Source organism: Hakea prostrata, chromosome 3 (assembly GCF_041222555.1).
Source record: "Hakea prostrata isolate BN-2017 chromosome 3, UWA_Hpros_2, whole genome shotgun sequence".
Taxonomy (NCBI): Eukaryota; Viridiplantae; Streptophyta; class Magnoliopsida; order Proteales; family Proteaceae; genus Hakea; species Hakea prostrata.
The window spans coordinates 61,515,094-61,587,182 of NC_142602.1; the positions used below are offsets into that span (position 1 = coordinate 61,515,094).

Here is a 72,089-nt window from a genome sequence, read left to right on the forward strand (position 1 = left end):
GGAGGATTTTGCCACCAGGAAGCGCCGTCGGATGACAAGTGATGAAGCTCATCCTTCTCTTGGTGTAGCTCATCCTTCTCATCCTTCGCTCGAATTAGTGTCAAACGAGTTTGACAAAGCGTTGGAATGGTGTACCGCCGCTCGAATGACTTCCGAGAGCGCAGCTTCTTTCCAAACTTCCGATGAAGTCTTTACGAAGTCACCGGTGATGTAAGTCTTTCTTCATTATCCTCTCGATTTTGAAAAATTACTTTTCTCGCTCCTCGCTAACTCGAAAGTTGTTTGCAGGAGTCTTGCCGGTAACTTCCACAACCAAGTGGAAGCAAGCATTAGACTCAGGGAGGTTGAGCAATGAAGTTTCTAGGCTTCAGGAATCTCTCGAAGCTAAAGATGTTGAGATTGCTCGCCTTCGGAATCTAGCTTGGGAGGTGGCAGGAGAAAAGAATTCGATGATTGGTCGTCTTCGGTCAGATTTGGATGATGCCAGGGAGAAGATCCGGCGACTCGGAACGGACAGTTGGAAAGTCAGAGCTAAAGGATCTCAAACATTACCCGAAAGGCAAGCCGTCGTTCCTTTGCCCGAATCCCTTCCAACCGATGTTCGCAGAGCCTCGCGTCTTCAAGTATTTACACAAGAAGCCTTTTGTTGATATGCTGAATGCTTATAACTTGCAAAGCGCATCGGGATGGTGAGAACGAAGTATGGGAATCAATATTAAGGAAAGATCCTCATTTTGATACGACTCCCTACAATGTTGTTTGCCATCCCGAAGTATTTACCAACCCGGGTATTCCTCCTCCCGACCGGACCAAGGATAAGATTGATCCTCCACCTTCCGATCCAGATATTATGCAATATCCGGAAGATTCTCCCCGTTTATTCTCCGCCGGAAGAAGTCAATTATGACGAGCTTGTGCCGAATGCGAGTTTGGTCGAGGACCATTCTTCTCCCGGACAAGTCGGGCAAAGAGTATGAAATTGCAGAGGATTTTATGAATATTGAAATATTTTTGTAATCCTCATTTCTTCTTTTCCTCACCAATGGTTGACTCATATGTTTGTTCTAGCAAAGTCGCGTCGATCTTGTATAACTTGTTAACAACACCCGTAATGACTTTCTTCTTTGATCGTAGATTGTATCCAGCTCTTGTAATTGTTTTGATACCGGCCTCTTTGGATCTTCTCAAGAAATAAGAAATTACTTTATCTTGAACTTTGCTAGCCACTTGAATCGCCGTTGCATTAGGTCTTAGTTGTCCGAAACAATGCCTACACTTAAGGATTTCCGAGGAGAGAATACAATAAGTCCGAGAAGGAACTCAGGGTTTTAACCGGCCTTATACTTAAGGATTTCCGTAATAAGTCCGAGAAGGAACTCACTCGGTTTTAAACCGATGCCTTATACTTAAGGATTTCCGGAGAAATACAATAAGTCTGAGAAGGAACTCACTCGGGTTTTAAACCGATGCCTTATACTTAAGGATAATTCAAAAATTCAATAAGTCTCAAAGGAACTCACTCGGGTATTAAACCGACGCCTTGCAAAAGGAACTCACTCGGATTTTCATCCGATGCCCCGACTTAAGAAAGTTCGAAAGATTTTCCATAAGTGTTGAAGTGTTGAAGGACCCACACGAATTTTCATCCGATGCCTTATAGTTGGATCTTGTTCTTGAATGTGTTCTTGAATGTGGTGTATGATGCCCCCCAATCAAAAGATAGTTTGTTGAAAACCAAAAATTGCATTGATTGAGTTGAAAATGATTACATCACGAACAAAATTGAAATCATCTTCAAGGATAAAACTTTTTGAGATGCCTAGCATTCCACGTAACGATCCAATTCTTTCTCGGGAATCAATGTTCTTCAGCTTGTAAGCTCCTGAACCGACCGGTTTCACAACCATATAAGGTCCTTCCCAGAAGGGTCCAACTTTCTTTGGTGACGCGGGTCGGAAGCTAGGGTGTTTCTCAACACCAAATCTCCGGCTAAGTACCGACGATTCTTCACTCGAGTATTATAATGAGACGCTATCCTTCTTTGATAATGTTGAGTTCGTGCTATTGCCTTTGCCCGAACTTCGTCCAACAAATCAAGACTATCAAGCAGTCCTTGTTCATTTGCTTTTTCCTCGAACTCACGATCCCGTAACGTCCCCGCCATTATCTCCACCGGTGCCAATGCTTCGGATCCATATGCCAACCCGAATGGAGTTTCTCCCGTAGGTGTTCGAACCGTAGTTCTATAAGCCCACAAGACATTATATAGTTCTTTCACCCAAGAAGCTTTGTCACCTTCGAGTCTTCTCTTTATTCCTTCCAAAGAGCGTTCGGTTAGTAACCTCTACCCGGCCATTGCTTTGGGGGTATGCCACCGAGGACATACGATGCTCGATCATATATGTTCCACAGAATTGCTCAAATTGTGGACCAATCGAACCGAGTACCATGGTCAAGGACAATTATTTTTGGAATCCCAAAGCGATATATGATTGATTCAAGCACAAATTTCTCCACTTTTTCTCAAGCAATTGTCGCCAAAGCAATCGGCTTCTACCCATTTTGTGAAGTAATCAATTGCTACTATCGATATTCCCGTCCGCCCGATGCCTTGGTGAATTTGCCCATGATATCAATTCCCCACATTGCAAAGGGAATAGGATTTAGAATTGAAGTCATAATTTCCGCCGGCGCTTCGATATCGTAGCATGAATTTGACAAGCTACTACATCGACGAACGTAGTCCATAGCAGCTTCTTGGATCTTAGGCCAATATAACCCCAGCCTTAGAATTTTGTGGGCCAGGGCTCGCCACCCATGTGAGCGCCACAAATTCCTTCATGAACCTCACCCAAAGCCGAGTTTGCTCCTTCGGGGCCTATACATCTCATAAGGGGTCCAAAGATAAGATCTTTTATATAGTCTCCCATTCTCGAATGACAAATCTAGCTGATCGAATCTTGATCAACCTTGCTTCTACCGGATCCTCGTGAACTTGTCATCTCTTAGATATTCAATTATTGGATCCATCCAAAGAACGTTCGCTTCAATATAAGAAATTTCTTTCTCATGATAACTTGGAAAAGTTACCTCTTCAATGTAGACCGAAGGGTCTAGATTCTTTTCCTTGGCATTGGCTAGTCGGGATAGCTCATCTCGCCACCGAATTTTCATTCCTCGAAATCCGAGATATCTTCAAATTCCGGAATTGGTTCTCAAATGCCCGCACTATCTCCCGATATTTTTGCAAGCGTGGTTCTTTAATGCCATACTCCCCCCGGACTTGGTTGACTATAAGCCGAGAGTCACTATAAATAGTAACATCCGCAATAGCTAATGCCTTTGACAACCGAAGTCCCGCTATTAGGGCCTCATACTCCGCTTCGTTATTACTTGCATCAAATGCGAATCTCAAAGCATATCGAATAATAAATCCCGCTGGACTTTTTAATAGAATTCCAAATACCGCTCCATCTTTATTACTCGAACCATCGACATATACCTCCCAAGTGGTTGGTATAATGGGATCCTCAATAGTGGGTTCCACTCGGTGCAAAGAGTTTCTACTACAAAGTCGGCTAATGCCCGAGCCTTGATTGCAGTCCCGGGCTTAAAGCTCACTTGGAACTCACTTAGCTCAACCGACCAGATACCATCCTTCCGCATAAATCAGGTTTGTTAAGAACTTTACTAAGAGGAAAAGTTGTAAATACCTCAATTGGATGAGCCTGAAAATATGGCCTTAGCTTCCCGGCGGCCATCATGAGAGCCGAGCTCGCTTCTCAATCTGCGAATATCTCGTCTCCGCATCCAAAGAACACGTGGCTTACATAGTAAATCGGCCATCGTTTTTATCTTTCTCCCGAACAAGTACCGCACCGACCATGGAAAGGGATGTCGCTAGATATAGCTGTAATATTTCCCTTCTCTCTCCGCTCCGGACAGATCGGTGGTTGTCCAAGTGCTTCTTTTAATTCCTCAAAAGCTTTCTCGCACTCTTCACCCACTTTGCTTCCTTACCGCCCTTCTTCAGGTCTTTAAGTGCCTTGAAGAAAGGCAAACATTTTTCTCCGCACTTGGAGATAAATCGATTTAAGGCAAAGCAACTCTCCCTCACAAACATTGTACATCCCGAACGGTTTTGGGAGCCTCCATATCAATCGAGCTTGTATTTTGGCAGGATTTGCCTCAATTCCCTCTCGTGATACCATGAAACCCAAGAATTTGCCCGAGGAGACTCCAAAGGCACATTTTTCGGGGTTCAACTTCATTTGATGTTTCCTCGCATCGAGAAAACCTCACCAAATCTGCAATGTGATTTGCTTTTGTAAAGCTTTTCACCAAAGATGTCGTCAACATATGCTTCAACGTTCTTTCCTATCACCTCTTTGAAAATCTTGTTGACGGCCCTCCGATATGTTGCTCCCGCATTCTTCAGGCCAAAAGGCATGACCTTGTAATAATAGCTTTCACGATCAGTCATAAAAGCCGTATACTTCTCATCTTCCTTATTCATAAGGATCCGATTATACCCCGAGTAGGCATCCATGAAACTTAAAGTTTCATACCCCGCAGTAGCATCTATCAAGAGGTCAATCCGAGGCAACGGGTAGCAATCTTTTGGGCAAGCTTTGTTTAGATCCGTGTAGTCCGTACACATCCTCCACTTCCCATTCGCCTTTTTCACCATCACCACGTTGGCCAACCAAGTTGGGCACTCGATTGGTTCTATGAAACCAGAATTTTTAAGTTTTTCAACTTCGTTCCGAACGGCTTCATACTTTTCAATAGAGAAATTTCTTCTTTCTCGTATCACCGGTTTCGCCTTAGGGTCTATCCGTAGTTTGTGCTCGCAATGGCCCGATCGATCCCCGGCATGTCCTCAGCAGACCATGCGAATACATCCTTATTCTCGTTGAAGAAATAACTTCAATTCATCTTTAAACTCTTCCAAATTGCTCGCACCCGACATAAGTAATCTTTTTCGCATCCTCGGTACACACCTGGATTTGCTCCAGCTTTCTCCACCGGTTCGGGCCTTTGCATCTCCGTCTCTTCCCGATCATCTCGAACTTCTATGGGGAGGGCAAGAACCTTCTTCGGACCCTCCTTGTCTTTTAAATAGGCAACATAACACCGCCGAGAGATCTTCCGGTCGTAGGAGACTTGACCGATTCCCATATCAGTCGGGAATTTTATCTTCAGGTGCTTTGTCGAAACAATAGCACCTATTTTGGATAAAGATGGTCGCCCAAGAATCATATTATAGGCTGGTAGTTCTCGAACCACCAGAAAAATTGATTCGGACAGCTTGTTTCTTTGGGAAAACTTCCAATGGAAAGATCCAACTCAACCGATCCTTCCGCTACCGCAGATGACCCCCGCAAAGCCATATAGGTGTGTTGATGAAGGTTTCATCAAATCTTGATCCACCTTCAATTTTTGATACACTTCGTAAGAAATTAGGTCAGCCGCAGACCTCGTATCAATCAATACTCTATGTACTTCCCGCCGTGCAATCTCTACCTTGATGACTATAGCATCATCATGAGGTAAACAAACATCTCTCTCATCTTCTTCGCTAAAGGTGATAGAATCTTCACCATTCAGCTTCTTCCGCTTCTCGCGCCTCTCCGGCTCCAACAAATTTGGATTTGGTTTTTAAACTCCGGAATGATTCGGGCTCTGGACCCCCGAAGATGGTAAGGATCGGTGACCGAGTAGCAGCTTCAATCACCTCCTTGCCTTTTTTGGACTTCGGGGCCTCCCTTGATCGTTCTCCGAACTAACCGAACGATTCCTTTTAGGGGCAGCCGCACGTGGCCCGCGTGGCTCCTCCCCTTCTCCCCGCTAACAAACCGGACAGATGTCCCCGAGATATCAATCTCTCAATATCTCGCCTTCGTATGACGACAATCATTAGTGTAATGACCATAGTCCTTGTGGAATCGGCAATACTTTTCCCGATCCCGCCGCTCTCCGGTTTCAAAAGAATTTTAGGCGGCCACTTCAAAATATTTTTTCTTTTGAGGATATTCAAAATATCGGCCCGAGGAGCATTCAATGGAGTGTACTCACTTCTGCCGGGGGATCTTTGGCGCCAAGGTTGGGATCTTCCAACCCGATCACGAACATTCTTCTTTGGCTTCCGCTTCGCTCAGAGCCTTTTGTTCCTTATTGGAGACTTTATTATCTCCTTGGCGCGCATCTAGAATCTCCATGACTTCAGCCTCGCTTCCCGCATCTCTCGTACCAACTCAAAGATAAGTCGTGGGTATATCCCGTAGTAATAACTCCAGGAGCTTCCGATTTGTGAGTCCCGTGAATAGAGCGGTTCTAGCCACTTGCTCATCCAAGTTTTCTATCTCCATCGTCACTTTGTTGAATCTTTTCGTAAATTCTCTCGATCGATTCGCTCTTTCCCCGTTTGACAAGAAACAAGGTTTCTTCCGTTTTCTTGACCTCGTATCCCACTCCCGAATCGCCCTATGAATTGGCGTGCCAATTCATCAAAGTTTACGATCCTTCCCGAGGGGAGGTTAGAAAACCACTTTTGTGCCGCTCCAGCTAGAGATGATCCGAAAACCCCGCATAAAATTTCATCGAATTACCCGAAACTCGCCATGGTCTCGTTGGTAATAACCAATGTGAGCCGTTGGATCTCCTGAGCCATCGAATGTTGAGAAGGTAGGCAAACGGAAGTTATGGGGAAACCGATATCCCGCAATTGGCTCAAAGAAAGGAGTCTTCCGAATGACCGAGTAAATATCCTCGCTATTCTTCCCTTAGCCAATTGCCCTAACTTCTCATTGATGTTGGCCAATTCTTGACCAATCTGGGTCGGGTGATCTTCAGCAATACGATCACGACCTCGATTAACACGATCATCACGTGCTACTCGATCATCACGAACAGCCCGTCCTTCACGAACGTTTCTCTCGTCACGAATCGCTTGATCATCACGAACGGTTCTTCCGATAAAGTGGGTGAATGAGTTCTTACCCTGAATCCAACCTTGTATTTGAATCGGTTGTACTCTCTTGCGGTCTATCGAACCGATCGCCTCGCCTTGGTTGATCATCAGTCCTCCGAAGTCCTCGGTCTCCTTCACGGAAATTCTGATCGACATTCCGATCTTCAGCCATTCTTTGGTCACGTGGCAATGCACGCTCCCCGAGTCGTGTTGATCGTGTTCTTGTGGTAAAACCACTGCCCGGTGAGCAAGCGGAGTGCTTGGCTCACCTCCAAGAGTTGAATCTTTACCTGATCCAATTGATCTTGGATTGTATCAGGAGGAAGATTACGTCCTCCCCGGCCTTTATCCACTTCGATAGGATTTTGGCTTTCCGGGGAATATCTCGGATTATTCACCCTGTGATCCGAACACCGGAATTGCGTTGTGCAGCAGCGGCTGCGGCTCGCCGATCTAGTCACCATGGCTTTTTCAAGTCTTTCCCACAGACGGCGCCAAATGATGCGTCCAAAATCTGCTCACCCTTGGATCTCCACGTGATGTCCTCGCAAAACGAAAGCTGCCAGATGTGGCCCGACCGCCGGGGTCGGGAGTCCACCTCCGAAGGCTAAGTCGGCTTGATGAACTTAATCACAAACGGCTCGCTAGAAGCACAGAGCTAATGAATGAAGAAACGGGAAAGGTGATCTAGATAGCAGGACGCCGATAGTTTAGGTCTATCAAGCATGTATCCGAACCCGAGTCTCGTATAGTATTCTCCTTGATCGATTGATCCGTCCCTCACCTTGTATGGTAGTGAGGTTTATATAGAGTGTACCTTCGAATCTCCTTCGTTGGATGCACTCGAGCCTTCTTCGGGTAGTCGTTGGATCTCATTAGTAAGATCCGTTGAGCGATAGACTTCTACTAGTTTGGGCTAGTAGAGGACTCCCGAGATAACCGTTAGGTTATGCGATAGTTATCCCTTTGATGATGATTATCCGCAGCCGTCGCTTGAGTCTCGTCATCATCGTGGTGATTACCCTAATCCATAAGTAAGATTAGGGCACGCTTGCAGCAGAATAATCTTTCTTCTTCAAGCAAGCCATCTTCTCGATCCGGTTCGCTCGGGAGCGATTCGGTTTTCTCCGTCTCGACCGGGGTCGGGGGTCGGACCAGGTATGAACCCGGTCCGATCATAAACTCCCCCCCAAACAAAAAAAAAAAAAAAAAAAAACAACAACACAAAGGGACCCCAAATAAAAAAAAAAAAAAATAATCTTTTAATAACTTTGAAAAAAAAAAAAACCAAAAAAAATATAATAAAACAAAAAAAAAAAATAAAAAGAAAAATAAAAAATTTTAAAATTAAAAAAAAAAAAAAAAGAGGGGTTTTTTTAAAAAAAAAAACCCCCCACAAACCCCCAATAAAAAAAAAAAGAAAAAAAAGAATTTTTTTTTTAAAAAAAAAAGGTCTCCTCACCCCCATTCTTGAATTCCCCTTGGGAGATGAAACACCCAATAGTCCATAGGTATTCCCATAACCCTTCATTCATGACCTCTCCTTATGCAATGAATCACCAAATAGTCCTTTGGTATTCAATGCACTTATTTCCACAAATTCATTTATTTCCACAAACTCTCCATATGAATGATTTTCATTCACATTCACTCATGCTCAAAGAGCATATTCCAACACAATGTGCACCCCCTGATGCTTCGGAAAATACAACATTTGTGTTACTTGACCAACCTTCTGGATAACTCAAGTAAGCGGAATAGATTAAAGGGCTTATATTTCTATTTTGCATGGTACAATCATTGATCCAAGCAATGGCTAGTGCAAGGGCTTTCCCAACTTAGTCAATCTTTGCTCGAGCTAGGGCGGCGAGTACCATGGCCAAAATGAACTCCTGCCTGGCTCTTCGCTCTTTTCTCCTCTCCTTGCTTTGTTTGGAACCAGCAAGATCAGAATTGGCAAAATAGGATCTCCTTGCTTGCACCACACAATAGTAGTGGAACACGCTTGTGAATATTAATATTAAGAAACTAAAAAGTAGAAACCACAATAGGTCCCATGTAGGCCCCACCCCTTACTCTATGGTTCAAAAGCTTCAAGGGAGCACACTGTTTTCTCCTAACGAGGAGTTGATCTAGACTCACCCTTAATACCCACACTCTTCACCAAAACAAATGGTCCACAAATTAAATTGGCTTGATTGATCCGAATTAATTACAATCGAGACAATTCAAAATCTTTTTTCGCGCATCTAGTTCACGCCATCAAATAAACACGTGTTCATATTACTATTAAGGTAATTGAGGTATTTGGGATTTTAACAATAAAATTAATTGAAGATTATTTAAGATTTTAACTATTAAGGTAATTAAGGGTATTTTGGATTCAAACAATAATTTTTTTTTTTTGGTAACAAATAAACAGGGTTTAGCAACCTTGAAAAAGAAAACTACTCAACCATGCAAATCTTATCCGCCAGTAGGATCTCCTCCAATTTTTGTGGTGGATCCAGAAAGAATCGCGTAGGTTCCTCTAAAGAAGTCGGTCCCTTCGTGATCTAGTCAGCAACGTAGTTGGACTCCCAGTACGCATGTTGGAATCTAATTCCTTCATAGCTTTCCACTTCTTCCTTTATTGCTTGCACCACTCTTGCTTTTTTCCCTTGTATTCTTGCATTAAGCTTTAACAGATCAATAGCTTTAAGAGAATCTAATTCCACATATAAAGGCATGAAATTCTTTTCGCGTGCAATGTTAATTCCTTCATAGATCGCCTACAATTCAGTTTCTAAAATATTCATCTTCATTTTTCTCTTCATGAGTCCTCCAAGGAAGCTGCCTTCTGTGTTGCGAATTAGACCTCCGTTAACAATAATTTTAATTCAAATGTACTTAAAGTTTTTAACTACTATAATAATTAAGGGTAATTTGGGGTTTAAACTAAAACGTCCTTTTGGTTAAGGATAGTTTGGAGTTTTAAAGAAATGGTTTACTTCAAAATTAGAATTTAACTGAAAAACTTAATTGTAAAGAGGTGTTTGATATATTTGCTAGGTAAAAAATGAGGTAAATGATATTCTTCAATTAAAATGCCATTTGATCAACTGCAAAGGGAAATAAGTCACATTTAGCCTCAATTCTAGAGGTAACACTGCTAGAAAACAGGAGAAGATAAAAAAATCAAAAAAAAAACAAAAAAACAAACAAAACCTTACTCATTAGGGGAGTCTTATAAATAAAATCTAATTGAACCTGTTAAACATCCAATGTGATATTAGCTAAGGCTCTTTTTGGTATCAATTATCATTGTCAATTATGAGAAATTTTCATTATTTTAAATTGTTTGGCATCTATCCTGAATTTTATTTTTATTTAAAATAATAGAAAAACCTCCAAAATCCATAATGAACTTTTTGTCCATTATGGATTATGATGAGAATTTCATTATCTTCATTTGTGTAAGTTTACTTAAAGTTCTATAAGTAAGATGAGGGTAAAATAGTCAATACACATTCTTTTATAACAACCATACTTTTTCCTTCTTTTCTCACTTGTTTACTATCATTTTTAATAATTTTTTATCTTGACACCAAACTTATTTTCCATTTTATAATTTATTTTCGATAAAATTCACCAAACCATTTTTCATTCTTGATCAATAATGAATTCTTGTACTTATTTATTTTAAGTAGGCATAATAGAGAATGAGAATTGATACCAAAAAGAGCCTAAGGCTCTTTTTTGTATCAATTATCATTCTCAATTATGATGTTTTTTCATTATTTTAAGTTGTTTGGCATCTATTATCAGTTTTATTTTTATTTAAAATAATAGAAAAACTTCTAAAATTCATAATGAACTTTTTGTCTATTATGAATTATGGTGAGAATTTCATTCTCTTCATGACTTCATTTTTACACAAATTTACGTAAACTTTTATGATTAAGATGATGGTAAAATAGTCAATACATATTTTTTTTATAAAAACCATACTTTTTCCCTCTTTTATTACTTGCTCGCTAATATTTACTAACAAATTTTTATTTTGACACTAAACTTATTTTTCATTCCATAAATTATTTTTAACAAAATTCATTAACCTGTTTGGTTACATGAGGCTGGATATTTCAAATATCTAGAGATTTTAAATTCATAGATTTCAAATCTAGGGAGTTATAATTTATAAAATTAGATGTTTGGTTGTGGAATGAAATTTGTGGATTCATCCTAAAAAACTATTTGATCAATGTGATTTTTGTAAATGTGCAAATGTATAGCTTTATTGAAATCTCTGGATTTCACCCCTTACCCATAAATCTACAGATTCACGTTTTGAGTGTAAAAAGGTGAATCTCTAGATTTCATGAATCTAGAGATTTTTACAACCAAACAGGTATAATTCTCAGATTTCATGAATCCAGAGATTTGAAATCTCTGGATTCATGTAACCAAACAGGCCCTAAATCATTTTTCATTCTTGACCAATAATGAATTCTTGTACTTATTTCTTTTAAATAGACATAATAAAAAATGAGAATCGATACAAAAAATAGTCTAAATCTCAAAAAATAATTGGATACAAATATGGTAATGCTACGGTGTTGTCTAAATCTGACCCATATACACTATTACTTTTAAACACAAACTAAAATCGAAAAATTTGATCTCAAATCGAACCATTAATAAGTTTGGATCACCTATTTGACAAAATATTGTGTTTTCCTAACCCTTCTTCACCACATAAAATGATGGACTCATTTGTAAATATTAACAAATTAAAAATAAAGATTATAATGAATCTCATATGAACCCCACCTTATACTATGTGATTCAAGAGCATCAAAGAAACATATTGTTCTTCTTTGACGAGGAGCTAATGTGGACTTGCCATCAATATCTCCACTCTTAACCAAGGTTGGTAAAGTGATAAGATTCATACTTCTCAGTGGAGAGGTCATGGGTTCAACCCTTGCGGACGACAATGCCTCTTTTGAAAATGTAATTAAGGTGCGCGCAAACTCGCCGCATGAACCTTAAAAAAAAAAAAAATTTACAAACTAAACCGGCTTGATCGATCCGAATTTAAAATTTTTAATCGTGCGTCCAATTCACGCCAACAAATAAACATGTTCTGTTTTTTTTGGCCAAAAATAAACACGTGTTCATACTTTATGTATATGGATATGCGAATCAGCGTTGACTTCCAAGAAATGCCGACCAAACCAGACAACGCGTGACAAAACCATAAGATTATAATGGTGGGTCCCACCACTGGTCAAATTAGCCACTTGGCCTATGGCGTGATTCTTCTTTTCTTCTCCTCCTCCTCCTCGGCTCCTCCTCTTCCATCTTCGGTTTGTTTTTTCGATTTTGAAGACTTTCTCCGGTTCGAGTTGGGAGCTAATTTCTGAAGCCTTTCTATTGATTCTTCAGGAGCTCCCAAGCAGCAAAGCAAGTTCCTGCTAGAAGCTTACATGGAGGAAAGCAAAATAAGTAAGTTTTCTCTCGCTAATGTTTTGTTTTCTGTCCTTCATCGGAAACTTAGACAAGAATATATATGGATATAGTTTATCTGATACGGGTTTATGCCTTTATGGTGTTTGTTAAAATTTCAAGCCTATCCAAGGGTGAAAGTGAGGGAGGAGGAAGAGGAGGAAGAAGACGAGGAGTTCTTTGCATCAGAAGATGAATCTTTTGTACAAGAGGAGACTTGTTCCTTACCTTCGACCAGGATATTAGAATCTCTCTCTTTACAACACGATTCTTCTGTACCCAGAATTTCTTCAGGTGTGTTTTCTACTGTGGTCGTTCTTTTTCTTTTTTTGCCTTTTGGTTTCTTAATTAATTTGACCCTTTTGAACTCTTGGAGCTTTGGAAACTTCTCCCCGACTTGGAATGCTAAAACTGATTTTGAAATTAGAAAATTTGAGTGTAGGTTTCATTATCTGTTATTCACTGGGAACTTTAGGCAAAGAGAACACCATGTTCTTGGGCTGGTTTGGTTTAGTTTATGATTTGGGGACCTGTTATCCAACTTCTATTTGAAAAAAAGTCTCCATTTTCATCTTCTGTAGTTAACCTAAAGAAGGGTAAAAAAATGTATTTGTATAATCATCAACAGTGAACATGCCACTGAAAATGTTCATTCAAAATCCCCAGAAATATTTAGGGTAATATTAATGATCAGGCTAATCTTTATTTGGTTTTATGCACTAATATTATACCATCTGCACCCATTTGATAAAACTCCAAGTATTCAAGTGGTGGGATTTAGTTTTATTTTGAAACAGGGCCATAAGGTATTACATGCACCTATTAAATAATGTTTTAGACGCTAAAATGGGGAAATGTAAGACTTCTTAGATGATCTTCTCTGACCAGGATGGGAAGGAATTCATTCTAGTATGGATTCCTAGAGCCAAATTGTTGGTTCTCAATACTGGTATGGACGTACATTAAACTATTGGTTCTATGAGTTCACCTCTTGGTTCTTGATTGATCATTCTTATTTGTTTCTCAAGGTTTTTGATGGTTTCTTACCAACAAATTAAAATACTCACAGTAGACTGCGAAGTCAAAGTAAGGTTCATCAAACCTGATAATGGTCAGAATCTGAAATGATTATACATGAATGCATTAGGCGATATGGTAGAGTATGCATTTCATGGTATTCTTCTCTACTACAGCAGCTACATCCTTGTTATTCATCTTTTCTAAATAAAAAGATAGTATTTATTCTGCATAAATAAAAATAAAGGCAGCAATTACTGAATCAACAGGTTATGCATTTTCTGAACTAATGAAGTAATTATAGAAAACACCATTAAGTTATTAAAAGACCTTCATGTGCACCATGTGGTATTAGAGTTACTTTGGAAGAAATGGTGAGAAAAGATATGAACAAAAATCAGTTGATGATTGATATGGCTTTAAGCAAAATTTAACTGCAATATAGGATACATATGCCAAGACCACTTTCTTGGGTAAAGCACTTATTGGTCATACCTGTAAAGCGTGAAAAAGAGTGTAGAAAAATGGAGGCCTGGAATGTCCAAGATGAGAGATGGAGAGATGTGTTTATTATGCATGTCAATACCTTCTTTTTCTGCTCTGGTGGAAAATAATACCAGGGGAAAGCAGTTCCACCTTCTAAGGGGACTTTCCATTTTCCAATTAAGAAAAAAAAGGGTAGAAAAAGGAAGTCTTCATGACTCATGATTTACAATTCTATCTTAAGTTGAAAGTTTCCTGTGAAAAAACTATCTGATGGAAGATATGCAGGAATTGCCTACAATGATGGTTGGTTTGGGCCTTTCAGGTTGCAACTTGGTCTCAACCTCAGGTCCTTAGTGATATGATAAGGAATTGATTGGTTTGAGTAAGGTACTCATCGACTATAGAGCCTTTAATGTAGAAGTTGTTAAAAAAGAACCACTCTACAGTAGGATTGCTGATTGGCCAAAAGGATGTTCCAGCAACCATGATCTCTTCTTGAAAGATGACAAATCAAAGGTATTTTTGGTTTATAGATCTTCTCCCAGCAGAAATAATTAAGTTTCGCTCATTTCTTTCTTAATCAAAGAATTATAGAAGAAAACAGAAAAATAGAGAAGGGGAAGGAGTTTGGGTAGATGGTTATCTCAGTCTTAGGCCTCTACCACAACTATCTCAGCTGTTCAAACTAGGATTCTCCCAGATCTCAATCAAGCAAACTGCAAACGACAACTTCATTGATTTAAAACTCTTGAGGGTCGAGCGTAACATAGAAAGTGTGTGATTGCTAATTGTTCACAATGAAAATAGGAACTTCCGATAAAATCTAACTGCCATACACCAAAACAGAAACACCCATGTTAGTGAACAGAAAAATAAGAACTAAATGAAATTAGAGGCTACCTAAGATTCTATTGCGATGAAATAAAATATACTTTCTAAAATAGAAAATACAAACTGAACTTTGGATGCATTAAGAATAGTGTCTTCTTCCACTAGATGGCCCCACAAATTCTTCTAAAATTGCAGTATAGGGTGTGACACTATTCACATGAACGGTATCATGAACAGTGTTTTGGTCTTCTTTTCTTCATACTTCAATCTGCATCAGCTCTGCCCCACTAAAAGGAAATGCATCTACAGTCTAATGAAATAGGGACAGTTTGGTTTGGCACACATCCAGTTTCAACCCAAAGAAGGGCTCTAGTGGCTCATGGATGTTTCGATTGTAATCTTCAAGACATAGAGCTTTATCTTAAAAAATTCAGGTGGGATCGCAAACTCTGTGGTCGGCCTAGATACCATCAATTTTTTGCATTGGTTTGCCCATGGACGTGTCTTCAACCATGTCTGCTTTAAACTTGGGTTCTTTAAGATGTTCGTAACCATTCATAGTTTCCTCAATGTTTTCTTCAGCTACCTTTCAACTTGTAGGCCAAGTTGCACATTATCCACTTTGTTTCTACAAATTCTTCTATTCAAGACATTTGAAACTTTAAGGACCAAATCTTACTTGACTACTGAATTGGAAGTCTCAACATTAGCCTCAACTTCATGTTCTAGTCACTGGTTGGAGGTTTCTTCTCTTGCTGCTCTTCCATCTCCAGAACTTCAACAACCACCATGGTAACATCAGTTGGTGGGGACCAAGTGTGTCTTTAAGTTTCTAGAGGACCTTATTGAAAGGAGACATTTTCATGAACTCCTTTAGGTACTTATTCTCCAACTCATACTTCATCTCCAAAGTCATAGGTTCACGTCCTCTGGCTATGAGTATCTTTTCATGGAGTTTTCATCATTGTCTAGCACTAGTTGATCGGGATAAACAAACCTTTACTTTTATTCTTCTGTTGGGTTGTGCCAGTCAAAGTATTCCTCTAAGGAACCCACCAATCAAGGAAGAGGAATAGATCCTGCTAGCCAAAAAATTGAAGGAATTTCTGATTTCATCTTCCTTATTTAACATCAACCCTAGGAGCTGATAAGCTCTGATACAAAACAAAGTAGAATTAGTTCAAGTAAGAATCACTCTACAGTCGCATCCACGAGAGGCCAACAGCAGGTTTCAGCATCAATGATCTCTCTTTTACGATGAACAATTTAGTAGTGTTATCCGATTTTTAGATCTTCTAGCCAGAAGCAGCAATGAAGCTTCAATTGTGATTTTTAAGATAAACTGATAACGTTATAGAATGAAACAGAAGAATAGAGGAGGGGAAGAAGAGGGCATAGAAGGATAGGAGGAGGGGTTTGATAAACAATTCACTAGTATTATCCAGTTTATAGAGCTTCTGACCAGCAGAAACAATGAAGCTCCAATTGCTTTTCATAAAAGATAGCTCATAGCATAATAGAATGATCCATAATAATACTGAAGGGAAGAAAGGACAGAAAGAAGGCACTGGGGATAGACGGCTACCTAAACCTTGAGCCTCTTACCCCAGGTATCTGTTGAATCAAAGATCTCACACATCTCCATATCTCAAGCAAGCAAACTGGTACTTCATTAATTTAGAACTCTGAACTCTGGAAGGCCCTTAGAGCATTGCACATTATATAGACTGAAGGGTTGAGCTAAAAATAAGAAGTGCTTGCTACCAATTGTCTTACTGCCAAAATAGAAACTTCTTATAATATCTGTCTGCCATACATCGAAATAGAACCGCAGGTTTTAGAGAGCAAAACTGAAAGAGTTACAAACTGAAACTAAAAGCTACCCAAAATTGTATCACAATCAAGTAAAATAAACTTCCTAAAGCTGAAACTATAAACTAAACTTGGGAAACAACCACAACAACTTTTATGATGAAAGTTTGTAGAATCCATGTAGAAGGGTTTGTCTAAGATTTTTCCGGTGCTGACTGCTGCCTGATGCGTCCTCCCATACCCGGGCTTGGGACCGGCAGCAAACATGGTGGAGTTGAGAAACTAAACTTTGGTAGAATCTTCCTCTACTAAATGGCCAAGATCTTCTAAAAAGCATCCCCACACAAGGCAAATATGGACCATAACACTATTCATGTGAATAATACTCTGAATAGTGTTTTGAAGCTTTTTCTCTTGTCATATTTCAATCTACATTGGACTTGCAGGAACATAAATTAATAGATTGTTATTGGAAAATGATTTATTAAGGTGCGGTTCATGAATTGTGTGATAGCAGTATGTTCTACTTTGAGGTTGGTGCATCTTGTTCAGAAGGTGGGATCTCCACCCTCAAAAGTAAATTCTCAAATTTGAATCTCAGTTTGAAGCTATATATGGCTTAAAAATGTTCTTCATTCAAAGAATCTTCAATCTTATTCAAATAAAATATTGAGCTGTACCCACCTTTTGTTCTTCAGCTCTCCTTTATACCTATAAAAATGTTAATACCTCAAATACCCCAGGAAAGAAACAGAAAGAACCATAACTCATAAAGCTACGTTACTTTGAATTCTAAGAAATTCCCAATTTAGTTTCTAAAAAAAACCTGTACCTTTTCCAAGTATAGGAGATCAATAAGGACAGTAAAGTCCTGTATTGAAATCTGAATATGAAACACCCATATATTGATATCTGAATATGATGACCAGCTGGATTGATTTAATAATTTCTTGTTTCTTTTTTCATTTTATTAGCAAGAATTTCTTGTTTTTTTGAACAGATGAGGAAAAGTCTGTTCTATTCTACTTGCACTTTTTCGAATCTGGGTAATAACAATCTAGTATTTAGCACTGTTCATGCCTGTGATGCAGGGAAGCAGTCTCAAAGCTCACCATCAGTTTCAAGAATCTCAGATGACGCAACAGCATCAATTTCTATAGTTAAAGGTTTGCTTAACCTTATATCTTCTGTAATCACAGTATGTTTGGTTCTCCTTTTTATATCAGCTACTTCTACTTTATAGTTATCTTTTTAAAAAAAATGTTTTTTTTCCTATAGACAACTATAAAATAGAACTAACTAATATAAAAGGAAGATGCAATATCATTCTCAGATAAGTTTCCTGATTTACAGGAGGGAAGACCATCAAAGAAATTGATGAAGAGAACAGAATCAGAGCTAGTTCAATTCCACGTCCTCGTGCTGTCATATCTAGTCCTGGTATTTGATTTGACTCTCTCAGATTTTTAATATTGTCAAGTCTGTGCACATTCAATTGTAGGATTCTCTTTCTTCCAACTTCTGAAGTAGTAAGCAGGATCAACAGTGCAACTACAACATCATATGTTTTCAATCCAACTTTGGGTACCATGAAATGGATGGGCTGTAACCCCTATAACTTTCGATATCACAAACTACCAGTTAATTTTGAATAGATTCAAGTCCGCAAATCAGCCGATTCAAATCAACTTGAACAATTATTGTCGAGCATCAATTAGTGTTACAGAAGTGTATACAGAGAAAGCATAAATGGAAAATGTTTTAAGTCTAAAGATCCCTCAAATTTAATACATCCAAGAGTTTGGTCAAGAACTCCCATGTTACCCTCCACGGGAAGCAAAGGAAAAAGGGCAAATTATCAGTCAAGTTGCTATACCATCTTTCTTGCTTTTAATTAAAGTATCATTGTTGCTAATTCACCATATTTCTTGCTTTGGTTTCAGATAACGATTGGCTGGTTCGAAGTAGAAACCGACTTGCAAGGGAGAGGTCTGCAAACCCAGAAGAGGATAATTTAGGTATCAAGTCACTCGACCAAGTTAAGGATAGATGCAGTAGAGCAGCAGGTCCAAGGAAAGGGTCAGATGAGCCCAGTTATCATAACAATGGTCGTACTACAAAGAAAAGTCCTGAGCAAAAAGTTCCAAAGCAGAAAACATCTCTTCGAAAATCAAGGCCGGAGTGGGTATCAGACTGGTAATTTAATCGTTTGATAACTTGAAGTGGATCAGCTTCTCAACAAAGTTATGGCCGGATTGCTCACGACAGATTCAAGTGCAGTATTTTGCTTCTAAATATTTCATGTATGAGAGTAAATATTGCTTTTGGAGTATATAGCCTACCACTCCCTTTTAAGAATCTCAAGAGACCTACTAGTTAGATATTGTTCTGTACAACAGTTGCACCATTACAACAGTTTCCCTCACACCATTAGCTATCTTGCCTTCTTTCTGTCCCTGGCTTTTGATATGTTTGTCGATCCTTTTCAAGAATTAATTGGATCCATGCTTTGTTGTCTTTGAATTGAAATATTAATTGTGATAATGGAGCAAAATCCAACACCATCGACTCAAATTTTCACATAATAATCCTCGGCCAAGGAACTGGACCCATATCCTGTTCTTAAAAAAATGGTTTGCCCTCAATAGCATCCAAGGTTTAATCGATTTGTATTGTAATCCAGTTTTAAGTAATAACAAGAGACCCAGTTTACCAAAAGAAACAAGACAGAACCAGATGAAAAACAGTCAAAACACGCATCTTAGCATCCATCAAGCTCAAACAGGAAGTGAAATAAACAACCTCATCGGTCGGATAACAGCAACCAAGCAAACAGTTTTCTTGGTAAACGTTTCAATCTCATACCGGTCTACCAACAACCCACATTTCAGATTTCACTAACAAAAGCCTTTCTCCGATGTGGTAACACATATACTTGGTCAAAATCTTATTATCATTACTAAACCTAATCCCACAATTCATTTTGCTGTCACTCGAAATCCACAGTTAAATCAAAATTATTTGTTCTGCAATTTTCAGTGAAAATACAATAAAAAAGAGGCTTGAAAGCCAAATGACACACTGCAAAATTATGTTCCTCCTATGCCATTGTCTCTAGGCTTTCTGATGACCCTTGCTCCTTGGAGGTGCTTCAGTCCCTGGAAACAAACAGAAAACAATGTTACTATTAACATGTGAATACTACGGAAAATGATCTCTGAGCTGCCAACGTGAAGGTGCGAGAGAACACTGTAAGCTAAGGGAGTCAATTTGGCATGGTACGATACCATACCGTGCCAAATACCGGTATTGTACCGAATTGACACCTTTAAATTCAAAACCCAACACTACCCAACCCATATCCATTACAAAACCCACCATCGCTCAACTACGGGTATCAAATTCAGTATACGGTAATACAGCACGGTATGCGCTACATACGAACAGCATGCTAACTAAAACCAATATTGTACCATATCAAATGTCAAAAATTCGGTCTTCGTACATACAGTACCAAATTTACTAAAACCGAATTTGAAACGGATACCCCTTAAATGGCGCGGTTTCAGTATTGGTGAACGGTTCCGGTACTGAATTGACACCCTAAACAGAATTATACTAAGAAGAATGGTTTCTTTCATACCAAAATTATATTGTATTATCTATAGTATTTACATCGTTTTCATATTGAAACCGTACTTTTATGCAAAATACCGTTTTCATACCGTACCGTACATATTCGGTACAATACGGTTTAGGTATGAGGTTTTCAAATTTGGTACGGTATGGTACTGAATTACCAGCACTGTATCGAATTGACACCCCTACTGTAAACTATGTACTGCCATATCCTATGCCAACAGCTCAGAGACCTTTTTCCCAATACTAGACAACAGAGTTCAAATCCACACACACTACTTACTCGTGCATCCTCTAATGGAAAATAAAAACCAAGGTTAGGGTTTAGGAGATTTCTGCCTGGATGAGAAAATCAAAAGGTACCTTCTCTGAAATTGCTTTTGAACCTTCGAGGCAAATGACGGAGATACCTCATTCTTCCAGTTCCAGTGGTCTTCCTCCTAATAGCCTTCACACTCCAGTTATCTGTTTCTCAAAGAAAAAAAATACCCATACCTTAAAAAGCTTATAGTTAAGACAGACACAGTTGAAAAGGGATTGCACACTCAATGGTTAATACTCAACCCAATGACTTGAGATAACAGAAAGCTTCATATAATCAAGAAAGACAATGAAAGAAAGACAGAGATTTGACCAGGAAGGGGAGCTACATGGCAATGCTCATGACTTTCAATTAGCACAAGGCAGCAACAATTTATCCACTGTACCAGTCGGGAATTCATTTTAAAGACACCTATTATTATTAGTATTACTTTCTAAAAGTGTTAATACTAAAATGATTAAATGTGACCATAAGAATTCCAGAAGAAAAGGGCAGGCCTTCCGTATCGGGTTTGCCCTTTTTCTTTTTCTTTTTCTTTTTTTGAAGGGGGGGGGGGGAATTCCAGAGAATCAGGAAATTGAAGGAAATGCATGAATTGGCTGTAAAATTCTGTAGATGGAAGGCAGGAGGCAAAAACCTTATTATGCACACAAACAAAACATACACATGACAAGCAAGAAATAGACAGACAACAAACCAATTGCATTGACAGGATTCTTGAATCAATTAATATAAAGGATGATATCACACAGAAGAAAACATTAAAGTAATTCCAAACATTAATAGCTTAGTACTATGCTATTTTAGTGGCAACCAGGGTACCGCCCTTAAATTGGATCACCATTGACCCATAAGCAATATAAATAACTCAATTAGAAAACCAAATGCAATTTTGTAATTAAGTTGGGTTTTCAAGACCAAACGTGAATAAACTACTTGAGTTTAACAAACTGTTAACGTGGAAGATATTTCTAGACACTACCAAAAAAGAAATGGGAACCTGTAAAATCAAGACCAGATAGTAGTGAAAAAAAATTAGATATTGCTTAAAGTTTAAAGTATAAGAAGGATTCTTGTTCCCTCCAAAATATGAACTCTGTCCAGAGCAACCCCTCTTGATTTCAAGATGGAGCACATGCATTAGGGGTGCTGTTTGATCTGAAACCATATGCATAGAATTACAATCCTAACTAAGAAAAAAAGACAAAATATATCACATGTCAAAATACTGAATTTCCTGCAAATTGAAACTGGCAGTAGGAAAATGGATAAATGAAAGGCCACCATTGAAAGGCTTCATTAACCCCCCCCCCCCCAAAAAAAAAAAATTAAAATTTCAGATACAATGCATTGCTTTGTTGGAGAGTTTGATCAAGTATCTCTCAAACTGATGGTTTGACAATAACAAGAATGAGGAAAGGAACTGAGTACAATAAGGGAAGGAAGATGAAAAAAGGGAAGTACAAGATAAGACAGAACAACTGCGAAATAAACTCAGACTCACAGGGAAAGGAGCAAAAAGAAAACATGTAAGCTAAGACACCATAAGTGGTAAACCAAGCACAAATAACATTCCAATCACCCCAATCCCATAATCCGTTACAATCTTATACAACACCAAAGCAAAACTCCTATAAACTCTAAAACTGGAAACATAATTCAAGGTTAATTTAGCCGATTATTCCTATGTTTATGGAAATTAAAAAAAATGTAACAAAACAAATACCTCCAATTGAGATTTTCCAGTGATTGCACTGGTTTCAACATTAAATTAGTCTACAGAAAAATAAATAAAATAACGCTTAGCGGTGATGCCTGAGTATCAGTTAGGAACCAAAATCTAACATGTGAGGCTGGCTCATGAAGTCTATCTAAGGTTGACGCCTGAGTATCATTCCTTCAGCAGTCCAGAAACTACAGGAAAAAAAATATGCCCGACTGTTTGTTCAGAAACCTCATCTAATTCCTGTCCTTTTATATCTGTCTAATTTATCGAGGTTCACTTAAAATTTCTTCTCAATAATCGATTGGGCAACAAGGCGGCTTAACATACGCCAAAAATCAACTAATGAACAAACTGTTACCACTTCTTCAACAATCTAAAAAAAACCCAAATCCAAACAATTTCAATTACTAGATGATGATTAGATCCTTTTTGCGCTCCCCAATTAAACGAGCGTTTTTTTTTTTGTTTATCAATTAACCCGATTTAGTGGCCCAACCACAGGAGAAATAAACGTCACAGCATAACATAAACAAAATTCAAAGTAATAAACAAACTGTTACCACTTCTTCAACAATCTAAAAAAAAACCCAAATACAAACAATTTCAGTTCTTAGATGGTTCTTAGATCATTTTTCCCCTCTCCAATTAAACGACGGTTTTTTTATAAATGAACCCGATTGAGAATCCCAACCACGGGAGAAACAAACGTCACGTAACATAAACGATATTCGCCGATCTAGAGTGCACGAGAGAGAAAGGGTGGTTCTTACACTTGCGAATACGAGCAGAGGGGAATCCACAGGCAGCACAACGGCTCTTCTGGAGATGAAAGCTGCGACGTCCGCAACGATTGCAGAGTGTATGTGTCTTATTCCTTCGCTTACCGAAGCTTCCCGTACCTTTTCCCTGTCACAAATAAGAAAAACAAAACAAACAAGATCGTTAATGGAGGAGATGATTAGGGTTTAGATTTCGCAAGGACGTAGAGAGATTGAGAGGCGAACCATTTCGGCTTCCTTGAGATGTGTTCTCTTGTGGCCGCCCCTAGGTGGAGATGGGAGGAGAAGAACAAAGAACAAACCAGTCTCCCCGAAAACCCTAGCACCCCACTGCCGTTTTTCTCATGATGCCACGTTATATATATTGAAACGATATTAACGTCGCTCTTTATTACCTAAACCGTTCGATTAGAATTGGGATCCACCGCCCTCTATTGTGCGGTAGCTGTGGGCCCGGGGAAAGAGGAAATCTGGGATTCAAGTAAATGTGTTATTTATTTTTTTATTTTTTTTTGTAAATCAAGTAAATGTATTAATTTCATACTAAAAATCGTTTAACCATTTACACATAAATAAATAAATAAATAAAAATAAAAATCGTTTGACCTTATCAAACCACACAAACATCACCATTTGAAATTCCGTGCGGTGCAAAGATGTCGGTTTCGGGCACTCATACCGTCGGTATGTACCGAAACTGTACCGTATTAAATTAAGGGATATAAATGTAATTTTACAATTAAAATACTTTACCTTTACCTTATCCCTAATTCCATTTTTCAGTCTTTCATTTCATCATTCACTCCTCTTCTTCGACTTTGTGAGAGCAGCGACAATGAGAGGCAGAGCGCCAAAGCACAGAGAGAGAGTTGTGCTTATAATTTATTTCTCCTTTTTCTTGCCATATAAATCCACACATAATTTTTTAGTCGACTAGTCAAGATCTTCTTCTTTGTTGATGCCTTGAAGGATTCAATCATCGATGGTTACCGAAATCGTATCGAACCGTTTTTGCAAATACCAAAACCGTACTATATAAATTCGGTATGATCCGGTTCTCGCTTTCGGTATTCAAAGTTGGTACCCTATCCAATTACCAAAAACCTGTGCCGATTGACTAAGGGTGTCAATCGGTACAGCTTCGGTAATTCGGTGCGGTTTTGGTACGGTACCAACTTTGAATACTGAAAAACGAACCGCATCGATTAAATTTTGAACGGTACAGTATGGTGAGGTTTTAGACGATGTGGTTCGGTACGGTACGGTTAAATGGTTTCGGTACGCAATTGACACCCTTAGGTTTAACTTTAGTTAATGCGCAACACTAAGCTACTTATGGCCACGATCGAATGAGTGATCAAGGTTGAAATCTCGACCACTCTTTTGCTTATATATATATATATACTAGTAAAGTAATGACACGTGCAAATGCACGTGGCCATATGAGAGAGAAAATAAATCGAGTCAAAACAAGATAAAATTTTTTTTTTTATTAAGAAGATAATTGAAACAAACAATCAAGTTTTGGGGTGAGGTAATAATGGATGAAACTTTTGAGAAGAGAGTAAGTACATGAAAAATAAGTACAAAAACTTCAAAAACAAAAAGAGATAAAGAGAATTATTATTGAAGCAAATAAATCTGAATATTGCGCACAAATAGGAATCTAATTATTGTTTTTATTAGTTTTATGTTTTTCTTTCCCCTAAACTATGTTATACAGTGAATGCCAATTTCTTTTGATCTAAGATACCTTTAGCATCAAGGTTTTCTACACAAATATTCATTTCCTACAATTTTTAATTTAATTGTTTACTTATTTATGTCCTTATCAACTTTTATTTTTTGGGCCATTATCAACCCATCATAGTGATTGTGGGCCCATATGTTGGGGGAGGGGAAGGAAAAGACGTGGCAGGGGCAGAAGTTTGAACCTATGACATTTTAGGACTTTCTACCTCTACAAAGGAGGTTGTGATCATTGTCAAGTTAAAAACTCATTTCCTTTCTTTTGATGGTTTCTTGTTATTGCTATTTTAGACATTTAATTGACTTTTCGTAGAGCTTAAATCATTAGTTGAAGTGATAATTTTTTTATAAGGATAATATAAAGCTCTTTTCTAATTTGATCTCATAAATAAAAATTTGAAATATAAAAGACATGTTCATTGATTAGTGGGTTAAAATAATCGGAATAATGATATTTGGTTGATAGTAAACAATATAATTGTGTATTTGTTCAATAGGAACGATGAAGGCGCAAAAGACAATAATAAAAACATTGAAATCCAAGTATTCTACGTATAGATCTCCATTGCATCTATTAAAGAGAAACAATAATGGTTTTCTGCCGAGTTATGGATTCAATTTCTCTCTGCTGCATATAATGTTCTCCCCTAAACAACAACACATAATCAATCATTGTTTCTTTAAATATGCAAAGCTTTACAAAAGTGAATTGCTTACTCAAAATTTTCATAATTTGAACAATTCAATGGGTTTCGTCCAAAGAGATATAAAGCTAACAATCACGATAAGAAACTTTTTCACACATCAAAATTTCATACCAACTCAACAATCTTAACTATTGGCTAAATTTATGCAGGACTGCGCTGGTTCTTTGACTTAGCTAATACATCTTCCTATGGCCCTATGCAAAGGATTGTAGAAGAAGATGACTTCTATGGAACTTAAATTGCGTAAGTCACCCCAAGTTTGTTTAACATGAGAAAAGTTATATAAAACATGTACTCCTCTTTCGCCTCAAATCTTTTCTTTGACTATTGTATCCCTCATTTTTATTCAAATGTCATATTTTGTCCATTAATTTTCTTATCTTTTTTTTATTTTTCTTTACAAGTTGTTGGTACCCTTTGTAATTTTTTATTTATTTTCATTTATAAACTAAATTAAATTAAAATTAGGAAAGAAAATTTCCTCCTATTGATTTCGTTCTCTTATATCAATCCTTAATAAATAAATTTTATTCAAATTAGATATTATTATACAAAATAACTCCTAAGTATTGTTATTTTAAATCAATATTTTATCAAAATATTATTGATAAATTAGTTGCCTTAAAAAAAACTCTCATAATCTTATTAAATTCTTTCTATCTCAAAAATAAATAATAATAATAATAATAATTGAAAATATTTTTCTAAATTTTATTTCTCAATTTCTATATCCATTTTTTTTTCTATCAAAATCTATTCATCTCCTTAAAACTTTTTTACTGTTGACCAAATAACTTCATTTCATTTTATTTATTTTTTGTACTTTTTTGAATAATAATAGAATATGATTTAAGATACGAATATTGATATTTTATAAGATATATATTTTTTAATAAAACAATAAAATACCGTACAATTGGGTAATTTTTTAGAAGGTAATGTAAAAAAATAAACAAACATAAAATCATATCCAAAGAAACCATTAAGCATTAGAATGATATGAATGGTATAACAACTTTGTTGTTATCTAGGTTAAGTAATACCATTAAGAATAGAATGTATGATGTTATAAATATCAATTAATTATTTTAAAATTCATAGATAAATTACTGTTTAGTATGATGGTCTTTTTATCTATTACTTTCAAATTTGTACTTTCATTTTTTTCTCATATATATATATATATATATATATATATATATATATATATATATACATATATGAAGGATTAAGATAATGAGATCTCTGAAATTATTTTATGAGATATCCTGATATGCAATAAAATAAAGACAAACACAAGAAAAGAAACGATAATTTTCTAGGGAGAATGATATGCATCCCAGTTAAAGGAAAGATAAAGCCTTGTCTTCTACGGTCTCTAAATTGATTTCCAACTGAATATTGGGAAAATCGTTTTCAAATTCAATATCCTAGTTGAGACCTGGGGATATTAACTTGAAATGTTTTTACTTCTCTCCAAAAAATTAAAGAAGAGAGTTGAATACCCATAATAAAAGTGAAGAATGATTAATTAAGCACAAATACTGAATTTTTATATCCAAATTGCAATTGGTTGACTGCCCCTGTCTTTTGGTGCCTAGTAGCTAGATTACATGGGTCTTTTACAATTGCAGTCATTATGTCATCAACATGTCATGGTGGTTTTTTAATGAACTTGAGCTGGTGCAGCTGGAACACTCTAGCTAGAAATTGGGTTCTGGAGAATGGATTAATGTTGTCGTAGAGTAATTGCAATAAGGATTAATATGATTTTTTTATTAAACAATTTAATTATTTATGCTTTAGAAAGTTTCAATTTTAGAATCTTACGTGCCCAGCAGTAGAGATACGGTTCAAAGGTGTTGTATTTTGAACAAGTGAGCGTAAATAGCCTTTCAAATATGGTGTCAACATATGATTCAAATTAGAAGGTGTCATCAAATTGAAAATAGAAAACTTGTCTTATAACTCTAACAATTAGAGAGCAGCTAGAGCTCTACTCAAAACATACTTAAGTTTAAGAGAATTCAATTCAACAAATCATTATTCTTGGTTCAGTTCTAAAAGAAGGTTTAAATAATAACCAAGTCAAAGACATCTAGGCACAGAAAACAATAAAGCAAGCTTATCTAATTCAGTTCAAAAAATATTCAAAAAATTCCAACACTTTAGCATTGTCCACCCTTCTTCCAAGCCTCCAAAACCACATCAATCTGATCAGCTGAGTGCAGAACCCCCTCCTCACATGCTATCTTTCTCTCTTCCCTAACTAACATTTTCTTTCCCTATTAGATTGTTTGGTACCTGCAAATATAAGATAATGATTAATAAAATTATACCAATCCAGTTTGGGAAAATACCCCTCTGAAACACAACTCCTATATACTCATTGGCATGGTCATTTGAAAGTTTTTTTGAACATTGGTACCACTTGATTCCTCACACGCGAGATATAACAAGAAGTAATGACAATATAGAATCTAATTTGATATGTCTTATCTCTCTTAAAAAGTTGACACATGGAGGCAGACATGTTTAAAATCATTTAAAGAGATATGATTAGTTCTCCAATGTAAAAGACCATCAAACCAAAAGTAGGCAGCCATTTATTCACAACTCTACACGAAAGCATTTTAAATTTCAGGAGAAATTGAATTTCCAGACAAAATTCAACCAATCTCTAAACTCACACGCGAGATATAACAAGAAGTAATGACAATATAGAATCTAATTTGATATGTCTTATCTCTCTTAAAAAGTTGACACATGAAGGCAGACATGTTTAAAATCATTTAAAGAGATATGATTAGTTCTCCAATGTAAAAGACCATCAAACCAAAAGTAGGCAGCCATTTATTCACAACTCTACACGAAAGCATTTTAAATTTCAGGAGAAATTGAATTTCCAGACAAAATTCAACCAATCTCTAAACTCACATGATATTGTTTCATAATTGGCAAGAAAAAATGTTGCCTTCAGACTTTGGAATTGGTTTTGCATCTATAAATCTTCACCATGCCTCATAACTGTTTTAACATATCTACATGCAAATGTACATATATGAGAAACCAATCATGCTAAGTATCATTTTATTTCATAAATGTTGAAATCAATAATTGATGTTTATAACATTGGCTATTCGTTGATTACCAAAAAAAAAAAAAAAATTGGCTATTCGTTACCCCTCCACCCCTAAAAAAAAAGTTTATTCTATTCTTAAGAGTATTGCTTAACCTAAATAACAATAAAATAGTTATTTTATTTATGTCATTCTAATGGGAAAAAAACTTATAATGTACAAAGCATTACACTTTTTTTATACCAAAAGGATAGCTGAAATCAAAAGTCTTGTGGTTACTTTGCTTTCTTACCACCTATTTGATATATATTTGCAATGTAGAGAGTTGTGTACAACAATGATGTTATATATATATATATATATATATATATATATATATATATATATATATATATATATATATCAATAGAATTAAACAGATGTTTAGTTCACATATATAATACTTAGTACGTGGGTAAAGAAAAAATTTCAACTTACCACAATGCACCTTATCAAGATACTTACACAAATGAATGATATGAATGAATGGATTCAAAAATTCAGCCCCATATACTTGGTGCAAGATTTTCAAGATCGTGTTAGCACAACTAAGAATACTAAATTATTCTCTTCAAATTCAAATATTATATGATGTTCATACCTTCTGAGAAGAAAAAAAGAGTAGCATAATAATTTTTCTATTTGTAATTGTGAAGTCAAAATAAACAATCCTTTGCCAGAGATTCATGAAGTCTGGAAGAAACCTAAATTCGTGACACAAAATAAAAAATTACTACACCAAAAGAAATCAGAGTTCATATATCATAAAGTGAAAGTAATTATTTTGAAAAAGTTAAAGGAAAGTGGGTAAGATAGAGAGGGAGAATGTGAGAATAATAAGATAATTTTCCAAAAGCAGTTGAAATATTTCACCGCATTACCGAAAATATATACTCGATGCTGTAAATTCCAAATGCAGTGGAGCAGAAGGGATAAATAGGAGGGATAAATATAATCTGTCCAAGCCAAAATAAAAACATTAAAATTAAAAAAAAAATCTCTATGGAGCAATACCAATAAAAAATACAGAACATCAAAATTTCTCACAGAATATAAGTTGTTCATCTGGTCTATCATGCGTGGATTTGTTGCTCAGAATTCTAGTTTTCTGTGTAATTTAAACATATGACAGAACTTTTGCAAAAAAAATATAAGAAAGACCGTATGTTTAGTATACTATGAGACATTAATGTTTTGCTAACTGAACAAGCTTATCATTATTCTTGTAAACATCTAAAGCTAACAGCCAATAAAAATAAAAACAAGAAGATTTGATTATTTGGTTCCATTGGTTGCCAAGAGAGGTAGTAAGAGCATTTCTAGTAACAACTTTTTTCTTAAGTTCCATTTGCACCAAGTTTAGAGGGGATAAATATATATCTGCATTTTGCAGGACAACATGTATTATTGACCTAGAGAGGTGGTTGTAGAAAATCCTAAAATTTATATTAAAGTCACAATTTAAACCATGTCACCATTTCTGTCTTCCACCAATTACCACCACCCACTACAACCATTTTTCGTCATGCATAAGAACAAAATCAAACTAATCAAACACATCTTGAATGTTAAAGAAAGAAAATTAAACCATATTAAAATAAAGAGTTAAGTACGATAATCTGGAAATAGCAATTTAATACTGAAGGCTGTTGATACGGAATCTCGCTCGTCCTTCCCTGTCACGAACCTGCAAGATACGAACTCGACCTTGGGGGGTCGAAGTATGTCTCCGACGAACAAGTCAGTACCAATAATATGATCTCAACTACTCAATGGAGAACTTAAGTAATTGATCACATAAAGTATGAATACCTACCCCATAGTGTTTTACCTGAGGTGTTTATATAGAGTATGGTGATGGAGTTATATTCGGAATATGACTCTAATGAGAGTTGCCATAGGAGAGTAACTCTTTGGGAGAGTTCTTTTACCTAACTTAGACCTCCTCTGTGGTTGTTGGTCAGTAGGACTCTACCCTTGTGAGGTTTCTTATCCTGTTAGGTGGATGCTGTTTATCACTCTGGTCGGTCCTACCATGAACCGCCTGGTCGAACTCTATTAAGTATCGAACCTGGTCAAATCGTGCAACTGCTGGTTCAGACCGGGAGATATAGAATGACCATTTTAGTTATTAACATAAGCCCCCCAGTCCCTTGTGGTCGAGAACTTTGTGCTCGGTTCAAGGGAGTATTTTTTCAATTTAAAGGATGCATGGTCGAACCGACCAACACACTCTTTATCGAAATCTGTAACGTCCCACTCATGAGTAGCCGTCATTTTTGCGCGGAAGCCGAAGCACGTTCTTCAAAAAGTGTGCGTGTTTTGACACATGTCATTGCTGTCGCGTCGTATTAAATGTTCGTAGGATGATGAAGAGACTGTTGATCTCCTACCGTCCACGTGATGCTCTTGTCGTTCGTTGTATGGGGATATTTAGATGGTTTAATCATCATCGTTCTTTAAAGGGATTCAGAAGGCCTTTGGATTGGAATCTTTTTCCAATATATAAAGGTGATCGTCGTCTCCTTCCTCATTTCTTCCTCTGTGTTTTGCAAATTTTCCCTCTTGCAAGTTTTTTGAAAAACAAAGTCTTCCTCTTGAGATTGTTTGAAAAAACGAAGTCTCTTTGTCCCCCCTGTGGAAGAGTTTACAACTTTCGTTTCTTCAGGAAAGCTTCAAACGAGTAAGTCTTCTGCATCTCTTTTTTCTTTTTTCTTTTCTGTTGATAGTAGTTGTAATGGCAGTATTTTTCCTTGAAAAAGAAACCCAAAGATACCTGTAGCCACTGCCACCGTTTGTCAAGCACTCATGTTTGAATCTGAGTGCTGTAGTCCAGCATTGCCATCCTCGATAGAAAAGATAGGAACCAGCGACAAAAACTACAAGAGACACTACACAAACATCTTGACCAAAACTGACGTGAAAATGAACGACGACTCAACTAACTTCAGGAAAATCGTCCTTCCACCACCCGAAACCATGGTTCACTTCTTCTTGGCAGCAAATTTGGTGACCTTGGCACCACTGGGATCCTTCTTTCCATTCAATCTGGAGTTTCCGGTAGTCATGAGGACCGATTGAGGGAGATTGAACAACCTTGGCTCCGGATATTGAGAGAGATCGAGGGAGATTGAGAGGGATAGAGAGAGAGATAGAGAGACAGATTGAGAGATGAAGAGACAGATTGAGCGAGAGAAATTGAGAGATTTGAGATATAAAAATATAAAAATAATAAAGAAATACTGAGATGAAAAGCTATTTAGATGAAAAGAAAAAAAAAAAAAAAGGAAATATTGAGATCGTAGTTTATAGAGAAAGTTGTTTGAATTTTTTTTATTTTTTTATTTTTTTTGTATATAGGGATGGTAGTTTGAGATTAGAAAAAAGGGAAAGAAATATTCACTTTTATTTTTATCTCTAATAAAAAAAAATTCTTAGTAAATAAAATGAAAAGAGAAAAAAGGAAGGCGGTTTAAGATTGGAAAAAAAGAAAAAGAAAGAAAAGAAAGAATGAAAGAAATATTGTCTTTTACTCTTATTTCTATAAAAAAAAATATTTCTTAGTTTGAGATAGGCTTTGACCATTCAAAATAAAAAATAAAATTCTACCAAAAAAATATATACAGAAAAAGAAGCGGCAAAAAAAAAAAAACTTCAAATTGTAGCTAATAAGAAAAGCTATTTGTGATGAAAAAAATAAAGAAAAAATATTATATTTTACTCTTATTTCTAATAAAAATAAAAAAAATAAAAAAAATCTTTTTTCATAGTGATGGTGGTTTGAGATTAAAAAAAATATAAAAAGTACCAAGAATTTGTAAAAAATAAAATAGAATAACAAATAAATTAATATAAAAAATATGACAATCGACCAAAATAAAGGATATAATAGTCAAGTGAAAGATTTGCGGAAAAAGAAGAGTACATGTTTTTATAATAGTATTTCAAATTGCGGCTAATAAGAAAAGCTATTTGTGATGAAAAAAAAAAACCCTTTTTTCTTAGTTTGAGATACACTTTGATTTATAAATTTAAAATAAAAAAGAAAAAGAAAAAAGAAGTCGAGTGGAGATGAAAAAAATGAAAAAGAAAATAATCAGTTTATAAGGAAAGCTATTTGAAATGAAAAAAAATAAAAAATAAAACAAAAAGAAAGACTGAGATATCTTTTACTCTCCTTTTTAGTAAATATTTCTTTAAAAAGAAAGATGGAGATATCTTTCACTCTCATTTTTAATAAATATTTCTTTCTTGATTTGATTTTATGCATTTAAATAAAAAATATATATAAAGAGTACCAAGAATTAGGGCTGCAACTGGGCCGGGCTTTTGCAATCCCAAGCCTAGCCCTATATGGTATAATTTGAGTCCATTCCCGGCCCGGCCCTAGTTCAGGGCCAATAATTATTGTCCCTGGCCTTAAGCCCTACAGGGCCAAGCCAAACTCATTCCCGCCCTAATTGGCCCTAATTGGGTCGGGTCGGGATGGGTTGGCCCTGATTGACCGTATTCCTGGCCCTAATTGGCCCTGATTGACCCTGACTCTGATTGGCCCTGTCCTTGGCCCTAATTGGCCCTGACCCTGACCCTGATTGACCCTGACCCTGATTGGCCCTGATTGGCCCAGGCCCTAATTGGCTTTGTCCCTAGCTTTAATTGGCCATATCTTTGCTCGTAAATATCAAATGTAAGACAGGTAGTAATTAAAATACATATTAAAGTAATTAAATTCTTAATTCCAAACTTAGTTTTGGAAAATAAAATAATAAAGATGTCAACAAATAATCCAAAACTTATATTCAATATGTATTTAACTATTTATACCCATTTAGATTTTAGAGAAATAGAGAAATCCAAATTTCTAGGGTTTTTTAATTTGCTATTCAATGAAAATTATGGTTATTATATGTAAGCTCGAAGGGGAAAAGAAAAAGATTTATCTCAATTTTCAATTAATTTCTAACTTCTAAGATGGTCAAGCTTCATTCCAAATTTTCAATTTGTTTTCCCCCAAGTTTCTCTCTCTCTCTCTCTCTCTCTCTCTCTTATTCTGTTTTTTCCTTTGGTTTTTCTTCAAGAAGAAAGAGTTAAAATTATTCATGAAATAGAATAAGTAGAGAGAAGAATTGTAATTAAATTTAGGCATATTTGAAAGTCAAGTCAATTATAGAGAATGTCACACAAACTCTTTTTGTAAACTTAGAAACATCAGAGATTCAGAATTCAAAAGGAATCTGATAAATGAAAATTTTATCTTCAAAGTCAAGAACTTAAGCCGTAGGTAGATATGTTTTCATTCACAACTGTTCAATAAATTGATATCTTTATTCAATACAAAAAAATTCATATTCAAAACCTTGTTAACAAGTAAATCGACGATAATTTAGTATTCAACAAAAAAAAAAAGTATTTTTCTCATAGTTAAAGAAAATGATGTTTTAGTTACAAACATAGCTATATGTTTTTAATATATATATTTTTAAATATCCTAGTAGATTTGTTAGATATTCATGATGAGAAGTTAGGGTATAGATTTGTTAGATATTAATTCTTTATGTAATAATTTTTATTATTTATAATATATTATCTCGCCTTAGTCCAAAAACAAAATCAATATTTTATTGAACTAAAAATGACTTTGTTGGAAAAATAAAAATTACCTTAAAAATAATATAAAAAGTGAATTTATAGTCTAATATGATCAAAGTGACTAAATGTCAAAATCAAGACTCATATCAATGTTAGTATAAAGATCAGGATAAAAATCTGGTACTGTAATATATGATCATCGTCAAATTAATATTAAGATAAGAGCCAAAATTAGAGTCAGGATTAGGGCCAAAATCAAATAGATGCTTATACATTGGTAATGAGGTTATAATTTATTCTTATTAATTTTCTACAAAACATGATCATGTTTCTAAAATTTGACACGTGTAAAGTATCCACCCAAATGTATTACAATTAATTCCTCTCCATGTGGGTGGAGGGTCTAGTGTCTTTAGACTCAAATCAGGGCCAGTATCAGGGTCAGGATCAGGGCTAATATCAGGGCCAGGATCAGGGCCAAGATCGGGGCTAAATCGGGGCCAAAATCGTGAGCCAGGATCGGGGCCAAAATCAGGGCCAAGATCAGGGCCAAGATCAGGGCCAAGATCAGGGCCAAGATCAGGGCCTGGGTCAGGGCCAAAATCAGGGCCTGGTTCAGGGCAAAAAATTAGGGACGGGCCGGGATGGGCTAGGCGGGCCAGAGAGTAATCCAGACCCGCCCTTGGCCCTAGTTCAGGGCCAGAATATTTTGGCCCTAACCTGCCCTTAGGGCCAAAATCTTTAGCCCAAGCCCTATTCGGGCTTAGGGCGGGCTTAGGGCGGGTCAGGGCCAAACTTGCACCCCTAGGCAAGAATTTGTAAAAAATAAAATAAAATGACGGATAAATTAATATAAAAAATGACATTTGAACAAAAGTAAAGGATATAATGGTCAAGTGAAAGATTGGCGGAAAAAGAAGATTACATGTATTTATAATAAAAAATAATACAAAAAGAAAGACTGAGATATCTTTTACTCTCATTTTTAGTAAATATTTCTTTAAAAAGAAAGACGAAGATATCTTTCACTCTCATTTTTAATAAATATTTCTTTCTTGATTTGATTTTATGCATTTAAATAAAAAATATTATAAAGAGTACCAAGAATTTGTAAAAAATAAAACAAAATGACTGATAAATTAATATAAAAAATATGACATTTGAACAAAAGCAAAGGATATAATGGTCAAGTGAAAGATTTGCGGAAAAAGAAGAGTACATGTATTTATAATAATAGTATAATATATATATATATATATATATAAAGTCCTCTTATCAAATTAACTTTATACTACAACAATTTCAATATAACTTTACTCTATAATTGCAAATTTGTAACTTTATTCAGCTAATTTATATAATAATACTCAAAATTATAGTTCTTTTTTCTATTTTGTTAAATTTCAAAATTATAATTCATAAAAAAATCAATAAGTTAGAAGCACCTGATATATATATTGAAATACGCTACATTTTATAATTGAAGAATTTGAAAAATCCTTCAACTAACTAAAAATAAATAGTATAATTTAATTAATATTGTTATGACATTAGAAATAAAAAATTTACCTGAGCTTTTCTTCTTATAGGTTAATAGTATTTCAATTTCCTCCACTATGTCAATCATATTCTTCAAAAAAAGATAAATTGAAAATCATTGTGTTGAATTATAACTAAATACATAGAATAATTAAATATAATAGCCGCAAACATTTTGATTATTAATGTGATTTTTGTATGATTATTTATTATTCTCAATCATGCATAATCTATTTCTTTAATTTTTTTTTTTAAAAGAACCTCAAAAAGATATCAACTTGACAAAGATAACCAAAGATGTTTCTTAAAATTTTACAATGGTACACTTCCGTTAACGAATTTCGTTAAGTCATCCTTAGATAATCTCATAATTCATACATTACTATTAATCTCTTATTACAATGTTGCCCCCAAAAAGATTGAATCATTAATTTCGTCTTGTTAATTTATCTTTAATTATTCATTTTATATTATAAGATCTTGAACAATACAACTAAGGTTTTTTTTTTTTCTTCATTTATTTTAATTAATCAATGTTTTAATGGAAAAAAAGAAGAAATCATTACCAATTTGACATAGTTTTGGAGTATTATGTTTTTCGCCAATTATCTTGGAGTATCCCTAAAGTTTTTCCAATACATGTATAGTGTATGAATAAAGTAGTTCAAAATTACTTAGAAACAATAAAAAAGAAATGATATACTCTTAAAACGTCTCACGTGATTAACATTTATAATAAAAACCATAATTTTAAACATTTTATTGTGTTCATTTAATTCACTACTTCACATTATACAGTTCAAAATATTATTTGCTTTCATAATAAATCCAACAACTTTATAACTAATGTCATATATTAGTATTTATTGTAATTGATTTATTTGGTTGAGAGCCGATCCAATTTAGTTTTGACAAGTTTTATCGAATGTTCAAACTTTGTAGGCAGAGTATTATGAGATCTATTAGAAATTCTGTACACAAATATTTGAAAACTAATTACTTACCATATATATATATATATGAAAACTAATTAATTACCATATATATATATATATATCATGCTATTATAAAAAGCATGTACTCCAGTTTCATCGCAAATCTTTCACTTGACTATTGTATCATTTATTTTTATTTAAATGTCATATATTTTATACTATTTTTTTGTCATTTAATTTTATTTTTTACAAATTCTTGGTATCATATATATATATATATATAACCCGGGTTCGATCTCCGGCAACGGCGCCAAAATTTGATCGTGTCGCTAACCAATCAAAAATAAAATCCTATACTAATCTAGCAAGCAGAAAGTACGGGGTCGAACTATGGGGAACTAAAAGGCTAAGTTACTAAGATTGAATTTAATAAAATTAAATTTAAACTAAATCTATTAGCTAATGTAAAACGTTAACTGTGAATATGTGAAGATATTTGGGATTTCGAATCCCCAATGCTTTTCCCTAACCGATATAATTCTACACTTCAAAGTAAATTAAGGATGGTCTTCCTAGATATGCCCTATCTTCGCAAGACTATCGTCCTTCGTGTAAGCTTGGCACGCTTAATTCGCTGAGTTATAGAACATCTTTGGCCAAACTCAAACACAATCAACTAGAAGAGATAGAACAATCAAATTTTGACTATATATATATATATTTTAAATGCATAAAATCAAATAAATAAATAAATATTTTTTTAGAAAGGAGAGTAAAAGATACATTTTTTTTTAATCCAAAACAACCATAACTTTAAACCACTAATAAAAGCACCTAATCAAATAAGAAACATTTTTTTTAGAAAAGAAAGTAAAAAATATTTATTTTTTCTTTTATTTTTATTATTTCAATTTCAAACAATTTTCCTTGTAAACAACAACTAGAAGCCTTCTTTTCTCTTTTATTTTTATTTTTTATTTTAAATGTATAAATCAAAGCCTACATCAAACTAAGAAATAATTTTCTTTTATAAAATAAGAGTAAAGATAATATATATTTTTTTATAAAAATAAGAGTAAAGATAATATTTCTTTCTTTCCTTTTTTTATTTTTTATTTTTTATCAATCTTAAACCACCTTCTTTATAAACTAATTTTTTTTCAAAAAATCTCAAACAAGTTTCCCTACAAACCACAATCTCAGTCAATTTTTTTTATCTTTATTATTTTTTCGTTGTAAACAACAACTAGAAGCCTTATTTTCCCTTTTCTTTTTATTTTTCATTTTAAATGTATAAATCAAAGCCTATCTCAAACTAAGAAGGAAGTTTTTTATTTTATTTTATTTTATTTATTTATTATAGAAATAAGAGTAAAAGATAATATTTCTTTCTTTCCTTATTTTTTTTCAATCTTAAACCACCTTCTCTATAAACCATTTTTTTTTTCTTTCAAAAAATCTTAAACAAATTTTCCTACAAACCACGTACTTTTTTTTTTCTTTATTATTTTTTTCTTTGTATACAACAATTAGAAGCCTTCTTTTCTCTTTTATTTTGATTTTTTTTTTGTAACAAATAAAACCGGATTTGACAATCCTGAAAAGAAAACTACACAAACATGCAAATCTTATCCGCCAGTAGGATCTCCTTCAATTCTTGGGGTGGATCGCCAGTAGGTTCCTCTAAAGAAGTCGGTCTCTTCGTGATCCAGTCAGCAGTGTAGTTGGACTCCGATACGCATGTTGGAATCTAATTCCTTCATAGCTTCTCACTTCTTCCTTTATTGCATGCACCACTCTTGCTACTTTCCCTTGTATTCTTGCATTAAGCTTAATCAATAGGTTTGAGAGAGTTTGATTCCACATATAAATGTATGAAATTCTTTTTGAGTGCAACGTTAATTCCTTCATAGATTGCATGCAATTCAGCTTCTAAAATATTCATCTTCATTTTTCTCTTCACGATCCTCCAAGGAAGCTGCCTTCTGTGTTGCGAATTACACATCTTATCTGATGGTATTCTCCTTTGCATAGTGATGCATCCACATTTATTTTGAACCATCATTCCTCAGGATTAATTCATCCACCAGCACTTCTAGGGCATTTGGGTTTTATTGTTTCATCTCTATTCGTTCCCCACATCGATTTAACTTGGTTGAAGAGGTTTAAACAAAGCTTTGCACCGTTTCCTGGTTTGGTAAAGATTTCTTCATGGCTTTCTCTATTTCTCCAGCACCAAATTTTATACACCACACAACTGAACTTTATCGCCCAATCTGGGTACCAACTTTGACTTTTTCCGCATATATTGAGCATTAGCCAATCCTTTTGATTACTCCTAAAGAACCATGTTTGCATTGACTTCGGCAATATTCTATTTCAAATGCCAAGAGCAAATGAACAATCTTTAAAATTGTGAAGTGTACTCTTTGATTCGCATAAACAGAATCTGCATGGTGCATGAGATTGAAGCTTCATTTTTCTTAATCTAACATTTGACAGCAGCTGATTGTGACTGAGAATCTACAAAAAATTACAAATTCTGTTTGGCATCATGATTTTTTATTTTAAATGTATAAATCAAAGCTTATCTCAAACTAACAAAGAAGTTTTTTTTTTCTTTCCATGTTGGAGTAAAATCTAATTTATTGACAATATATTAACTAAATTGATGTGTATTTATGCTATCTTATAACATATAAGATATTAACGTTATCAATTTAGTTAAAGCATCGTAAAGTTTGGCCTTCTATGTGTAGAGACACCAAAATGCAATTTAGTGATACTTATGAAAAATTTAATTACTAAACTTTATGATGGGTTAAGTTATTAATTGAAACTGTTCATATTTAGTAGTATATAAAGGGGTCATCATCCCCAAGGCAAATGCAAGTTTTCTCTTTAACTCCCGTCATTAGAGAGATAATAGAGAAAACAAAATATCTTCTCAAAATGAGGGGTTACATTCAAGGCTTGGAAGATCAACGATCATTATTCAATCTCAGGGATTTAGATCAACGATCCCAATCAAATCCTTTCTAAATATTATGGATTCAAGTAGGGCTGCAATTGGGCCGGGCTGGGTCGGGCTTTTGCAATCCCAAGCCCAGCCCTATATGGTATAATTTGAGCCCATTTTCCGCCCTGGCCCTAAGCCCTACAGGGCCAAGCGAAGCCCATTCCCGCCCTAATTGGCCCTAATTGGGCCAGGTCGGGATGGGTTGGCCCTGATTGGCCCAGGCCCTAATTGGCCTTGTCCCTAGCTTTAATTTTTTTTTGGGTAGATGTCCCTAGCTTTAATTGGCCATATCTTTGGTCGTAAATATCAAATGTAAGATATATAGTAATTAAAATACATATTAAAGTAATTAAATTCTTAAATTCCAAACTCAATTATGAAAAATAAAATAGTAAAGATGTCAACAAATAATCCAAAACTTATATTCGATATGTATTTAATTATTTATACCCATTTAGATTTTAGAGAAATAGAGAAATCCAAATTTTTAGGGTTTTTTAATTTGCTATTCGATGAAAATTATGGTTATTATATGTAAGCTCGAAGGGGAAAAGAAAAATATTTATCTCAATTCTCAATTAAATTCTAACTTCTAAGACAATGGTCAAACTTCATTCCAAATTTCCAATTTGTCTTTCCCCCAAGTTTCTCTCTCTCTCTCTCTCTCTCTTTTATTCTGTTTTTTTCCTTTGGTTTTTCCTCCAATGACAAAAAAGAGTTAAAATTATTCATGAAATAGAATAAGTAGAGAGAAGAATTGTAATTAAATTTAGGCATATTTGAAAGTCAAGTCAATTATAAAGAATGTCACACAAACTCTTTCTGTAAACTTAGAAACATCAGAGATTCAGAATTCAAAAGGAATCTGATAAATAAAATTTTATGAAAATTTTATCTTCAAAGTCAAGAACTTAAGCCGTAGGTAGATATGTTTTCATTCACAACTGTTCAATAAATTGATATCTTTATTCAATACAAAAAAAAATCATATTTAAAACATTGTTAACAAGTAAATTGACGATAATTTAGTATTCAACAAAAAAAAGAAAATGTATTTTTTTCATAGTTAAAGAAAATGATGTTTTAGTTACAAACATAGCTATATGTTTTTAATAAATTTTTTGAAATATCACATTATATTTGTTAGATATTCATGATGAGAAGTTGGGGTATATATTTGTTAGATATTAATTCTTTATGTAATAGTTTATATTATTTATAATATATTATCTCGCCTTAGTCAAAAAACAAAATCAATATTTTATTGAACTAAAAATGACTTTGTTGGAAAAATAAAAATTACCTTAAAAATAATATAAAAAGTGAATTTATAGTCTAACATGATCAAAGTGACTAAATGTCAAAATCAAGACTCATATCAATGTTAGTATGAAGATCAGGGTAAAAATCTAGTACTGTAGTACATGATCATCGTCAAATTAATATTAAGATTAGAGCCAAAATTAGAGTCAGGATCATGGCCAAAATCAAATAGATGCTTATTACATTGGTAATGAGGTTATAATTTATTTTTATTAATTTTCTACAAAACATGATCATGTTTCTAAAATTCGACACGTGTCAAGTATCCACCCATATGTATTACAATTAATTCCTCTCCATGTGGGTGGAGGGTCCAGAGTCTTTAGACTCAAATCAGGGCCAGGATCAAGGTTAGGATCAGGGCTAATATCAGGGCCAAGATAAGGGCCAAGATCAGGGCCAGAATTAGGGCCAAGATTAGGGCCAGAATTAGGGTCTGGGTCAGGGCCAAAAATCAGGGACGGGCCGGGATGGGCTAGGTGGGCCAGAGAGTAATCCCAGGCCCGCCCTTGGCCCTAGTTCAGGGCCAGAATATTTTGGCCCTAACCCGCCATTAGGGCCAAAATCTTTATCCCAAGCCCTATTCGGGCTCAGGGCGGGCTTAGGGCGGGCGGGTCAGGGCTGCCAGGGCCAAACTTGCACCCCTAGATTCAAGTGAGTTTCCGCACTTAATATTTTCTCAATGATTTGACATGTTTGATCCTGGGTTTAATTTAAGATTCTACAAGTAGCATCAGAGCTATTTCATGTTGAATCATTGTGATTAAATCATATGAGAATGTGATTTGAGAATTAAGGATTTAAAAAAAAAAAATTAAAAAAATTGGTTTAATCAGAAACAAAATCTATTCATGGATTATTAATTTTCTTGTTGGCTACACAAATGACCAATATAGATGATTGTTTCTCATTATGATAGTTAATCTGTTATGATTCAGTTAATTAAGTTATTGTATTTAAGTGATTAATTAATTATGGAAGTACATTTCCTAGTTAATGTTCATTTCATTTGAAATTTCCATCATTGTATTTGGTAAACCAATTCCATTATTAAATTTTAGTGATTAATCAATTTAGAAATTCTGTTTTTATATAATTACATAATGAATTTATTATAATATTGATGGTTAATCATTTGAAGATTATGTTTCCTACATATTTCGAATTAAGATACATTTTTTTATTCCCCATATGAAATAAGTATTTGAATTTTGATATAATTTATAGTTCAAATATTGGTATATGTATTTCGGAATCAATCAATTGAAATAATATGTCGCCAAAGTGACCTCTTTTGTGGAGATTAATTTTATTTCAAATTATAAACAGTTATGTGCATGTAACTTATATGAATATTAATCCGCCCAAAGGAAGATTGATATTCAACAGAATTGCATACACATTTGTGGTAATAAGCATGTAACAATTATTCAGTTTTACAAGTGATTGATAAATCAGCCCAAAGGAAGATTTATTGATTCGATGTGTTTTTTATTATTTATGTTTGATTAACGCGCCAAGATATCAATCGTAAGTTAATATTTCAGTCCAAGACTAAATATTAATGGAATGTCCGATATCTTGTGATGGGTTACCCTCATTTGGATTTATAGATTAAAGTTATGTGAGCATGTTTATTTGAATTTGTTATATTCGCTGTTTCAGCTATGGGTTCTGCTTCTAATATATATGCCAACATTAATTCTATTCCTATGTTGAATGGTTCTAACTTCAAATCATGGCAAGAGAACCTCCACATAGTTCTCGGAGTCATGGATATTGACCTTGTATTGAAGGAAGACCCTCCAACACCTCTTACAAATGAAAGTTCCTCTATGAAAAAATGAACAAAGAAAGGTGGGAGAGGTCAAATCATGTGTCTCATGATCATGAAGAAGGCCATTCCTGAAGCATTCAGGGGCACAATTTCAGAAAAAATAACTATGGCCAAGGAGTTCCTTAAATATATTGAGCAGATGTTTGCTAAAAATGAAAAGGCTGAAACAAGTACACTCTTGGCAAACCCTAATCTTAATGAGGTATAAAAGCAAATGAAACATTAGGGAGTACATCATGGAGATGCCTCATCTTGCTTCTAAATTACGATCACTTAAGCTTGATCTCTTTGAAGATCTGTTAGTGCATTTAGTTCTTATATCTCTTCCCACACAATTCAGTCAATTCAAAGTGAGCTACAACGTCAAAAGGAGACTTGGTTTCTTAATGAGCTCATCTCTCATTGTGTGCGAGAAGAGGAAAGGTTGATGCAAGAAAAGACAAAAAGTGCTCATTTGACTAGAATTTCTAAGGAAAAAATGGAAGAAAAGGAAGAAAAATAATAAGGCTACAAATACAACACCTAATAATAAACAACAAAAGGCACCAGACGGTAAATGTTGCTTCTTTTGTGGAGCTGAAGGTCATCAAAAGAAACATTGTACTAACTATCACGCATGGCGTGCTAAGAAAGGTATGCTTATTAATTTGGTTTGTTCTGAGGTTAATTTAACTTCTGTCACATCCACCTAGCCGGTACCCTATCTGGCATACCCGGGAATGTGATCCACAGTCTAAGGATCAAGCATCTAGGGACCATGCCTCACATACGCGATAACACAATCATGAACAATAATAAAGGTAAAAGCAACAAATAATAGATATCATGAATAAGATAAGATCAACTAATCAGAGTGCGGAAATAGATAATACCAAGTGTATAAGTGTAATCACAAGAATGAGAGAATAAGTAAAAGTCACTCTCTCAAGGCAGCGGAAAAGTAGAAAATCAAGTTAAGTTACAATCCCATGTTTAAAGAGTAACTCAAAGAAAGTTAATTACATATCCAAAATGTTTAACAATGATCCAGGGAAATGGGGCACTAGACAAATGTTTTTTCTATCCTAATGATTGTCTCCTTATAGGTGTGGACGAAGAAAGCCCAGCACGGCCGCTCCCTCACCAAAGTGGGGCTAACCCTGGTACGCAGAATAATCCTCTTCGGCACCATAGCTTTGATCTTCACCGTAGCTACCACCCGGAGGGTAGTATGAGGAATCAAAGTTCATCTCGTAGAGTGTGCCATCAGAGTCTTCAATACCTGCGAAAAAATCTAACAACATTTGCACAAAAGGAATGAGTTCAAAAGAACTCAGCAAGGTAGTTATTACATAATTTAAAATCATACAAATACAGATCATAACATAATGCAATGTGATATGAGACATATGATGAAAATATGATTCTAACTCTATGAATGGTAGTCTCTATGGTAGACATGCTTTAAGCCATAGCACCATACTTCTTTGGGTCGTCAGTCACTCTCCCTCAACCAATTCCGTATCTTGGGACTGCCATAGTAATTGGGTAAAGTCCTCTCAAACCATGGTAGGGGATTCGGTCACCACTCTCTCACATCACCATTTGGTATAAGTATTGGCGCATGTCAAGGTAAAGCCTAGCCCAATGCAAGTAATCTACTCAGTTGTATAAACTCAGATCCAGATACGTCCATTCCTCGCCCTAAGCGATCCTTTCCGGTATCCTTCACACTATAGTCAGCGTAATCCCAGATTACGGACTCATCAACCCTATTGGTCATCCACAAATAGTAAACGGGAAGCTCTCACGTCCTCTCACGGGTTGGTTACCGGTCTTGAGCGCCCGTGAGCCCAAGTCTAGCTATTTGCAACCCTACCAATAAATGGCCCATTTCGGGTATCCGTAGCATGGTTTATGTCCTCTCCCGGGTTGGTTATTAGTCTTGAGCGCCCATCCAACCATACACTATCACGGATCGTTCGGTCTCAATGCCCTTCCGATTCGGGTCTGACACGATAAGGAAAATCCTAGCCACACAACTAGACAATCCTATGTATGTCATCCAATAACCCGGAAAAGTGTCGATAGGCACTTTTGAAGAACATCCTATACTATTCCCTCCGATGCCCAAGGACAGTAGCGTCAATAGGACACTTCCCAATCCCAAGTTATACTTAGACAATCACATATCCAAGTCCATCATATCTCATACATTTGATACATCATCATGATAAAAGTTAAATTATAACATCGAATGGATCCATCATGAATACAAGTAACAAGAATAATAAATCATTATGACAAGAATATATGAATCGCAATACTACTGTTCTAAAACATATATAGCCGTCCTATAATAATCAAAAGCAATTAAGAGATTATGTTCGCTAATTATAATCACCAAGGCATAAGTTCATAACCTATGTGTTTATGGAGATAACCATCCTTACCTTAGGTTGAGTTGATGATGAATCAAGAATTACCAAGGAATGATCCAAAAGTAGTGTTAAAACTGGTTGAGGTTGCTGTCAAGAAGAACAGATGTCGAATGGGTCAAAACTGGCTGAGGTTGCTCTCAGCTAGGGGTGTCAACGGTTCGGGTTGGGGCGGTTTCGGGCTAAAAAACACTCAGCCCAAACATGGCCCATTAAGAAAATAACGGTTTCGGGCCGGTGCGGTTTGGGTTCGGGCTAACTAACGGTTTGGGCTAACGGTTTAGAATTGGGTTTACTAACGGTTTGGGTTCGGGTTTACTAGCGGTATGTTTTGAGTACCTTGTTAATATGTGAAATTTATCAAGAGTATATGAACATATATATAAGCATTAAGTTATCTCCAAGTCTTTTTGGTTGGGTGTTTAAAATCAAAAACTTTTTTCTACAAAGATTTATAAAATTTATAGAACTAATATACAAAAGAAAACTAGCATCATGATGAATTTTAATGGGTTGTCTTTGCTTATTTTCCTCCTCCTTCTTGACACTTGTAAAAATGGATCAAAATAAAGCATTAAAAGATTTTCAAATGATAATACATTTGCTAAATATTTACTAAGCCTATCTTCCAAATGGCGAAGGCTTTAACAAGCTTGTTGTTTGCATATTCCAAATCAAAACAATAAAGGAAAACAGATGGATACTTGAGGGTTTTCTTGTCTTTTACATTTAAATTTATTTTATTTTATTTCTTTATAACGGGTTTAATGGGCTGGTTCGGGTTCGGGCTGGTTTCGGGCCAAACGGTTCGGGCTAGCGGGCCACACACGGGCTGGCCCGGCCCAGCCCAAACCATTGCGGGCTGAGGTTGTTCAGCCCAAACACAGCCCATTAAGCTTCGGTTTGGGCCGGTTCGGGCTATAGTGGGCCGGTTCGGGTTAGGTTTTGACACCCCTACTGTCAGCAACAAGTTTGGTTGATGGTCCTTGGTCGATGGCATCGACCAAAATGTCTTCGGGGTTGCATAATGGGTTTTGGGGATTTTGGTCCGAAATTGGTCTTCTGGGGTTCGGATCGATCCGGAACTTGGAGGGATACTTAAGAACAGTATGAGGGCACTACAAATCAAGGAATTAACATGATCTAATGGTCTAAATAGAAAGCCCCAAATTGAGCTACTAAGTTCAAGAGACAAGCATCCTAGCATGGATTGAAATTGATTGCATTGACATTGAGAAGGCATGCATTAGCTAAGGGAACTTATAGGAAATTGATTAGGATCATATGCTAGTGATAAACATATACATAGCATACTATATACCTCAGTTTTGTACAAGAAGGCATGATGTTAAGAATAAAATCAAAGAATGTATATGCAAGGATTGCAATGGGGGCATAACATCAATAGACAAGTGAGAGGATCATAGGTTAAACAAGAGTGGACACTTGGAGTGATGGTTACAAGGTTGCAGCACCATCTCCAAGGTCTCAACAGCCAAAGAGGGATAGGAAAGAATAGAAAAGAATAGAATAGAGAGTGCAAGTGATGAATCATACCTTGTAGTTGTTGATAGAGACAAGGAACAATGATTAATAATGAGTTTTGGGTGGGATCTTCTTCACAAGTGCCTAGGAGGTGCTTTGGGAAGCTCTCCCCACGTTCTCAGGAGTGATAATGATTGCAATAGGGCTCAAAACACGAGGCTAGTATAAATAGAATAGGGAATATTTCAAGAATCATTAACTTGTCTGTTTGGGAAACTTTGGTCGATGGTCCTTGGTCGATGGCATCGACCAAAGAGGATCGACCAAAATATAATTCAACAGAAAAACATATTTAGTTCAGCAACTTCAGACAGGGACTTGGAGGGCTATACAAGGTCAAATTGATTGGATTTTTCTTCTACAATTCAATCAAAAAGTCTAGTTTCGGGGAATACCTTCAGATTGTGCATAGGAGTTGTGACACCCAGCCCAAATCTAGCCCGGAAACCCGATCTGTTTTGCGTGAAGTCGGGTTTTATTTAATGTTGACTTTGAAGTTTGACCGTGATTTCAGTTTTTCTATCTTTGAAAATCTTAGGAAGATGTCTTTGTGGGCCATCTCAGTAGAAGATATGGTGTTTGACCCAAAACCCATGGATATTGATGATGGTGTTTCCTTATGGAAACCTTACTTGATTTGGTGTTGAACTATTTATTTGTGAAGAAGAACTTGGTTGATGGACCTAAAGCTTAGTTGGACCTGGTTTGAAGACTTCCCTCCATACTAGGTAAGTAGTACGATATATTGAAAGAAGCCCATCCAAAAATATTGAAGTTAGGCCCATTAAATCCCTATTTTTGAATAAGCTGTCCGAGCAGTGGCATTTTGGTAAATATCTATTTTGAAGGTTTTCAAAAGCTTTATTTCTTTTAATTTCGTGGTAAACTATTTCCATTATGTTTCTAAACCTCTAGATAGTGTGGGATCGACCTTTGAACTTCCTCTTTGGCAACCAATCAACCACCAGGGTCAGTTTGGTCAGTTTGGTGAAACCCTAGTAACTCTTGAACTCTTTGTGCTATTTAAAAGGGGGGAACTCCAAGTGTTTCACTCTCAATCTGTTTCTAAGCCTTGGGAGAACGTGGGAAGATCCCTAGATCCTCTCCTTTGAAGCCAAGGAAGATCCTCTAGTATCTGTTCTGATTTCTTCAGCGGTTTCTCTTCTAAAAGGTTGGTATTCAATTCGCTTCTTCTTTAATTCATTCTTTCTTCTCTACTTCTGATTTTCTGATCATGAGAAGGGTATTACACTACTGTAATGACCTCTTCTTTAATTCTTTTAGCCCTAGAGTGAATCCCCCAATTCACTCTATGATCTTGAAGCCATATGGCGATGATCCTTGAAGTTGATTCCACCAAAGCTCTTAATGATACTTTCCCTAATTTCCTACCTATCTTTATTATTGTGGGGAAGGTCTCATATTATTACCATGACGTTCCCTTGTGTCCTCATGATTGAGGAGTTGATCCTTGTTTTTCTTTGGAACAATTGGCAACCCTTTTATTTTCTATTAATTCATTGGACCCTCCCCAAAACCTTTCTTGATTGTAAATTCCTTGCCCTAAGGGTGAATCTTTATTCTCCTTAGTCTTTTTAGTGGGATACACGGATTCTTGTTAGTAAATCCCTAATTGTATGATTTGAATTTGTTTCCCTTCACTTTAATTGAGAACCTTATTTTCTCTCATTAGTAGACCCTTTCTAATTCCATTCTTTATTTTGAAGTACTAATGAGACTTTCCTTTATCTATCTTGGGTTGTTTTTGTGAGAATTAATTATGGGTAACTCTCATGAGAGGTAACCAACTCTTATGAGAGGTAACCATATATGAAACCCTAATGTTCTTTTATCTGTTGGAAACTTCCCAACACTTTTTCAGATTGTGCATTCTTTGTTTCTCTTTCCCATGGGTGAATCATGATTCTTTGTTTCTCTTTCCCTTGGGTGATATTTGTGTTAACCTAAACTTGATCATCTATGTTTTCTTGTTTTATTGGCTATCAATTTATTTCCCTTCATCCGGTGCTCTCAACCTTTTCATTGGGAGCCAAAAAAAGGGTGAAATCCTAACCTCTTGGATCAAACCAAGAACCCTTAGTTTGATCTTGTTAATAGCCAATCAATGTGTTTTCTTTGCTAAAATTGTAACCTATCATTCTCTAATTGTTTATCCTTGATCACACTATATTTTCTTCATGATCCATGTTTAACCTAATTAGGATTTCTAATTATTCTTTCTTCGTTCTTGTTCTTGATTGAGATCAGGAAGAAGATGATGCATTCTTGCAACCATCTATTCCATGATCTCATTCTATTCTTTGAGATCTATGATCATCATCATGATCTTAACCCTAGCTAATAAATTCTTTGAAACCCTAATCCTTTTATGATCTTTCTGGAAACCTCTTGTAACCTTCCATGTGAGGGAAACCTCATGGGTAATGTTTCTGTTAACATAAACTATATTTCCTATGATTTCTTGTTATTTTCTTGATAACAATCATTCCCTCTCTTTCCGTGATCATAATCTTTTCATGAGTCATATGTTATGATGAAACCCTAACCTCTTTGTTACAAACCTATTATGATTGATTTTTCGGACTATGATCTCCCCCATGTCTTCATTTGGGTTTGGTTGTACTTGGTCTTCAACCCCATGAGCAAAGCACCCTTGTATAGCAATATACTTGGGGGGCGGTTACTAGTGGCGGTTGATTAAACCAAGCGACCAGCCTTTAAGCGACCGCCCGGTTCCGCTTGCGGGAAAATGCCCTCTTTTGCCCCCTGTTCGTTATAAATAGCATCCCTCGCCCTATTAACGCATTATTATGTTCGGGATTGCTATTTTGGGCGATTAGGCGGCTGTGGAAACGTGCGGGATTCAGGTCTGAAGTTCTGTTAATGATATGAAACCTTTTCTCTTCTATTCTTGGTGATTCCTATTAAGGTAATGAATCTCCATCTTCTTTTCTCTTCTTTTTAACCTCTGATTGATATGAACCCATCCCCTTTTTGTTGGTGGTTACCCATTTGATTTGTTGTACTCCCTTTCCAATGTTCTTGATGAGATCCTGTCCAGAAACGAATCCCCGCATTTGTTTAATGGATGGATCCCATCAAGGGGAATGATTTGGGTAATAAATCTTTGTTAATTCTAGGGTTTCTTGTTACCCCCTTGTTCTAGACTTATTAAGCTTGAAATTCGGACTAAGATCATCCCAAAACGGATTGAAATCGGATGATAAAAAGTCTGATTTTCGGAGTTGGAAACTGTGCTCGGCAGGGCGGTCGCTTGTGGAGGTCGCTTAACTTAAGCAACCGCCACAAGCAACAACCGGCTGGTTTCCGATAGCTTGTGTAGGTTTGATTTTTGAATTGTTTTGACTCTTGACTCTTATACATTCTTGTAACCCTATGCCTAGGTGTTCTCTGTTTCAAATAAAAGTCTTATAATAGTTTTTGGATTGCAAGTTAGAGGACTTCTACTAAATTACAGGTAAGGACATGCATTCTTATTTATATGCAATTACATATACATGATGATTCAGCTGTTCTATTTACTATTCTTTGATCATGTAACTTGCTGTAATTGTATAAAGCATGTGAATCTTATTGTATACTTGCTGTTAGTGGTGTTCTTTGATGTACTTCATCTTTTATGATATTGCACAACTGTTCATGGTATGACAAAGAGTGATTGTAGTGTAGTTGTGATGGAAGGGGTATTCCTTTGGGATATCTTGGCTTGGGATATCGAAGGTGTGGGAATGGGACACATGCCTGCTGATGTCTCCAGCACTATCATGATTACTTGATGACATACTTAGGGAGTCTAGAATTGCATGGCTAGGTACCCCACATGCTATTACCCTTTCGGCGGGGGAATTGAAGCCGGGTGACCCGTGACAATGGTGACGTGACTATGTTTCATCCAACAGCGGTAACCAGTCCGTGCGGAGACTCAGTGGTCCACTATTGGTCATGTAATGGTAGGGTTGCATATGTTAGGGTTGGGCTCATGGACGTCCAAGGAGCGGACCGGGTGTCGCGAGGAGTCATGAGAGCATCCGCCCCAATAATATGTGGATGACCATAGGGTTAAGGAGTGGAGTCCAACGGAGGTATCCGATCCGTGAGGATTCTTACTCCTAGGTTGCGAAGGATCCTGAACCGAGTTGGTTGGTGCCATAGGGGAAGTATCTGGACTTCATATAGTATGTTACCATTATGACCTTGCATTGGATTAGAAACCCCGACATGCGCCGGTACTCATTGCCAATGGTCGTGGTGAGAGAGTGTTGACTTAACCCCCAGACCATGGTTTGAGAGCCAGTGTGGACTTACCCCTTTGCCCAGGATCCCTACGAGAGGTAACCGGTCCTTGCCGGATCGAGTGATGAGACTTACCCAAAGGAGGGCTGGTGTATATCTTAAAGCATGTCAGCTGTTAGAGACTTGCATAGTTAGATCTTAGTAGCATTCATATTTCTGCATATCATCCATATCATTTCATATGTGCATTCGTGGATTGTATTGACATATATATGAGAATTACTTGTTCCTTACTGAGTTCGTTGGAACTCATTCCTTTCATTGTATGTATTATATAAACTGTACAGATAGTTGCACAATGTCGGAAGTTGGAGATGATTCGTATAAAAGAGCCTTCTCGTTTGAAGCTGATGTGGCACAGACAGTGATACATGAACTTGCAGAGCATGAAGCCTCCTGAAGATGAAGACTATCTAGTTATTTTTTTTGCTTCCGCTGAACTCGATATTACATTTGATTCTTGATTCTTTCCTTTGATTATTTCTTGGATATTTATCGGAGTATTTGGACTCCTGTAACCTGTTTATTAATTATTGCACTATTCTTGCTCTTGATTATCTGTATTTGTATTTATTATTATTGATAGACTAAAACCATGGATCCTGTGACGGTTCACATCCGCGGGTTGTCGGGCGGTTAACCGGGCCTGGCGGGCGGGGTGTGACAGGAGTCCATTAGGTACTTCAACTAAATCACTCTTCTCCGATGCGCAGACTTTCACTAAACACCGACAATGTACTCAAGTAAGGGGTATCATCGTCAATGTCCATGGGCTCGGTCTCCGACTCATAATTATCAATCAGAAGGGTCCATAAATCTCTTTTACCACCGCTTTGGGTCTTCGGACCTAAACACAACAATGGATCCGGGTTAAGGTCAGGGTTAGGATAGGGTTGGATTTTACAACTTCAGTACCGTGACACACATGGTGGATAGATTCTGGTGCAACAACTCATATCAGTGTGTCTTGCAGGGTTGCCTGAGTTGCCAAAAGCTAAGTGATGGTGAAAAATACATCTATGTAGGCGATGGCAAGACGGTTCAAGTTGAGGCAATAGGAAAATTTAGATTATTGTTAAAACTAGATACTATTTGGATCTTGATGAAACTTTTATTGTATCGTCGTTTAGACGAAATTTGATTTCTATTCCTACTTTGGACAAATTTAGTTATTCTTGTTCATTTGGGAATGGGAAATTTAGTTTGTTTCATGATTTAAAATTGGTTGGTTTCGGTTCTTTATCAGGCTATGATAATCTTTATTTAATTGAATTAGTTGCTTCATTTAATGAATCCCTGCAATTAACTACACAAGGTACTGAATGAAAATTAACCAGTGAGTATTCAGCTGCGCTTTGGCACAAGAGATTAGGTCACATCTCCAAAAGGAGAATGGAGAGACTTGTGTCAGATGAAATTCTTACACCCGTAGATTTTACTGATTTTCACATTTGTGTTAATTGTATTAAGGGGAAACAAACCAATAAAAGGAGATTTGAAGCCAATAGAACGTTAGATGTCTTGGAACTTATACATACGGACATTTGTAGGCCATTCCCTGTAGCCACTCGGAATGGTCAACAATATTTTTATAACATTCATAGATGATTTTTCCAGATATGGTTATTTATATCTCATTCATGAAAAAGCACAGTCCTTGGATGTGTTCAAAAGTTTCAAAGCTGAGGTTGAAAAGCAAAAAAGTAAAAAGATTAAAAATGTCAGATCTTATCATGGTGGTGAATACTACGGCAGGAATGACGGTTCAGGTGAACAACGTCCAAGACCATTTGCTAAGTTCCTAGAGGAATGCGGTATTGTCCCACAGTACACTATGCCGGGTTCACCCACTATGAATGGTGTTGCTGAGAGGCGAAATAGAATGCTTAAAGACATGGTAAAGAATATGATTAGTCATTCTACCTTGCCTAAATCACTTTGGGGAGAAGCACTTAAGACTGCAACATATATCCTTAATAGGGTTCCGACTAAAGCAACTGCCAAAACCCCTTATGAGCTTTGGACAGGTAAGAAACCTAGTTTGAAGCATCTACACATTTGGGGATGTTCAGTTGAGGCAAGGCCTTATAGGCCTAATGAAAGTATACTAGATTCAAGAACGGTAAGTTGCTATTTTGTTGGATACTCTGAAAGGTTTAGGGGTTATAAGTTTTACGATCCCGCTACTAAGACAATTTTTGAAACGGGAAATGCCTGGTTCTTTGAGGATGTTGAGGTTGTGAGGGGAGATAAGGTTGGGGATTGTCTTTGAAGAAGAAGAGGAATACGCTGAAATTCCTACAACTGCTATTGACATTGATCAGGGTTCTATTCCTGACATTGTTCAAGAAGCATACCAAAATTAAGACAATATCCAAGAGCCTCTCATTCCAGAAGAACAACCTCCACCACCTTAAGAACTTGTGTCATCAAGGAGATCCACTAGAGAGAGGAGAAGTGCAGTGCCAAATGATTACATCATATTTCTCCAAGAACATGAGTATGACATTGGTGCGGTGGAAGATGATCCAATCAACTTCCGTCAAGCCATGGAAAGTTCTAAACTCAAAAGTGGATCGATGCCATGAATGATGAGATGAAGTCAATGAAGGACAACAACATTGGGGATCTTGTCCCATTGCCTATAGGTGTGAAACCCATTAGTTGCAAATGGATATTTAAAACCAAATGGGATTTGAGAGGCAATGTGGAGAGGTACAAAGCACGTCTTGTTGCTAAAGGCTTTACACAAATAGAAGGCATTGATTATAAAGAGACTTTCTCTCCGGTTTCAACGAAGGACTCTTTCAGAATAATAATGGCACTTGTGGCACACTTTGATCTTGAGCTTCATCAGATGGATGTTAAGACTGTGTTTCTCAATGGGTACATTGATGAGACAATCTATATGGTGCAACCAGAAAATTTCGTATATGGAGATGCAAAGAAGATGGTTTGCAAGTTAAAGAAATCCATTTATGGAATTAAGCAAGCTTCTCGTCAATGGTATTTTAAATTTCATCAGGTAATCATCTCATACGGGTTTGAGATGAATATAGTCGATGAATGCATATACCATAAGTTCAGTGGGAGTAAATACATCTTCCTGGTTTTGTATGAGGATAACATATTGCTTGCCACCAATGATATAGGCATGTTGCATGAAACCAAGAGATCTCAATCAAACAATTTTGAAATGAAAGATCTTGGTGATGCCTCTTTTGTGTTAGGTATACAAATACACCGGGATCGTCTTGGGGGTGTGCTTGGTTTATCGCAAAAGAGAGATATTGAAAATGTACTTAGAAGGTTTGGCATGTAAGACTGCAAACCAGGTAATATTCCTGTTGCTAAGGGAGATAAACTTAGTCTCAAACAGTGTCCCAAGAATGATTTTGAGAAAATAGAAATGCGAAGATTCCTTATGCATCAGCGAGTATGGAGTCTAGTGTATGCTCAGGTTTGTACGTGTTCAGATGTTGTGTATATTGTTGGCATGTTAGGCAGATACTTAAGCAATCCTGGAAAGGATCACTAGAAGGCAGCCAAGCGAGTCATGAGATATTTACAGAGAACAAAAGACTATGCTCATGTATTGGAGGTCGGATCAGATTAAGATCGTTGGGTATACTGACTCTAATTTTGCCGGATGCCAAGATAGTATGAAATCCACTTCAGGCTATATTTACACCTCGCCTTGAGGCGCTATCTCCTCGGAAGAGTGCTAAACAGTCTCTTATTGCCTCTTCCACCATGGCAGCGGAATTTATAGCTTGTTATGAAGCATCCAATCACAGGGTATGGCTGCGGAATTTTGTCACGAGGCTGCGCATTATAGATGGCATTGAAAGACCGCTAAAGATATTTTATGACAATAGATCAACAGTATTATATTTTAACAACAATAGGAACTCGACAAAGTCAAAGTTTATAGACATCAAGTTCCTAGTTTTTAAAGAAAGAGTTCAGAGTGGACTTGTGTCTATAGAACATATCGGTACAAACTCCATGATTGCGGATCCGCTTACTAAGGGCCTGTTTGGTTACATGAGTCTGGAGATTTCAAATATCTAGAGATTTTAAATCTATAGATTTCAAATCTATGGAGTTATAATTTATAAAATTTGATGTTTGGTTGTGGAATGAAATCAGTGGATTCATCCTAAAAAACTATTTGATCAACGTGATTTTTGTAAATGTGCAAATGTATAGTTTTTTTGAAATCTCTGGATTTCACCCCTTACCCATGAATCTACAGATTCACGTTTTTAGTGTAAAAAGGTGAATCTCTAGATTTCATGAATCTAGAGATTTTTACAACCAAACGGGTATAATTCTCAGATTCATGAATCCAGAGATTTGAAATCTCTGGATTCATGTAACCAAACAGGCCTTAAAGCATTGCCACCCAAAGTGTTTCATGAGCACATTGCTTGTATGGGTGTGATTTCACTTGAGGATGTTCGATTTTAGTGGGAGTAACTTTGGATGATTTCTTTTGTTATAGACATGTTTTAGTATTATTTCATTTTATGGTTATTTTAGAAGTTTCTTACTGTAGTAAAGTATCAGTTTATTTTCACTCTGATTTATGTGTGGTTTGATCTCACTAAGGTTTTAGGTGGACCAGTTGGAAATAGGCATGTTAAATCACATAACATGATATTTCCATGTTACACATCCACACTTGATCTTCACCATAGTTGTATAGATATATGTGATCATTGATGGGTCTAATCACGACATATAAGTGATGAAGATCGCATTGGTCTCATATTTATATAATTAAAGGAAAGGTTGTTAAGATGTATAATGTTTTGATAGCTAAAAAAAAAATAAAAAATTCATGAGTTCATAAGGTATAATATTCATTTATAAAGTTAAATATATTGCCCAAGTGGGAGATTGTTGGAGTAAAATCTAATTTATGGACAATATATTAACTAAATTGATGTATATTTATGCTATCTTATAACATATAAGTTTAAAGTTATCAGTTTAGTTATAAAGCATCGTAAAGTGTGGCCTCCTATGTGTAGAGACCAAAATGCAATTTAATGATACTTATGAAATGAATTTAATTACTAAACTTTATGATTGATTAAGTTAGTAATTGAAACTACTCATATTGAGTAGCATATAAAGGGGTCATCGTCCCCAAGCCAAATGCAAGTTTTCTCTTTAACTCCTGTCATTAGAGAGATAATAGAGAGAACAAAATATCTTCTCAAAAGGAGGGCTTGCATTCAAGGCTTGGAAGATCAACGATCATTATTCAATCTCAGGGATTCAGATCAATGATCCCAATCAAATCATTTCTAAATCTTATGGATTCAGGTGAGTTTCCGCACTTAACATTTTCTCGATGATTTGACATGTTTGATCCTGGGTTTAATTTAAGATTCTACATTCCAATCTTAAACCACCTTCTCTATAAACCATTTTTTTTTTCAAAAATCTCAAACAAGTTTCCCTAAAAACCATGATCTCGAGTCCTTTTTTTTTTCTTCTTTATTATTTATTTCCTTGTAAACAACAACTAGAAACCTTCTTTTCTCTTTTCTTTTTATTTTTTTATTTTAAATGTATAAATCAAAGCCTATCTCAAACTAAAAAAGAAGTTTTTATTTTTTATTTTTATAGAAATAAGAGTAAAAGATAATATTTCTTTCTTTCGTTTTTATTTTATTTTTATTTTTTTATTTTCAATCTCAAACCACTTTTCCTATTAAACATTTTAACATTTTTTTTTCCAAAAAATCTCAAACAACCTTCTTTACAAATCATGATCTTAGTCTTTCTCTTTTATTTTCTTTATTATTTTTTTTTCAATCTCAAATAGCTTTCCTTATTAACTGCAATTTGAAGTTTTCTTTTTTTTTTTAATAATTATTTACTCTTCGAGATTGAAACCTAAACTATTCAAAGCCACTCGGCTTCTTTTTTCTCAATCGCTCTCAACTTCCTCGGATAACGGAAGACGGAGCAAATGTTTCTCTCCAAAGTTCTCTCAACTTCTTATCATGAACGGAAGACGGAACAAGGATTCCTCTCAATCTCTCTCAACTTCTTCAGTTTCAAAACAAGGTTTTTCTCTCGAAGGGAATACGAACAAGGGTTTCTCTCGATCTCTCTCAAATTCCTCAGTTTCGATGTTCTATTTTTTTAATTGGTATTGCTTCACAAAGAATTTTCTGAATTCTAATGTTTTTATTTCGGCTTGGACAGGTTAGCATACTTTCAGAATGGAATATTATTGGTGAATCGTTGATGTCCCAATCACAATAAGTTGTGCAATTCAATAATATTTTCAATGATTTAGAGGTACATCTATTGAATGTATTTCGTTTTATGATTCAAAAGCACATCTACTAGATTCTAAATTGTTACTTAGATGGTTTCCTATGTGCATCTCTCATTTATTATTCTTCTTTTCTCCAAAATTATATTAAAGGTCAGAATATTTTACACTCTTGTATTTTGATTTTTTAATGATAAACTATAATTTCTTAGTAAAATTCTTGTATCTATCTAACTCTCGAAGACCCTTCTAAAATCTGATTGACATAGTACATATCCGTGAAAAACGATTAGATGTTTTGTATTTTTAATTGGTATTGTTCCATAGAGAAATTTTTGATTATTAATGTTTTTATTTTGACTTGGACAAGTTAGCGTAACTTCTATCTCGTGAGAATGAAATATTATAGGTGAATCGTTGAAGTATCAATCACAGTAAGATGAATTATTACCAAACTTGATTGATAGTCATATGTTTAAATGTTTACTCGGTGTTTGGGCTAGTTAAGAACTTGTGAACATTTCATTCCTCTGTTTTATAGGAAAATATTTGTCAAATTAGTTAGTCAAGAACTCATGCATCTAGAAGCAAATTAGTTAATATTCATCCCAACCACTACCCCATGCACTTTTGACAAGTATGGCTGATATGGAAAGAATGAGAGTATGGACTCCATGCATGCACCAACTGCTTGTGAATTCTGATGGTAAAAATTCATTACTTTGAAACCTAAACTACTAGATTACTTAGGATACGGGATTTGGTAAGTGAATTCTGATCCGAATTTTGGGATGCGCTCCATATTTGCAATACTTTCAGTTATATCTAATGAGAAAAAGACTGCTATTCAAGCCCATCACAAGCCAACATGACAATTAGTTAGTCAAAAGTTTCATTTTTTTAATGTAAAATTTGAACAGTATAAGACACTAGATTGTTGTTCTAATAAGGAAATGACTATTTATCAAGCCATTACAAGGTAACCTAACAATTAGATAAGCAAGAGATTAATCATGATGTTCCGACAGTGTTGAAGAGTGTAAGATGCTAGATTAATTGAGAAACAATAGGAAATTACTTGTTGTGTGCTGTGTTAAACAATCTCACATTATCTTCAGATCCAACATGTGACACTAACAGCTTGATCATCCCATGGTTGACGAATTAGAGTTACCGAACTGTAGAGGAGATGATGGAACTAACCTCTCCTCAAGGATTGGAATATTGCCTTTGCTGTCCAATGTTTCCTCTTGTTCTCCTCTGTTGACATCAGTGTACAATCTTTAAGTACTTCTCTCAGAAGAGAAAGGTTCGATGGTAACACTATTCCATTCATTCTGATGCCAGGAAACCTGTAGCAACGTTGTTAAACCTTCCTCAATTCCATCATCAGGAAGTTGAGGGGATTATGACACCAACTGGTGGGTTAGATAGCATCAAATCTGCTGAAGTGGCAATGTAGGCCATATATGTTTATAAATAAAAAAGATTCATAGACCAGTTCAACTCTTGAAACCTTGCAGAAGTAAGTTCCAAAACAAAGTATTTAAGAATGGATAATTAGTACCTTTGTAGTGATAACCATGGTAAAAGAAAACCAAACACAATAGTTTGGTCTATATGTTAACAAATGGAAAAGACCTTTTATTTGGATGACAAATCAACAGAGAAGGATCACTAATAGTGTCATTGAATTTTGTCATCTACATATCTGAACTCGATCCCATGCTGCATTTTTTTTTGGGGGAGGGGGATTAAGATTTCCAAACTCAAGAGGCAAGTGCTAGATTTTTCAACCACTACCCCACTTGCATCCCCAAAAGCAAAAAAACCATGAAACATGAAGAGGTTATATAGTGTGGGGCATGCACTTGATCCTTTGCTGACGAGGAAACATAAAACAAGAGTAAATCATCTAGAATCCTCTATATAATATCTATACTCCCAACAACTAAATCATATTCATAACACTTCAGTAAATAGCGCAATGGATAGCTCTAAGTATGTTATGCAATAAAAGTAACTATATACAATTACAGCTTACATTAGTTAAAATAATATCAAATCAAAATAAAAAAAAATATATTGAAATGTTATGTGACTGCACTTCTCTCCTTTTTTAAAAGCAATCTTAATGAAATATTTAAACTACAATTGTTCTTTCTCCACCGCATGTTCCCTTCTTTTTTAAAAGCAATCTTAACAAAATATTTAAACTACTATTTTTTTTAATAGCCGAAGAACACAACGGAACCTTAAATTTGGCTACAATGAACTATTCAATTTCACATTCAAAATAGTAAAAGCAATTTTAACAAAATATTTAAACTACTATTGATCGACATAATAAAATATTATCTTTTTAAAATACTATATACGTGCATACATTTTAATGCTAAACTAAACAAACAACTACCTATAATCACGTACCCCTCCCTTTTTGTACGTCTCCAATTTTATATACTATTACTAAAATTGTAAACAATTAGGGGAGTTACATGAAAATGGCACTTATGCTGATTATGCAGTGTTAATTAAAATTGGACTTTACCGCTTTGGCATGTGAACTACCATAAAAGAAAGAAAGAAAAAATCGTACAATATTTTATTTAAGGAAATAAAATATAATGTATAAGGAAACAACAAAGATCGAAAAACCGAAAAAAAATAGAGTCCTAGGTTTAGAACTCAAACAAGAGTGTTATATAAATTTGAAGACAAAATAATTTTAAAGACAAAAGCAACTTTTGGGTTAAAGTATGAATCTTTTTGTTCCAGTTTACTAATTCATGTAATTTGTGGCTTCCATGTTGAAATTGAGTTAATCTTAGTTGTTCTTGTTTTCTCTAAAATTTTGTTTTGTTTTATATACTTTTAGTATCCCTGATCACTCCATTCCAGATCACTGATCTGACAAAAGCTTTTTAATAAACTAAATGATCTACTTCATTTATTAAAAAACTGATCTAACGAAAGCTTTAAGCAGAAAACTAAGAATGATAGATGAATTACAAGATTCCTGTAGAAACTTACTTGTAGATGTGCTTTAACTTGGACGGGAAATGGGATTCTAGCCCATTTTTCCCGGCCTTTCATTCCCTTCTCCTCCTCTGCTCCTCCTTTTCGACAGAGTAACGTATCGAACTGTTGGCCGTAGTAGCTGGACAATCACATTACTTGTCGTTCAAACGGTGGTGGTTTGTTCTTGGTGCCAAAAGCCCAATTTTACCCCAAAATTACTTTGGGACTACCGCACCCTTAATTTAAAGTATGAATTCATACTTCTTTCCCTTTTTTATACTACTCAAATCTTTTCTCTATTATTTGTGTCTTCTCAAAATTTGTTAATCCTTGTTATAGTACCTTCTTCTTTTCCTTTTCTTTTTCTTATCTTTGTTACTTGGTCTATGCTTAAGTGGATGTATTTATTTATGTCTAGCTTATTGGGATCGTAGTATTTATGTGGATTTTGTGTATTTTTTATGCTATGATATTAGCTTTCTTCAAACCCTACAATGTTTTTTCTTCTTGGAGGTTCACTTCTATCCTACTTTGGTTGGTGGAATTGGTTTTCTTCCATCTTGGGAGGATCTATCAAATACCAAAATTAATTTTACCCCGAAATAATTTGGGATTACCGCACCCTTAATCCGAGAAGCTGCATTTGTGTTGCCCAATGAAGTAGATCAAGAATTGTTTAATCTATAGTAGTCACTGTTGATTCCTACTTCTTCAATTCCAACAACCAATAGGAATGTGGATATCCACCTAATGCTGTGGAGTTTGACGTTTGGCTTCTATTTATATTCTAGATTTAGTTGGCTTGGCTGGAGTATAACTGGATAATTTTGGCCTACTCATTGTTGTCGATATCAATTCAAAAGTAGAGCATTTGAGTGCAGTTCGACTTTCATAATTAATACCAATCTTTAATTTATATTTGGTCAAAAATTGATTTTTGGTCATTCTTATATTCTTCTAGAATTCTTGTTCTTTTTTTTAATTTTTATTTATTATTATTTTTTTTTACTATGCAGTGGTAGACTCAAACAAGAGAAATCAATAGAAGATTAGATTGCAACAAGATTTCAGCTTGACGACTGATCAGGTATGATAGAAAACCATATAACTCAACGTAAACAATTCGAAGTTTCTAACAACTTGAAATTTCAATTGAATAAATAATTCATGCACTAGAATCCTTTTGAGAGTATAGTTCTTAATAAATGAAGTAGATCAAGAATGTGAATTATGATATTAGTCTGACTGACAAATCTGAGGTAATAGGGGAACCCTTGTGAGGGTATAATAGATGAACAATAATGATGTATTTGTATCATTAATTTGTTTTGGTTTTTTTTTTTTAATGCTTTTTAAATTAAAATAATAATAATTTTATGGGAAAATATCACTTACCTCCCCTCTTAGCTGGACAAACAGCACTTAGACCCCCTCTTAGTTGGATAATATCACTTACCTCCCCTCTTACCTAGCAAATATATCAAACACCTCCCCTCTGTTAACTTTCTCGGTTAAAATTAACTTTTCCCCTTAAATATTTTTCTAACACCACAAACTACCCTTGGCTAAAATTTTATTTATTTATTTTAAACCCTAAATTACCGTAATCACCCAAACAGTTAAACTACTAAATTACCCTCAATTAAAATAATTATTAAAAACCAAAACACCATAGTGAGAACCTAAATTATCTTTAATTATTAAAAGCCCAACATACCCTTTTTTTTTTTTTTAATTTTCTTATCAAACCATTAAAAAAAAAACGTATTACAATCAAGTAAAATAAAAAATGCAATTAAAAAAGAGAGGGTATGTTGATAAAATTAAACCATGTACTACTATTTTGGGTTTTTTATTGTTTGATAATTTAAAAAAAAAAAGGGTATGTTGGACTTTTAATAATTAAAGATAATTTGGATTTTAAGTATGGTGTATTGGTTTTTAACAATTATTTTAATTGAGGGTAATTTAATATTTTAATTGCTTAGGTGATTATGGTAATTTAAAGTTTAAAATAATAAAATTTTTTTTTTAGCCAAGGGTAGTTTTGGGTTTTAGAAAAATATTTAACAGTAAAAGTTAAATTTAACAGAAAAAGTTAACAGAGGGGAGGTGTTTGATATATTTGCTAGGTAAGAGGGGAGGTAAGTGATATTATCCAACTAAGAGGGGGTGTAAGTGCTATTTGTCCAACTAAGAGGGGAGGTAAGTGATATTTACCCTAATTTTTTATTTACTAATTTTTTTTTTTGTAGGAAATATGATATACATTGTTAAAATAAATCATTTGACAAGTTATAAGACTAACTGGAAAATAAAGGTTGTATTACTGTACAAAAGTTTCACTAAACATTATCAAAACAATTGAGGGTCTGAAAAAGTACAAAAGCTAACTTTGATTGATGATGAGAGACGTAATAGTTAAAAAACAAAATTATTTTTTATGATCAAACGTTTACTCAAATAATTAAATATTTATTTTTCGTTTTCTAGAGTACCAAAATTCAAGCAGTCATGTTTAATGATATTGTTGATAAGTTTGATCCTTAGAAAATCATATTTTATAAGTTCTGGAATGGTAAAATCGATAAGTACAACTTTTAGTAATGTCAATAAACTATATAAAATCTTCTTAACCAAATACTTCAGTTATACAAGAAGTTCATGAGTAAGATAAGGACAGTAAGCTAAATATTTACAACTTCATTGAACTTGCTGATTTTAAATACCAAAATTGATATCAAAGAGAAACAAGTGTTTAATAAGTATTTATGCTTTATTTGAAATTTGAAATATTCTTTAATTATTTAGCTACTAAATAAATTTACTAACAATTGTCATTTATTTCTCTTTTAATTTTCAAATGTCATTGGTATTGTAGTCGATGTTAAACCTTTGGCTACAATAATCACAACACAAACAAATGAGAGGGAAAAATCACTGGTTCATGAATACTTACTAGAGGCATCAACAAATTATACTCAATCAATGTTGTTTCACAAGAAGTTTCTAGGTTACTTCTCTTGCTGGACGGGTTGATGTGCTTCCAGTTTTAATCCAATTCCCAAACATGGGTGCCGCACATATCACTACACTCTGTATCATTAATTCCTTCATAAATTGGAAGCCCCCTACTTTCCAAATGCAAATGCCATTGAAAAATCGTGATTCATGTCCAAAATACCCCACAAAAATAGCAACCTAGGGGTAATTTACTGTACTGCAAATCAACCTAGATCTCACCATGCCTTGGTCTGAACATACGAAGACCAGGCTTAATTAGTGATTGGAGAGACCGAGTTACCTTGATTTCTATAGGCCTCCTGATATGATCCCGTGTAAAGAGATTAGGGAAGCAAAGAAATCAAGGGGGAGAGTGTCACATCCACTCAACCGGTACCCCATCGGGCATACTCGGGTATGTGATCCACAGTCCTGAAGATCAAGTATCGAGCAATCATACCTCCCACATACGCGATAACACAATCATGAACAATAATAATCAAGGTAAAAGCATATAATAAAGAATCATGAATAAGATAAAACAAATAATCAGAGTGCGGAATAAAGATGATACCAAGTGTATAAAGATAATTCAAAGAGAGAGAGAGAGAGAGAGAGAGTGATCGGAAGTCACTTCCTCAATGGCAGCGGAAAGTAGATCATTCAAGTTAAGGTAACAAAACCAACTCCTAAAGAGTATATCAAGAAAGTTAAATTACAAATCCGGTCTTAATAAGAATTCAAAATGTAACATTAAACAAATGTTTCCTCAGTCACATAAAGTAGATCCTCATAGCTATAGATATCCGAAGTCCAGCACAGCTGCTTCAGCACCAGTGTCGGGCTAATCCTGGTGTGTAGCATAGTCCTCTTTGGTACCCTCACAATAATCTTCATAGTAGCCACTACCTTGAAGGTAGTATGGCTCATCATAGGGTGCTTCAAAGGACGTGCCATCGGTCTCCTCAAAACTCCGTAGAATAATCTAACAAAACAATTCCACAAAAAGGAATGAATTCAAAGTAACTCAGCAAGGCAGTTAATCCATAATACATAAACCATATGATACAAGTCATAACATGATGCGAATGATATGAGACAGATGATGTAGATATGATTCTAACTCTACATATGCTAGTCTCTAGGGTAGACATGCTTTAAGTCATAGCACCATACTTCCTTGGGTAGGTCTCGAATCACTATTCCCTCAACCATCCAGGTATCTTGGGTTCTCTGTTGGGACTTGGGTTCTGCATCCCTCTTGGACAATTCCATGGCTGGGATCTCAGTCACCGCTCTTTCACATCACCATTGGTATAAGTATTGGCGCATGTCACGGTAAAGCCTAGCCCAATGCAAGTCATCTACTCAGTCATATCATGTCAGATCCAGATATGTCCATTCCTTGCCCGGGGCGATCCTTTCCGGTATTGTAATATCCAGCCCTATTCTAATCTTGACCCTGACCCGGATCCACTGTTGTATTCAGGTCCGAAGACCCGAAGCGGTGGAAGAAGAGATTTATGGACCATTCTGATTGATGATCATGATTCGGAGACCGAGCCCATGGACATTGACAATGATACCCCTTGCTTAAATGCATTGTCAGTGTTTAAGGAAAGTCTGCGCATCGGAGAAGATTAATATGGTTGATGTACCAAATGACCTCCTGTGCACAATCCAAAGGTATTCCCCGAAACTAGACTTCTTGATTGAATTGTGGAAGAAAACCTCACTCAATTTGACCTTGTATAGCCTTTCAAATCCCTACTTGAAGTTGCTGTTCTAAACCTGAGTTTTCTGCTGAAAATATTTTGGTCGATCCTTTTGGTCGATACCATCAACCAAGGACCATCGACCAAAATATCCCAGTCTGCCAAGTTAATGATTCCATGGAATATTCCTTTTCTATTTAATATGACCTCGAGCCTTGAGCCTTTTGCAATCATTTTTCTCACCTGGGAACGTGGGGAGAGCTTCCCAAAGCAGCTCCTTGGTTAGTGTGAAGGGTATCTCATCAAAGACACTTAGTTTATCATTGATTCTTGTCTTCATCTTCCACACTAAGGTATGACTCCTCATTCCACTCTCTACCCTACCATTTTCTACTCTTTTCTATTGTCATCTTGCTGATGAGACATTTGGAATGGTGCTGCAACCTTGCAACCACCACTCCAAGTGCCTACTCATGCTCAATCCATGATTCCCTTAGCCATTCATTGATGCTATGCTTATATCTCATGCCTAGCATATGTATTCCATGATTTACCTATTAACATCATACCATTTGATATCAAACTGAGCTATAGAGTGTATTATGTTCATGTTTAACATTGCCATATGATTCCAATCGAATTTCTATTAGTTCCTCTAACTATTGCATGCTATTCCTCATCAATGCAATCAATTCCAACTCATGCCATGATGTTTATCACTTGAACTTGATAGCTCAAATTGGGGCTTTTTAATTAGACCATTGGATTGGGTTAATTCCTTGATTTATAGTGTCCTACTACTGTTGTTAAGTATGCCTCCAAGTTTCGATTGATCCGAACACCGGAAGACTCATTTCGGACCAAAATCCCCAAAATCCACTATTCTGCCCCGAGGACAATTTTGGTCGATCCTTTTGGTCGATACCATCGACCAAGACCATCGACCAAAGTTGTTGCTGACAGCAACCTTGGTCAGTTTTGACCCAAATGACATCCGATCTTCCCGACTTCTTTTCTAACTTATTATTGATGTTTGTTTAGGGCCTTAACAATTTTATTGGACTATTCTTGGTATTCTCAATTCATCATCAACTCATCCAAGGTAAGGATGGTTATATCCATAAACATATAAGTCATCAAATATTGAACTGTGCTTTATTTAAAGAATGAAATCCCTAAATTTCCTTTCAATCATTATGAGACTGTTACATATGTGTTAGAACAGTAGCATTTAAATCTTTATACTTTTGTTGTGTTACTTTATCATTTTGATTTGCTTATGTTTATAATGATTCGTTTCAATATCATGATTTGATTACTATTATGAATATGCATTGGATGCATGAGAAATGATGAGATTGGATGTGTGGTTGCTTACGTATGACTTGGGATTTGGGGGTAACCTATCGACACTTCACTTGTCTTTGGGCATCGGAGGGAATAGTATGGGATGTTCTCCGATGGTGCCTATCGACACTTTCCCGAGTTATTGGATGACATACATAGGATTGTCTAGTTGTGTGGCTAGGTTCATCCTTGTCGTGTCAGACCCGAATCGGAAGGGCATTGAGACCGAACAACCCGTGGTAGTGTATGGTTGGATGGGCGCTCTAGGCCGAGAGCCAATCCGAAGAGGGGACATAAACCATGCTACGGATACCCGAAAGGGGCCATTTATTGGTAGAGTTGCATATGGATAGACTTGGGCTCACGGGCGCTCAAGACCGGTAACCAATCCGTGAGAGGACGTGAGAGCTTCCCGTTTACTATATGTGGATGACCAATAGGGTTGATGAGTCCGAAATCCGGGATTTCGCTGACTCTAGTGTGAAGGATACCGGAAAGGATCGCCGGGGCGAGGAATGGACGTATCTGAATCCGACTTGATCGACCGAGTAGATGACTTGCATTGGGCTAGGCTTTACCGTGACATGCGCCAAGACTTGACCAAATGGTGATGTGAGAGAGTGGTGACCGATCCCCCTTACCACGGCTTTTTGATGACTTTACCGATCTTCCCCGGGCATTCCCAAGATATGGAAATGGGAGAGTGACTGACGACCCGCAGAAGTACGGTGCTATGACTTAAAGCATGTCTACCCTAGAGACCAGCATTCATAGAGTTAGGCTCATATCTGCATCATATGTTCCATATCACATTGCATTATTATATGTTCTGAATGTGTATGATTTCTAATTATGGAATAACTTCCTTGCTGAGTTCTTCGAACTCATTCCTTTTTGTGCAAATGTTTTAGATTACATTCCAGGTACCGAAGATTACGATGGCACCTCCTATGAGGCGGACTATGATTCCACATACTACCCTCCGGGTAGTGGCGTCGGTGAGGATCCGTATATTGGAGCCGAGGAGGATTACTATCCGCACCAGGGTTAGCCCCACAGTTGTGCGGGAGCGGCAGCATTGGGTTTACTTCATCCGTACTGTTGAGGAGACTACCATTAGTATAGAAGAAACCCTAGCATAGTGCCCCATTCCCCCTGGTGTATTTGTGGAACCTTGGATATTGTAATTAACTTGTCTTTGAATTATTCTGTGACACTTGGATATGTAACTAACTTGATTTACTTCTTTTCCGCTGCTCTGAGAGGATGGCTACCACACCTTCTCACCCTTTAAGATTTTGATCACACTTTATTATTATCTATATTCCACACTCTGATTTAGTTAATCTTGTCTTATTCATGATACTTAGTATTAGCTGTTTTTACCATTGATTATTACTGTTCATGATTGTGTTACCGTGTATGTGGGAGGCATGGACCTCAGATCATTGATCCTTGGACTGTGGATCACATCCCGGGTATTCCAAATGGGGTACTGGGCTGGGTGGATGTGACAGGTATCCTTCACACTAGAGTCACGGATATTACTCACCGGACTCATCAACCCCATTGGTCATCCACAAATAGTAGACGGGAAGCTCTCATGTCCTCTCACGGATATGACTCACCAATCTTCAAGCACCTGTGAGCCCAAGTCTGACTATTTGCAACCCTACCAACAATGGCCCCTTTCGGGTATCTGTAATATGATCTATGTCCTCTTACGGGTTGGTTACCGGTCTTGAGCGCCCATCAAACCATACTACTACCATGCGTCGTTCGGTCTCAATACCCTTCCGATTCGGGTCTAATATGACAAGGACATCCTAGCCATACATCTAAACAAGTCCTATGTATGTCATCTAATAATTCGGGAAAGCGTCGATGGACACCTTCGGAGAACATCCCATACTATTCCCTCCAATGTCCAAGGACAGAAATGTCAGTAGGACATTCCACAATCCCAAATTATACTTATCCAATCACATTCTCAGTTCATCATATCACACATACATGATACATCATCATATTGAAAGTCACATCATAACATCGCATGGTTCAAGTGTATATGTAAATAACAATAATTAAATAGACATCATATACAAGAGTAATTAAACATGTTACTACTATTAAAAGACAGCTACAGTAATCATATGATGTCTAAATAAAATTGATAAGCTAAGCATATCAAGTTGTCAATCATCATTGAATAAACACATAGTCCATGTCATATGGGTATAACCGTCCTTACCTTAATCAAATCGGAAAATATAGCAAGTACCCCTTAGAATAGTCCCCAATTTAGTGCTTGAACTCTAGACAACATATATGGAACATTAGAGAAGGAAACAATCAAATCGGAGATCAAACGGAGTGAAACGAGCAAGTGTTGAGTTGTTGTCTTCATTTGGTTGATTGACTGGTCAACTAACTCAGTTGACCAAGATAAACAGTAACGGGCAACATAGTGAATTTGGGCCCGAAACTGATCTTCCGGGGCTCGGATTGATCCGAAACTTGGAGGGATCGATCATAGCAGTATAAGAATACTATATAATGAATATTATCATGATCCAATGGTCCAATTAGGAATACCCAAATTGAAACCCTATGTTCTATATGCTAAACATCAAGAATTGAAATGGAATTTGTTGCAATTGCAAGGAATGATGGGGAATCAGCTAAGGAAGTGATAAGAACTAAACGAGAAACATAAACCACCAGAAAATCAGACCTAGCATACATCTACACATCAGTTTAGATCAATAAGACCAGTTGGAATGACAAGAATCATAGAAATGCAATGCTATTGATTGTATTGGAAGCATAGCATAGCAAGAATGAAAGAAAAACAATGGAAATGAAAGGGGAAACACATGACAAAGTGTTTGCAAGGTTGCAACACTTTAGCCATGGTCTCAATAGCAAGAAAGAGTAGAGGAATGAGTAGAATAGAGAAAGAGAGAGAAATCATACATTGAGGAAGCAATGGAGATGGAAAGCAATGATTGAGACCAAGATCCTTCACCAACTTCAAGGAATGACCTAGGGAAGCTCACTCCTCGTTCTCTGGAGTGCCAATGATTAGGTTAAGCTTCTATTCACGAGTTCCCATAAAGTAGGCTTAAAATAATAGAGAATTTTGTGATTTTCGAATTTATTAATCTGCTGACTGGTCACTCGACCAAGCTCCGAACAACAACTTCAGACAGGGAATTGGAAGGCCAGACTAATCCAAATTGAGTTGGGTTTTCTCCTACAAATCAATCAACAAGTCTAGATTAGATAAATACCTTCAGAATGAGATCGGAAGTGCATCACGTACTTCAACTACGCTCCTCCCCTTCTAGGTGCAGTTTCTCACTGAACACTGACAATGTATCCAAGTAAGGGGCATCACTGTCAATATCCATAGGCTCTGAGTCATACACCGAATCTTCAATTAAGAGGGCCCAAGAGTCTCTTCTTCCACTACTCCGGGTCTTCGGACCTACAAACACCAACGGATCTGGGTCAGGGTCAGGGTTAGGATAGGGTTGGATTTCACAGAAAGAACAGTAGATTAGAAGAAGAAGAGCACATAGACAAAGAAGAGAGAGAGAGAGTTAGGAATTAGAAAAGTATTATTCGTTGATGCAACTGTCTTGCCCTCTTACATTTATAGTCTAGGATTAGTAACCATACTAACCCAAACATGCCCTCATAGTTTCCCATATCACTGACCATACTAACCCTACATTTTCTTACAATTACCCCTGTCATGTACATACCTATAGACCACTGCCTTGTTAATCATAGCCATAGCCAGTACCGTAACATTGCCGACCCCTTATGAGAACCTTGTCCTCAATGTTCAGGGGCAACACCTGTCCAATGCATTGTAGAATATACTGTCTTTGAACGTCATTGGTGGATAAAGCAAACAACTCCTCAAAACTGTGAGCATGCAAACCTTATTAAGAAACATCAGAAAGGTTGTAGCCTTGGTAATGGCCTCCAGTATATGAGTACTTGCAATCAGTCCTCCTGGCCTGCCTCTAGTAATCGTAGGAGAACCATTAAGCCATCCAGACCGCTCAGTGACAACCCTTGAGTGGTGCCTTCCAAATCCATCGGTCCAACAACTCTCACTCTTCGGTCACTAGTGATATTCTCCCATTTAACTCTAAGAATTTGAAACAAACCCTCCATTCTCTTGGATAACCCCTTAGGTTCTAATTTCTTGAAATTCGGAAACAATTCACCCATGTCAGGAGTAGATGCTAAGGCAATTCTTCACCAATTGCTTGTTGCCTTCACCATGACCATCATCCTCAAAGCTATCCAAATCCTTTGATATGAAATGAGAACTCAAGAAGTTAAAATTGACACCAAACACTACTTCACCTATGTTGACAACCTCCCCTTCCTTTAACCCATAAAACTTATCTGGTCCATCACTTTTGTCACCCTCAAGAACGTTGGTAAAGTCTGTGAAACATTATCCATAAGCTGAGCCTACAACCCGAATTTAACTTCAACATCTGCATAGTTGCTACCTAGGGCATTAAAAAAACTATGATCGGTCAAAACATTCCTGAGCTCAAGAGAGGTTACCCTTGCAATTACTTCCTCTGCCTTCCTTCCCCAAATGAGGACTTTCCCAAATGGAGTTAAAATGGCCGTAGAAAATCCAAAAGTATGTGCCCCCGTGACAAAAACCTGCATCACTAAAGCCGATAAAATCCTAGCTATAGCAATTGTCCATAGAAAGTACGATTGAAATCGAACACCCTTCGCAACACTTAATGCAACAGTCTCGATCTGTCTCTTTAGTTCGTCCAGGTTCCCAATGACCTTCAAAACCTTCCACACAAACATTGCATTCTTCCCAACATTTCTACCATCAAGATTCCCTATCAAATCCACCCATGTTCCCAAACCGACTTCAAGTTTTCCGTGGCAGCTCACTAGTGGTAATGAATTTGCCGATATCCAGAGGTCGCCATCAAAAAGTAAATGTTGCAGATGTCTTCGGTAGATATAAGCTATGTCACCGTCACCCCTTGTGGCTCCATTATATTCGATTGAACAGTCTTGTTCAAGACAATTAGGGAATGAGAAGAATAAATGGATTTAGTTCCGCAAATACCTCTTCTCAGTATGCTTAGAGGAATAATTGAGTGGGCTCTGGGCCTCTTCCTTCCAATTCAAAGAAGTGTTCATTGAGTTGGGCCCTTGGGTCCAAGACCGATGCCTTGTTGAATGGACTTGAAGCCGTCCCTTGAAGAGGTGGGCTTTAACTAGCCCCCTTGAGGCCCATCTCTTGGTTCTAAAAGGTGGAGCTGGACACATTGTCCACCCCAAGGGTGGAAATGCAATCAACCCAATCTCATGTGCTTGAACCTCGAACTGCCGATCCATCAATGACTTGGACAGTCTCTTCTCCGACAACTTCATTCTTTTCTGGAAAACCCTAATCGCTGCCCTTTGAATTGTTGTCGCTGCTTGTAAAATCCTCACCGCACTGTTGG

The 72,089-nt window shown here is 36.0% G+C and overlaps 2 protein-coding genes across 2 annotated transcripts; one reads left to right on the plus strand and one right to left on the minus strand.

The window, feature by feature from the left end:
• The first annotated feature begins 12,313 nt into the window (after positions 1 to 12,313).
• On the plus strand, positions 12,314 to 19,064 carry LOC149022666 (uncharacterized). Its single transcript, XM_089150655.1, has 5 exons — positions 12,314 to 12,463; positions 12,587 to 12,757; positions 17,701 to 17,775; positions 17,963 to 18,049; positions 18,553 to 19,064. The coding sequence occupies exons 1-5, from the start codon at positions 12,445 to 12,447 to the stop codon at positions 18,807 to 18,809; spliced, it is 609 nt and encodes a 202-aa protein (XP_089006781.1). The 5' UTR covers positions 12,314 to 12,444; the 3' UTR covers positions 18,810 to 19,064.
• Positions 19,065 to 19,370: 306 nt separating this feature from the next.
• Positions 19,371 to 23,399, minus strand: LOC149022667 (large ribosomal subunit protein eL37x-like). Its single transcript, XM_089150656.1, has 4 exons — positions 23,301 to 23,399; positions 23,067 to 23,202; positions 20,612 to 20,713; positions 19,371 to 19,767 (listed from the first exon to the last, which is right to left on the minus strand). Exons 1-4 carry the CDS (start codon positions 23,301 to 23,303, stop codon positions 19,724 to 19,726), a joined length of 285 nt encoding a protein of 94 aa, XP_089006782.1. The 5' UTR covers positions 23,304 to 23,399; the 3' UTR covers positions 19,371 to 19,723.
• Positions 23,400 to 72,089: the final 48,690 nt, after the last annotated feature.

Excerpts from the sequence above, each read along its gene's own strand:
- LOC149022667 (XM_089150656.1), bottom strand. Across the intron at positions 20,714-23,066 it reads CTCTGCTCGTATTCGCAAGT|ATAACTGGAGTGTGAAGGCT; the intron begins GTAAGAACCACC and ends TTTGAGAAACAG. Across the intron at positions 19,768-20,611 it reads CAAAAGCAATTTCAGAGAAG|GGACTGAAGCACCTCCAAGG; the intron begins GTACCTTTTGAT and ends GTTTGTTTCCAG.
- LOC149022666 (XM_089150655.1), top strand. Across the intron at positions 12,758-17,700 it reads TGTACCCAGAATTTCTTCAG|GGAAGCAGTCTCAAAGCTCA; the intron begins GTGTGTTTTCTA and ends CCTGTGATGCAG. Across the intron at positions 17,776-17,962 it reads ATCAATTTCTATAGTTAAAG|GAGGGAAGACCATCAAAGAA; the intron begins GTTTGCTTAACC and ends CCTGATTTACAG.